Source organism: Lolium rigidum, chromosome 5 (genome assembly GCF_022539505.1).
Source record: "Lolium rigidum isolate FL_2022 chromosome 5, APGP_CSIRO_Lrig_0.1, whole genome shotgun sequence".
Classification (NCBI taxonomy): domain Eukaryota; kingdom Viridiplantae; phylum Streptophyta; class Magnoliopsida; order Poales; family Poaceae; genus Lolium; species Lolium rigidum.
This window is the reverse complement of record NC_061512.1, coordinates 96,570,004-96,642,092: the sequence shown is the minus strand read 5'-3', so window position 1 is coordinate 96,642,092 and position 72,089 is coordinate 96,570,004. Positions and strand designations below refer to the sequence as shown.

The 72,089-nt window shown below is 43.4% G+C and overlaps 2 protein-coding genes across 2 annotated transcripts; one reads left to right on the top strand and one right to left on the bottom strand.

Annotated features, from left to right (window-relative positions):
* The first annotated feature begins 50,198 nt into the window (after positions 1-50,198).
* Positions 50,199-51,178, top strand: LOC124652564. Its single transcript, XM_047191602.1, has one exon. It carries the CDS (start codon positions 50,281-50,283, stop codon positions 50,941-50,943), a length of 663 nt encoding a protein of 220 aa, XP_047047558.1. The 5' UTR covers positions 50,199-50,280; the 3' UTR covers positions 50,944-51,178.
* Positions 51,179-62,384: 11,206 nt separating this feature from the next.
* On the bottom strand, positions 62,385-66,251 carry LOC124651863 (GDP-L-galactose phosphorylase 2-like). Its single transcript, XM_047190886.1, has 6 exons — positions 66,063-66,251; positions 65,417-65,520; positions 64,367-64,672; positions 64,100-64,285; positions 63,389-63,649; positions 62,385-63,001 (listed from the first exon to the last, which is right to left on the bottom strand). Exons 1-6 carry the CDS (start codon positions 66,187-66,189, stop codon positions 62,681-62,683), a joined length of 1,305 nt encoding a protein of 434 aa, XP_047046842.1. The 5' UTR covers positions 66,190-66,251; the 3' UTR covers positions 62,385-62,680.
* Between the last annotated feature and the right edge of the window lie 5,838 nt (positions 66,252-72,089).

Genomic DNA, 72,089 nt, shown 5'->3' with positions numbered 1-72,089 from the left:
ATTCAGGAGATCGCCTCCGGCACCCTGCCGGAGAGGGGAATCATCACCGGAGGACTCTACATCATCATGCCCGCCTCCGGATTGATGCGTGAGTAGTTCATCCTTGGACTATGGGTCCATAGCAGTAGCTAGATGGTTGTCTTCTCCTCTTGTGCTATCATGTTTAGATCTTGTGAGCTGCCTAACATGATCAAGATCGTCTATTTGTAATGCTACATGTTGTGTTTGTTGGGATCCGATGAATATGGAATACTATGTCAAGTTGATTATTGATATATCATATATGTGTTGTTTATGATCTTGCATGCTCTCCGTTGCTAGTAGAGGCTCTGGCCAAGTTGATACTTGTAACTCCAAGAGGGAGTATTTATGCTCGATAGTGGGTTCATGCCTCCATTGAATCTGGGACAGTGACACAAAGTTCTAAGGTTATGGATGTGCTGTTTCCACTAGGGATAAAACATCAATGCTTTGTCTAAGGATATTTGTGTTGATTACATTACGCACAGTACTTAATGCAATTGTTTGTTGTTTGCAACTTAATACTGGAAGGGGTGCGGATGCTAACCCGAAGGTGGACTTTTTAGGCATAGATGCATGCTGGATAGCGGTCTATGTTCTTTGTCGTAATGCCCTAAGTAAATCTCATATTAGTCATCATGATATGTATGTGCATTGTTATGCCCTCTCTATTTGTCAATTGCCCAACCGTAATTTGTTCACCCAACATGCTATTTATCTTATTGGAGAGACACCACTAGTGAACTGTGGACCCCGGTCCATTCTTTACATCTGAAATACAATCTACTGCAATCTCTGTTCTCTGTTGTTCTTCGTAAACAAACATCATTCTCCACACCATAAGTTTAATCCTTTTTTTACAGCAAGCCGGTGAGATTGACAACCTCACTGTTAAGTTGGGGCAAAGTATTTTGATTGTGTTGTGTAGGTTCCACGTTGGCGCCGGAATCCCTGGTGTTGCGCCGCACTACACTCCTTCACCAACAACCTTCACTGGCCTTCATCTCCTACTAGTTCGATAACCTTGGTTTCTTACTGCGGGAAAACTTGCTGTTGTACGCATCACACCTTCCTCTTGGGGTTCCCAACGGACGTGTGCTTCACGCGTTATCAAGCTCTTTTTACGGCGCCGTTGCTTCGGGGAGATCAAGACACGCCTGCAAGGGGAGTCTCTCACATCCAATCTCTTTACTTTGTTTATTGTCTTGCTTTACTTTATTTTATTTTCTGTTTTGTTTGCTTTCTTTATATCAAAAACACAAAAAAATTAGTTACTTGTTTTACTTTACTTAATTTAGTTTGCTTTACTTGTTTTTATTACTTGTTAAAATGAATACTCCACGAGAACACTAAGTTGTGTGATTTCACTAGCACCAATAATAATGATTTTATATGCACTCCTATTGCTCCACCTGCTACTACAGTGAGAATTCTATGAAATTAAACCTGCCTTACTAAATCTTGTTATGAGAGAGCAATTTTACGGTGTTAGTTCCGATGATGTCTGCTGCCCATCTTAATAATTTTGTTGAACTTTGTGAAATGCAAAAGTATAAGGATGTAGACGGAGATATTATAAAACTGAAATTGTTTCCTTTCTCCTTAAGAGGAAGAGCTAAAGATTGGTTGCTATCTTTGCCTAAGGATAGTATTGATTCATGGACTAAATGTAAAGATGCTTTCATTGGTAGATATTATCCTCCTGCTAAAATCATATCTTGGAGAAGTAGCATAATGAATTTTAAGCAATTGGATAATGAACATGTTGCCCAGGCATGGGAAAGAATGAAATCTTTGGTAAAGAATTGCCCTACCCATGGACTAACTACTTGGAAGATCATCCAAACCTTCTATGCATGATTAAATTTTTCTTCGAGGAACCTATTGGATTCAGCTGCTGGAGGTACTTTTATGTCCATCACTTTGAGTGCCGCAACAAAGCTTCTTGATGATATGATGATCAACTACTCCGAATGGCACATCGAAAGGACTCCGCAAGGTAAGAAGGTAAATTCGTTGAAGAAACCTCCTCCTTGAGTGATAAGATTGATGTTATTATGTCTATGCTTGTTAATGGTAGATCTAATGTTAATCCTAATAATGTTCCTTTAGCTTCATTGGTTGCTCAAGAAGAGCATGTTGATGTTAACTTCATTAAAAATAATAATTTCAACAACAATGCTTATAGGAATAATTCTGGTAACAACTATAAGCCATATCCTTCTCAACGGTTATGGTAATTCTTATGGTAATACTTACAAAAATAGTAGGAGTGTACCCTCTGGTCTTGAAGTCATGCTTAAATAATTCATTAGCACACAAACTGCTTTTAACAAATCTGTTGAGGAAAAGCTAGGTATTGATATTCTTGCTTCTAAGGTTGATAGTCTTGCTGCTGATGTTGATCTTTTAAAATTGAAAGCTATGTCTAATGAAGATAAAGATATTAAGTCATTTGCTACAGCAAACGCTATACAAGTTCGAATTAATGACAATATTAGATTGATGGATGAATTGCATGCTAGGTGTGAAAGAGAAGAAAAACTTGCTAAAGAGAATAATGTAGCTAAAGGTTGGACTATTACCACCACTAGTAATGTTGATGCTTCACATGTTGCTAAACCTCCTACTATCAATGGTAAAATAATTGGTGTTGTCAATGTTTCTACTCCTAGTGCAAAGCGAGCAAAATGGCCTGAAACTGCTGAAACTGTTTGTGATAAAAGTGCAGAAATTTTTCAGAATATTGGGGACATCGATCCCATTGCTTTAGATCATAATGGTTTAGATTTTGATGATTTTCATATCTCTGAAGTTATTAAGTTCTTTCAAAAACTTGCTAGAAGTCCTAATGCTAGTGCTATAAATGGCCTTTACAAAACATATTACAAATGCTCTCATTAAAGCTAGAGAAGAGAAATTAAAACTTGAAACTTCTATACCTAGGAAGTTGGAAGATGGTTGGGAGCCCATCATTAAAATGAAGGTCAAAGATTTTGATTGTAATGCTTTATGTGATCTTGGTGCAAGTATTTCTGTTATGCCTAAGAAACTCTATGATATGCTTGACTTGCCACCATTGAAAAATTGTTATTTGGATGTTAATCTCGCTGATAATTCTATAAAGAAACCTTTGGGGAGGATTGATAATGTTCACATTACGGTTAACAATAACCTTGTCCCCGTTGATTTTTCTGTCTTGGATATTGAGTGCAATGCATCTTGTCCCATTATTTTGGGAAGACCCTTTCTTCGAACTGTTGGTGCTATTATTGATATGAAGGAAGGAAATATTAAGTATCAATTCCCTCTTAAGAAAGGTATGGAACACTTCCCTAGAAAGAGAACGAGGTTACCTTTTGATTCTATTATTAGAACCAATTATGATGTTGATGCTTCATCTCTTGATAATACTTGAGTTACACTTTCTGCGCCTAGCTGAAAGGCGTTAAAGAAAAGCGCTTATGGGAGACAACCCATCATTTTATTTCTGCAATTTTTTTTTATATTTGTATCTTGGAAGTTGTTACTACTGTAGCAACCTCTCCTTGTCTTTACTTTATTGCATTGTTGTGCCAAGTAAAGTCTTTGATAGTAAGGTTGATACTAGATTTGGATTTCTGCGCAGAAACAGATTTCTAGTTGTCACGAATTTGAGTAGATCTCTCTGTAGGAAACTCAGAAAAATCTGCAAAAAATCGTGAGTAATTCTCAGATATGTACGCAACTTTCATTCAATTTGAGATTCTTCATCTGATCATGTTAAGTGCCTCTAAAAAATTCATCTTTACGGATTGTTCTGTTTTGACAGATTCTGCCTTTTATTTCACATTGCCTCTTTTACTGTGTTGAATGGATTTCTTTGCTCCATTAACTTTCAGTAGCTTTGGGAAATGTCCAGAAGTGTTAGGATTGATTGTGTCATCTCTGAACATGTGAATTTTTGATTATGCACTAACCCTCTAATGAGTTTGTTTTGAGTTTGGTGTGGAGGAAGTTTTCAAGGGTCAAGAGAGGAGGATGATATAATATGATCAAGAAGAGTAAAAAGTCTAAGCTTGGGGATGCCCCCGTGGTTCATCCCTGCATATTTCAAGAAGACTCAAGCATCTAAGCTTGGGGATGCCCAAGGCATCCCCTTCTTCGGCCGACAACTTATCGAGTCACCTCTAGTGAAACTATATTTTTATTCCGTCACATCTTATGTGCTTTACTTGGAGCGTCTGTATGCTTTTATTTTTGTTTTTGTTTGAATAAATTCGGATCCTAGCAATCCTTGTGTGGGAGAAAGACACACTCCGCTGTTTCATATGAACACTGGTGTTCTTAGCTTTACTTTTAATGTTCATGGCGAAGGTTGAAAACTGCTTCGTTCATTGCTATTTGGTTGGAAACAGAAAATGATCCATGTGGTAATTGGTATATTGTCTTGAATAATTTGATACTGGGCAATTGTTTTGAGTTCTCAAGTAGATCATGTTTAAGCTCTTGCATCATGTAGTTTAAACCTATTAATGAAGAACTACTGTAGAGCTTGTTGAAATTTGGTTTGCATGATTGGTCTCTCTAAAAGTCTAGATATTTTCTGGTAAAAGTGTTTGAACAACAAGGAGACGATGTAGAGTCTTATAATGCTTGCAATATGTTCTTATGTAAGTTTTGTTGTACCGGTTCATACTTGTGTTTGCTTCAAACAACCTTGCTAGCCAAAGCCTTGTACTGAGAGGGAATGCTTCTCGTGCATCCAAAACCTTGAGCCAAAACCTATGCCATTTGTGTCCACCATAACTACCTACTATGTGGTATTTTTCTGCCATTCCAAGTAAATTGCTTGCATGCTACCTTTAAGATTTCATTCCTTGTCTTTGCAATACATAGCTCATGGGAAAAGAGCTTAAAAAACTATTGTGGTATTGAATATGTCGCTTATGTATCTTATTTCTTATAAGTTGCTTGTTGAGCGGTAACCATGTTTCTGGGGACGCCATCAACTGTTACACCTTTGTTGAATATCATGTGAGATGCTATGCATGTTCGTCTTATCTGAAGTAAGGGTGATTTATCATGATTAAATGGTTTGAGTATGCATACTGTTAGAGAAGAACATTGGGCCGCCAACCAAAGCCATGTATCATGGTGGAAGTTTCAGTTTGGACATTAATCCTCAATCTCTTATGAGAATATTATCTCGTTGTTGAATGCTTAAGCATTAAAGAGAAGTCCATTATCTCGTTTTCTATGTTTTCCCGGTACGGATGTCCTCAAGTTGAGATCTATCAAAAACGAGAAATCAAATGCGATCTATCTCCTTGGACCTTTGTACAGGTGACATAGAGGTACCCCTTTGTGACACTTGGTTCAAACATATGTAATGCAATGATAATCCATGGAAATCCGAGCTAATTAGGACAAGGTGCAAGCACTATTGGTATTCGATGCATGAGGCTTGCAAATTATAGGATGTCTTATGCATAACACATATGAATTATTACTACCGTTGACAAAATTGTCTCCATGTTTCCAAAATAAAAAGCTCTAGCACAAGAGTAATCCCTGCTCCCCTCTGCGAAGGGGCCTTTCTTTTACTTTATGTTGAGTCAGTTTACCTACTTTTTTCTGTCTTAGAAGCAAACACTTGCGTCAACTGAGTGCATTGATTCTTACATACTTGCTTATTTGCATTCATCATATTACTTTGTGTTGACAATTATCCATGAGATATACATGTTGAAGTTGAAAGCAAGCTGCTGAAACTTATATCTTCCTTTGTGTTGCTTCAAAACCTTCTATTAAGAATCTATTGCTTTATGAGTTAACTCCTATGCAAGACTTATTGATGCTTGTCTTGAAAGTACTATTCATGAAAAGTCTTTGCTATATGATCAGTTGTTTATTCATTATCTTTACCATTGCTTTGAATCACTTCATTCATCTCATATGCTTTACAATAGTATTGATCAAGATTATGATAGAAGCATGTCACTTCAGAAATTATCCTTGTTATCGTTTACCTACTCGAGAGCGAGTAGGAACTAAGCTTGGGGATGCTTGATACGTCTCAAACGTATCTATAATTTCTTATGTTCCATGCTAGTTTTATGACAATACCTACATGTTTTATCCGCACTTTATATCGTTTTGATGCATTTTCCGGCACTAACCTATTAACAAGATGCCGAAGCTCCAGTTTCTGTTTTCTGCTGTTTTTGGTTTCAGAAATCTTACACAGGAAATATTCTCGGAATTGGACGAAACAAAAGCCCACGGTCTTATTTTCCACGGAGCTTTCCAGAACACCGAAGGAGAGATGGAGAGGGGCCAAGGTGGCCCCACACCCTAGGGCGGCGCGGCCAAGAGGGGGGCGCGCCGGCCTGTGGGGTGGGCCCCTCGGGCGCCCTCCGACTCTGCCCCTTTGTAACGGCCCAGGGTAGTACCCCTAATAGATCTGCTTGTTATTTTTCTTTTATGCATCATCATGGCATATGCATCATATCATCCATATTTTTATCAAACAAAATTATTTTATAAACCCAAATTATTTTGTTTTCCCTCACCTATGATTTTCATATGGTTCCTATATCAAACCTCCTCTTCCTTTTCTTTTAATAAAACCCCAAACCTCTCTCTCATTGGGCCACTCTCTCTCTCTCTCTGGCCCAGTTATCTTTTTCTTCCTTTCCCCCCTCTCGCAGCCATCTCTCTTCCTTCCACCGCAGGCCCGAGCTGGCCCACCTCCTTCCTTCCTCCCTCCTTGGCCCAGCCCAGCTTAGCCCGTACCCCTTCGGGACGAGAAAATATCTTCTCCTGTCGCTGTCTTCCTCACGCGCGGTGCGTGCACCTTTTCCCCACCGTGGTCAACGTCACTGCAAACCACCACCGCACAACGCCCTGCTCCCCTCCCCCTTTTTAATCCCTCGCAAACCCTAGCCCTCCCCCTTATCTCCTCCCACCTTGCGCCGCCACCTCTGGTTCCCCTCTTCTCTTTTCTTCTTCTCCGTGAGCGATCCCGTGAGCTCCTCGCCGGCGCCCCGTCGTCTCCGGCCACCCCTCGCCATGCCGAGGGCACCAGGAGCTCCGCCTCGTTGCCCTCTTTCTCCGGTTGCAAGGAATTGCACCGGGGACGCTCCAATCGACGCCACGGACCTCGTTCCCCCGCCACGGCCACCGGCATCTTCCTCAAATTCCGGCCACCGTGGACCTCCTCCGCCCCTTTTGAGCACGCCTTCGGGTTCCTGGTAATCTCCCTCTTCTCCTGGTCTTCCTTTTGAAACACGGGTAGAGCCATAATCGTCCCCGTGTTTCAACTGACTTGAGAAAAGGTAATGGGTGAGGGGGGTCCCAATAATCGTCCCCACGCATGGGTAGAGCGCTCAACCTCGGAACTGATAACAAGAACTCGGGTCCTAGGGGACATTAGCAAGTCAAAGTTCCGATGCTTTCGCAAAGGGGCTCACAGATGCCTCTTCTTACAATTTTAGTTGTTAACAATTAAGTAAAGCATGTGTATCTCCAACAACTGATATATCATGTGATAACCTCCCAACAACCCAACATATCCCAATAACAGATCGAGATAAACAAAAGAGCCTAAACACGCCTACGACTCGCAAGGCTCAAACATCAAGCAACGGCTATGGGTAAGGAATGATACATATAGGATTATAATGGTAAACAAGTGGAATAGGACACGTGACTCGATATAGAAGCGCAACATAAGGATAGCAGTGCGAGGGAGAGAGTAAAATAGGTGAAGAGAGAGGGCTCGCCTGTGAAAAGCTGCAGAAGAACTTGTCGGAGAACTCGTCGTATCTCACATCAACACTTCGTGATCCTATCCCGAGAAGAAGCAAATGCTACAACAAACATCGGATGCACATCTTACAACTACGGATAAAGAAGATCCAGCATGATCATGATATGATATGCATGGCATGGCAGATATGATGCGATGCAACTTATCCAATTTAAGCGGAGTCGGAACCTCGGACAAACAGTTAGGGTTGGATTTGCATTTTCTACCGGCAAAGTTAAGTGGTTGTTAGCATGGCATAACATGGCAGGGGTGAGCTACTTCAATATTAAATGGAGCGAGGATCCCTAATTGGAAATACCAAAATACTCCGCATATTATGTAAGGTGAATATGCACGACTATCAACGAGCGACATGATGCGAGATGCAAACAGATGAATGGATGGCATATTAATGTTCCTCTCATTTTTCTGATCAAAATTGGTATATGACACTTTTCAATTGGAGTTACAGATTAAAAGTTATTAAATAAACAGTTTTTAGTATTTAAATTATATAAAACAGATTTATTTTTAAATAGAAAGGACCCAGAAACAATTTTCAGGAAGGGGGAAGGGCCCCGGGTTTATTTGCAAAGTTTGCAGGGGGGTTCTTGGAAATAGACACACACAGGGACGCCGGGTTCATAACAAAAATATGATAGGGGGCTATCTGCAAAACGTTTCAGATCTGGATCTGGGAAATGATTCTCACCGGAGGGGAAGTTAGCCCAGGTCAATGACGTGTGGGGCCCGAATGCTGACGAGGATGCCGACCTGGCGGAGCAAGCGTGCACGCACACGAAGCGCTCGACGCGGGGCGGTGCCGTGCGCGTTCGAGGGAGGCGGTGACCGCGGCGAGGCGAGCGCAGCGCGGCGTCTGGGGGCGTCCCAGGGCGCGAGGAAAGGGGCGCCGGGCGCCTCTCATCAGCGCGGACCGTGGAGGGGCGGCGCCGTCGTCGGGGAGCGCCGGAATCTCGTCGGCGGCGGACATCTGCGGACAGCGGCGGTCGGCAACAAGGTGAGACGGCGAAACAGGAAGAGAGAGAGGCCAAAAGGAAGTCCAGGAGAAGAGGGAGATTACCAGGAACTCGAAGGCGTGCTCAAAAGGGGCGGAGGAGGTCCACGGTGGCCGGAATTTGAGGAAGATGCCGGTGGCCGTGGCGGGGGAACAAGGTCCGTGGCGTCGATTGGGGCGTCCCCGGTGCAATTCCTTGCAACCGGAGAAAGAGGGCGACGAGGCGGAGCTCCTGGTGCCCTCGGCATGGCGAGGGGTGGCCGGAGACGACGGGGAGCCGGCGAGTAGCTCACGGGCTCGCTCACAGAGAAGAAGAAAAGTGAAGAGGGGAACTAGAGGTGGCGGCGCAAGGTGGGAGGAGATAAGGGGGAGGGCTAGGGTTTGCGAGGGATTAAAAAGGGGGAGGGGAGCAGGGCGCTGTGCGGTGGTGGTTTGCGGTGACGTCGACCACGGTGGGGAAAAGGTGCACGCACCGCGCGTGAGGAAGACAGCGACAGGAGAAGATCTTTTCTCGTCCCGAAGGGGTACGGGCTAAGCTGGGCTGGGCCAAGGATGGAGGAAGGATGGAGGTGGGCCAGCTCGGGCCTGCGGTGGAAGGAAGAGAGATGGCTGCCAGAGGGGGGAAAGGAAGAAAAAGATAACTGGGCCAGAGAGAGAGTGGCCCAATGAGAGAGAGGTTTGGGGTTTTATTAAAAGAAAAGGAAGAGGAGGTTTTATATAGGAACCATATGAAAATCATAGGTGAGGGAAAACAAAATAATTTGGGTTTATAAAATAAATTTTGTTTGATAAAAATATGGATGATATGATGCATATGCCATGATGATGCATAAAAAAAAAAGAACAAGCAGATCTATTAGGGGTACTACCCTGGGCCGTTACAAACGACACCACTAACAAGGGACCGCGCCCTGATACGTCTCCAACGTATCGATAATTTCATATGTTCCATGCCATATTGTTGATGATACCTACATGTTTTATGCACACTTTATGTCATATTCGTGCATTTTCTGGAACTAACCTATTAACAAGATGCCGAAGAGCCGATTGATGTTTTCTCGCTGTTTTTGGTTTCAGAAATCCTAGTAACGAAATATTCTCGGAATTGGACGAAATCAAGACCCGGGGTCCTATTTTGCCACGAAGCTTCCGGAAGACCGAAGAGGAGTCGAAGTGGGGCCACGAGGGGCGCCACCATAGGGCGGCGCGGCCCGGGTCTTGGCCGCGCCGACCCGTGGTGTGGGGCCCTCGTGTGGCCCCCACGTTGCCCTTCCGCCTACTTAAAGCCTCCGTCGCGAAACCCCGATGTGAAGAACCACGATACGGAAAACCTTCCAGAGACGCCGCCGCCGCCAATCCCATCTCGGGGGATACTGGAGATCTCCTCCGGCACCCTGCCGGAGAGGGGATTCATCTCCCGGAGGACTCTTCACCGCCATGGTCGCCTCCGGAGTGATGAGTGAGTAGTTCACCCCTGGACTATGGGTCCATAGCAGTAGCTAGATGGTTGTCTTCTCCTCATTGTGCCTCATTGTTGGATCTTGTGAGCTGCCTAACATGATCAAGATCATCTATCCGTAATACTATATGTTGTGTTTGTCGGGATCCGATGGATAGAGAATACCATGTTATGTTAATTATCAAGTTATTACCTATGTGTTGTTTATGATCTTGCATGCTCTCCGTTATTAGTAGAGGCTCGGCCAAGTTGATGCTAGTAACTCCAAGAGGGAGTATTTATGCTCGATAGTGGGTTCATGCCTGCATTGACACCTGGGGGAGTGACAGAAACCCCTAAGGTTGTGTTGTGCTGTTGCCACTAGGGATAAAACATTGATGCTATGTCCGAGGATGTAGTTATTGATTACATTACGCGCAATACTTAATGCAATTGTCTGTTGTTAGCAACTTAATACTGGAGGGGGTTCGGACGATAACCTGAAGGTGGACTTTTTAGGCATAGATGCAGTTGGATGCCGGTCTATGTCCTTTGTCGTAATGCCCAATTAAATCTCACTATATTTATCATGACATGTATGTGCATTGTTATGCCCTCTCTATTTGTCAATTGCCCGATCGTAATTTGTTCACCCAACATGCTTTTATCTTATGGGAGAGACACCTCTAGTGAACTGTGGACCCCGGTCCATTCTTTAATACTTGAAATACAAATCTGTCTGCAATACTTGTTTTTACTGTTTTCTCTGCAAACAATCATCTTCCACACAATACGGTTAATCCTTTGTTACAGACAAGCCGGTGAGATTGACAACCTCACTCGTTTCGTTGGGGCAAAGTACTTTGGTTGTGTTGTGCAGGTTCCACGTTGGCGCCGGAATCCCCGGTGTTGCGCCGCACTACATCCCGCCGCCATCAACCTTCAACGTGCTTCTTGGCTCCTCCTGGTTCGATAAACCTTGGTTTCTTTCCGAGGGAAAACTTGCTGCTCGTGCGCATCATACCTTCCTCTTGGGGTTCCCAACGAACGTGTGAATTACACGCCATCAAGCATATTTTACGGCGCCGTTGTCGGGGAGATCAAGACACGCTGCAAGGGGAGTCTCCACTTCTCAATCTCTTTACTTTGTTTTTGTCTTGCTTTATTTTATTTACTACTTTGTTTGCTGCACTTATATCAAAACACAAAAAAATTAGTTGCTAGCTTTACTTTATTTACTATCTTGTTTGCTATATCAAAAACACACAAAAATTAGTTACTGCATTTACTTTATCTAGTTTGCTTTATTTACTACTGCTAAAATGGCCACCCCTGAAAATACTAAGTTGTGTGACTTCACTAGCACAAATAATAATGATTTCCTATGCACAACTATTGCTCCACCTGCTACTACAGCGGAATTCTTTGAAATTAAACCTCGCTTTCTTGAATCTTATTATGCGAGAGCAATTTTCTCAGTGTTAGTTCGATGATGCTCGCTGCCCATCTTAATAACTTTGTTGAATTATGTGAAATGCAAAAGTATAAAGATGTAGATGGTGACATTATAAAATTAAAATTGTTCCCTTTCTCATTAAGAGGAAGAGCTAAAGATTGGTTGCTATCTCTGCCTAAGAATAGTATTGATTCCTGGACTAAATGCAAGGATGCTTTTATTGGTAGATATTATCCCCCTGCTAAAATTATATCTTTGAGGAGTAGCATAATGAATTTTAAACAATTGGATAATGAACATGTTGCTCAAGCTTGGGAAAGAATGAAATCTTTGGTTAAAAATTGCCCAACCCATGGATCGACTACTTGGATGATCATCCAAACCTTCTATGCGGGACTAAATTTTTCTTCGCGGAATTTATTGGATTCAGCTGCTGGAGGTACCTTTATGTCCATCACTCTTGGTGAAGCAACAAAGCTCCTTGATAATATGATGGTTAATTACTCCGAATGGCACACGAAAAGAGCTCCACAAGGTAAGAAGGTAAATTCGTCGAAGAATCCTCTTCCTTGAATGATAAGGTTGATGCTATTATGTCTATGCTTGTGAATGATAGGACTAATGTTGATCCTAATAATGTTCCATTAGCTTCATTGGTTGCCAAAGAAGAACATGTTGATGTAAACTTCATTAAAAATAATAATTTCAACAACAATGCTTATCGGAACAATTCTAGTAATAACTATAGGCCATATCCTTATAATAATGGTAATGGTTATGCTAATTCTTATGGGAATTCTTACAACAATAATAGAAATACACCCCCTGGACTTGAAGCTATGCTTAAAGAATTTATTAGTACACAAACTGCCTTCAACAAATCTGTTGAGGAAAAGCTCAATAAAATTGATATTCTTGCTTCTAAGGTTGATAGTCTTGCCTCTGATGTTGATCTTTTGAAATCGAAAGTTATGCCTAATAGGGATATTGAAAATAAAATTGTTACTACAGCAAATGCCATCCAAGTTAGAATTAATGAGAATATAAGATTAATGGCTGAACTGCGTGCTAGGTGGGATAGAGAAGAAAAGGAAAAACTAGCTAAAGAGAAAAATGTAGCTAAAGTTTGGACTATTACCACCACTAGCAATGCTAATGATTCACATGTTGCTGCACCTCCTACTATTAATGATAAAATAATTGGTGTTGGCAATGTTTCTACTCCTAGTGCAAAGCGCGCAAAATTACTCGAAACTGCTAAAACCGTTGAAACTGCCGTGATAAAGCTGCTGAAATTTTTTCCAACCTTGGGGATGATAATCCCATTGCTTTAGATTGTAATGATTTAGATTTTGATGATTGCCACATCTCTGAAGTTATAAAGTTCTTACAAAAACTTGCTAAGAGTCCCAATGCTAGCGCTGTAAACTTGGCTTTCACAAAACATATTACAAATGCTCTCATAAAAGCTAGAGAAGAGAAACTAAAACTTGAAACTTCTATTCCTAGAAAGCTAGAGGATGGTTGGGAGCCCATCATTAAAATGAGGGTCAAAGATTTTGATTGTAATGCTTTATGTGATCTTGGTGCAAGTATTTCGTTATGCCTAAGAAAGTCTATGATATGCTTGACTTGCCACCATTGAAAAACTGTTATCTGGATGTTAATCTCGTTGATAATGCTAAAAAGAAACCTTTGGGGAGAGTTAATAATGTTCATATTATGGTTAACAATAACCTTGTCCCCGTTGATTTTGTTGTCTTGGACATTGAATGCAATGCATCTTGCCCCATTATATTGGGAAGACCTTTTCTTCGAACCGTTGGTGCTACTATTGATATGAAGGAAGGTAATATTAAATATCAATTTCCTCTCAAGAAAGGTATGGAACACTTCCCTAGAAAGAGAATGAAGTTACCTTATGATTCTATTATTAGAACAAATTATGATGTTGATGCTTCATCTCTTGATGTTACTTGATATACACTTTCTGCGCCAAGCTGAAAGGCGTTAAAGAAAAGAGCTTATGGGAGACAACGCATGTTTTTACTACAGCACTTTTTTTTATATTTGAGTCTTGGAAGTTGTTTACTACTGTAGCAACCTTTCCTTATCTTAGTTTTATGTTTTGTTGTGCCAAGTAAAGTCTTTGATAGTAAAGTAAATACTAGATTTGGATTACTGCGCAGAAACAGATTTCTTTGCTGTCACGAATCTGGGTCTAATTCTCTCTAGGAAACTCAGAAAATTAAGCCAATTTACGTGAGTGATCCTCAGATATGTACGCAACTTTCATTAAATTTGGGCATTTTCATTTGAGCAAGTCTGGTGCCCTAATAAAATCCATCTTTACGGACTGTTCTGTTTTGACAGATTCTGCCTTTTATTTCGCGTTGCCTCTTTTGCTATGTTGGATGAATTTCTTTGATCCATTAATGTCCAGTAGCTTTATGCAATGTCCAGAAGTGTTAAGAATGATTGTGTCACCTCTGAACATGTTAATTTTTATTGTGCACTAACCCTCTAATGAGTTGTTTCGAGTTTGGTGTGGAGGAAGTTTTCAAGGATCAAGAGAGGAGTATGATGCAATATGATCAAGGAGAGTGAAAACTCTAAGCTTGGGGATGCCCCGGTGGTTCACCCCTGCATATTCTAAGAAGACTCAAGCGTCTAAGCTTGGGGATGCCCAAGGCATCCCCTTCTTCATCGACAACATTATCGAGTTCCTCCCCTGAAACTATATTTTTATTCCGTCACATCTTATGCACTTTGCTTGGAGCGTCGGTTTGTTTTTGTTTTTTGTTTTGTTTGAATAAAATGGATCCTAGCATTCACTTTGTGGGAGAGAGACACGCTCCGCTGTAGCATATGGACAAGTATGTCCTTAGGCTCTACTCATAGTATTCATGGCGAAGTTTCTTCTTTGTTAAATTGTTATATGGTTGGAATTGGAAAATACTACATGTAGTAATTCTAAAATGGCTTGGATAATTTGATACTTGGCAATTGTTGTGGTCATATTTAAGCTCTTGCATCATATACTTTGCACCCATTAATGAAGAAACACTTAGAGCTTGCTAATTTGGTTTGCATATTTAGTTTCTCTAGAGTCTAGATAACATCTAGTATTGAGTTTTGAACAACAAGGAAGACGGTGTAGAGTCTTATAATGTTTACAATATGCCTTTTATGTGAGTTTTGCTGTACCGTTCATCCTTGTGTTTGTTTCAAATAACCTTGCTAGCCTAAACCTTGTATCGAGAGGAAATACTTCTCATGCATCCAAAATCTTTGAGCCAACCACTATGCCATTTGTGTCCACCATACTTACCTACTACATGGTATTTATCCGCCATTCCAAAGTAAATTGCTTGAGTGCTACCTTTAAAATTCCATCATTCACCTTTACAATATATAGCTCATGGGAAAAATAGCTTAAAAACTATTGTGGTATTGAATATGTACTTATGCACTTTATCTCTTATTAAGTTGCTTGTTGTGCGATAACCATGCTTCTGGGGACGCCATCAACTACTCTTTGTTGAATATCATGTGAGTTGCTATGCATGTCCGTCTTGTCTGAAATAAGAGAGATCTACCACTTTAATGGTTGGATCATGCATATTGTTAGAGAAGAACATTGGGCCGCTAACTAAAGCCATGATTCATGGTGGAAGTTTCAGTTTTGGACATATATCCTCAATATCATATGAGAATAATAATTGTTGCCACATGCTTATGCATTAAAGAGGAGTCCATTATCTGTTGTCCATGTTGTCCCGGTATGGATGTCTAAGTTGAGAATAATCAAAAGCGAGAAATCCAAAATGCGAGCTTTCTCCTTAGACCTTTGTACGAGCGGCATGGAGGTACCCCATTGTGACACTTGGTTAAAACATGTGTATTGCGATGATCCGGTAGTCCAAGCTAATTAGGACAAGGTGCGGGCACTATTAGTATACTATGCATGAGGCTTGCAACTTGTAAGATATAATTTACATAACTCATATGCTTTATTACTACCGTTGACAAAATTGTTTCATGTTTTCAAAATAAAAGCTCTAGCACAAATATAGCAATCGATGTTTTCCTCTTTGAAGGACCATTCTTTTTACTTTTATGTTGAGTCAATTCACCTATCTCTCTCCACCTCAAGAAGCAAACACTTGTGTGAACTGTGCATTGATTCCTACATACTTGCATATTGCACTTGTTATATTACTCTATGTTGACAATTATCCATGAGATATACATGTTACAAGTTGAAAGCAACCGCTGAAACTTAGTCTTCCTTTGTGTTGCTTCAATACCTTTACTTTGATTTATTGCTTTATGAGTTAACTTTTATGCAAGACTTATTGATGCTTGTCTTGAAGTACTATTCATGAAAAGTCTTTGCTTTATGATTCACTTGTTTACTCATGTCATTACCATTGTTTTGATCGCTGCATTCATTACATATGTTTACAAATAGTATGATCAAGGTTATGATGGCATGTCACTTCAGAAATTATCTTTGTTATCGTTTTACCTGCTCGGGACGAGCAGAACTAAGCTTGGGGATGCTGATACGTCTCCAACGTATCGATAATTTCTTATGTTCCATGCCATATTATTGATGATACCTACATGTTTTATGCACACTTTATGTCATATTCGTGCATTTTACGGAACTAACCTATTAACAAGATGCCGAAGAGCTAGTTGTTGTTTTCTCGCTGTTTTTGGTTTCAGAAATCCTAGTAACGAAATATTCTCGGAATTGGACGAAATCAAGACCCGGGGTCCTATTTTGCCACGAAGCTTCCGGAAGACCGAAGAGGAGTCGAAGTGGGGCCACGAGGGGCCGCCACCATAGGGCGGCGCGGCCCGGGTCTTGGCCGCGCCGACCTGTGGTGTGGGGCCCTCGTGTGCCCCCCACGTTGCCCTTCCGCCTACTTAAAGCCTCCGTCGCGAAACCCCTGATGCGAAGAACCACGATACGGAAAACCTTCCCGAGACGCCGCCGCCGCCAATCCCATCTCGGGGGATTCTGGAGATCTCCTCCGGCACCCTGCCGGAGAGGGGATTCATCTCCCGGAGGACTCTTCACCGCCATGGTCGCCTCTCGGAGTGATGAGTGAGTAGTTCACCCCTGGACTATGGGTCCATAGCAGTAGCTAGATGGTTGTCTTCTCCTCATTGTGCCTCATTGTTGGATCTTGTGAGCTGCCTAACATGATCAAGATCATCTATCTGTAATACTATATGTTGTGTTTGTCGGGATCCGATGGATAGAGAATACCATGTTATGTTAATTATCAAGTTATTACCTATGTGTTTTTTATGATCTTGCATGCTCTCCGTTATTAGTAGAGGCTCTGGCCAAGTTGATGCTAGTAACTCCAAGAGGGAGTATTTATGCTCGATAGTGGGTTCATGCTTGCATTGACACCTGGGGGAGTGACAGAAACCCCTAAGGTTGTGTTGTGCTGTTGCCACTAGGGATAAAACATTGATGCTATGTCCGAGGATGTAGTTATTGATTACATTACGCGCAATACTTAATGCAATTGTCTGTTGTTAGCAACTTAATACTGGAGGGGTTCGGATGATAACCTGAAGGTGGACTTTTTAGGCATAGATGCAGTTGGATGGCGGTCTATGTCCTTTGTCGTAATGCCCAATTAAATCTCACTATATTTATCATGACATGTATGTGCATTGTTATGCCCTCTCTATTTGTCAATTGTCCGACTGTAATTTGTTCACCCAACATGCTTTTATCTTATGGGAGAGACACCTCTAGTGAACTGTGGACCCCGGTCCATTCTTTAATACTTGAAATACAAATGCTGCTGCAATACTTGTTTTTACTGTTTTCTCTGCAAACAATCATCTTCCACACAATACGTTTAATCCTTTGTTACGAGCAAGCCGGTGAGATTGACAACCTCACCTGTTTCGTTGGGGCAAAGTACTTTGGTTGTGTTGTGCGGGTTCCACGTTGGCGCCGGAATCCCTGGTGTTGCGCCGCACTACATCCCGCCGCCATCAACCTTCAACGTGCTTCTTGGCTCCTCCTGGTTCGATAAACCTTGGTTTCTTTCTGAGGGAAAACTTGCTGCTGTGCGCATCATACCTTCCTCTTGGGGTTCCCAACGAACGTGTGAATTACACGCCATCACGCCCCGAGATCCCACCTCAAGGTACGGGGGAGAGAGGTGAACTATCGGGTCTTCAGGCGACGTGTCGATCTCCTCGACACCACTAACAAGAATTCTTGCTCCATGCAGATCCGTCGACACCACTAACAAGAAGTCGTTGTTCCACTATTGATGACGCGCTTTCATCAGGACCTTCGAAGATCTGACCTATTACTCGTGCAACCCGCGTCGGAACCTAAGACTCGGAAACACAGATAAGAGAGAAGACTCAAAACTCGTAAAGGTAAGAAGAGCAAGAATTGGGGTAAGGAGAAAAATCAGAGCCAATCAGATCTATCCAACGATTTTTAGAAAATAGTTTTGACACTAGAGACAACAGCCTCCGTTGGCAAGGTTATCCTACAGGCTGGACTAGTGGGGTACCGTCAACCTGAGGCTCTGATACCAACTTGTGACGCCCCGGAACCGGTACCATGAGGATTCCAGCGATCCCGCCAAAATCCGCACGATATCGATTCAGAGACGCCCTCCGACACGACGTGCGCGATGAATCACACACGTGATGCCAGAGCAATTAACACGAGCGGTAACATTACAACAGGATTACAATAGAGCCCACAAGATACATATATTACAACAACGACTCCAACGAGTCAAGATACAAATATACAATACAAAGATCCAAATCATACGAGAAGATCGAATGCGTCCGAGTACGGACAAGATACAAATTGGACTAAGAGTCCCGAGGATAACCGATGGCGTCCATAACCCTGCCCAGGCCAAGCCGGAAGGGTAACATTGCTAACGTCGTCATCTTGTACCTGTCGAAGTCGGGCCATCGGTTGCCGACAAAAGGGAGGAAGCAAAAGGGAAAGGGAAAAGGCGAGAGTAAGTACCAAGGAACGAACTCCGGCACGTACTTAGCGAGACTAGAAATGGCTATGCTCGCTGGGCGAGTATATATATATATATATATATATATATATATATATATATATATATATATATATATATATATATATCGCCCGGGGCTATATGGTAGGTTTATGTAATATCCCAGGTTTAGAGGCAATAAAATGAGAGAACACCAAAGTGTGCATTGCATTCATGCATAGAAAATCCGGGGAATTTTCGCGCTTTCAAATAAAACCTGGCACAGTAACTGAAGTTTCACTTGACTTGCTGGAATTGAAGTTGCTCATCAAGTCAAGCGCTATAAACTTCACTGTGATCTTTGCTAAACCTTGTTTTGGGTAGAGATGATTTGATCTATGGATTAGATCAAATGGAATTAGATTTACAACAACACATTCTTTGAGAATCAAACCCTAACTTATTAACACTTAAAAGTTAGCAACTACCTTTGTGTGTAAATTAATTCACTTATAAATAAGTTAAACCACAGGGTCTAAAGTGCATAAAAGCCACACATTCTTATTTAAATCATAACTTATTAAATACATGGAATATCATAAAACTAAATCCATTTACATTACAAATTATAGTCCAAACTATTTGAATAAAACTAACTATGAGTATTTTGAAACTCATATGACCATGCCTTGGTGAAATCAAACCCAACTATCCAAAATTGAGGAATAACCTTCAACTTTAACTTTTTACCAATATTACAATGTAAATACAATCCAATATGATATGATGACTCATCCACAATAATAAAACCATCCACATGATATTTAGTAGCAAATGCCACTTGGCTATCCAAAAATAAATCATATGAGAGGATAATCTCTATGCCATGTGGGATGAAAATATCTACATGACTTGCTTTCCAAGCTTTGCCACCTCATGCTCAAAGGATTGCTATGGATGAGGGCATGACAACCAAGCACCTTACTCATCAAACCAACACAAGAGTCACCATCTATGTGTCATGATACTAGAGCTTGCCCAAGCCTATAAATAGAGCCACACCCTTCATCCATTTCATCACCTTGTAGCATGATACAAGGAAGAAAACACATAGAGCCACTCCATGTGAATTAGCTAGGATCAAGATGAAGAAGCTAGGAGGTGGAGGCATACCACAAGATGCGAGTTTATCAGATTTCTCGAAGAACAAGCTACGGAAGATTGCAAGGTAGAATTCCTAAGGGAAACCATATATGTAGAGGATCATATCATCATCTCTGGAGTAGGACCTTAGGATATTCCAAGACATTGAGAAGTGGGATAAGTTATAATACTAACCATAGCCATGTTCCTACAAAAATATTAGGGAAGTACTAATCCTAGTTGTTCAAGTCAATATTTAATCTTGGAAGTGAGAACCCTATTTCAATAACAATACCTTAGCAAACCAATTCTATAACCATCACAACTTGGTATTAATTATAAACCCTAAGAATCTAGGATGAGTGTGATGAGAGGAATATTAAAGAGGGATTAGTGAGGAATGAGTGGATCTTGTCTAATGCATGATTATACCTGGTAGATATAAATGATAAGTTAACCCCATATGATTAATAGATATCATCCATCACATAAAATAATAAGTATATCACTAGTAGTTAAACCCTGCCATGCCTCATGCCTATTTAATACTTCAATTAGTGAAGCATCCCCAAAACCCTAAACCTTTCACATAGGAATCACTTCACATAAAATATTAAACCCTACCTTTCCATCCTAGTGGACCAAATGAAGTAGTGTTCTATAAATTAAACCATCATTAGCAAATGCATTGCTAATTATAAACATAGGATCCATCTTAATTAGTTCAAGCTAAAGTTTACTAAAACCAGATTAGTGATTATAGAACTTTCTTAACCATCTTCTTAAAACCTTAGGAATAATTCTCCACATAAAACCATGAACCAATTCCATACCCTATTCCATTTGTTAAACCCTAGAAATAATTAAATTATATGTGAGTGATCACTATGGTTAAGCACTAGAAAAATAAAATGTGTTCACCATGCACATGTTCTAAATTTCAAATCATTTAAATAGATCTGGTTCCTAAATTAAAAGGGAATTGAAATAAATAACTAAACCATTTATATTTTACTCAAGCCTCACAAGATATTAATTAAATCCTAAACTAAATATTTGTTTAAATAACAAGATTATACAGTGAGCATAGTTATCAAGTTATACTGATATTCAAATGTTTAAGAACCTACAAAACAAAACAGAATTCAAATTTGAATTCAAATAACAAATTCAAAACAGAAAATAAAAACAGAAAATAGAAAAGAAAATAGAAAAATAGAGAGAGAGAGAGGAGCTTACCTGGCAGGCCATCGCAGCCCAGTAGCAACCCATGTCGCCAGCCCAGCCCACGTAGGAAGCCAGCCCAACCCACCGTAACGCTTCGCGTTAAAGAAAGAAGGAGGGCGTCGTCGTCTTCTTCTCCGGAGACGACAGCGCAGAGGAGGAGCTCGGCCACCTCACCGTGGAAGGATAGGGACGACCTGGACGCCGCAGACCATCCCAGAATCACGCTCAATACTTCTCGCGTCCGAGCCTATCCCAAATGCGTCCCGATTCGTGCCGTTTGCCGTGCCAACATCTCCGCCACATCTCGGCCATTGCCGCCGGTGGAATGACGAGATGGACCTCGTCGTGCCCTATAAATATGTCCAGCAGCACCGCCGTGCACTTCTTATTCTTCTCCACCACTCCAATCTCTCCCAGATCCTCTATATCTCTCATAACCATCCATGCCCTGCCACCGGTGTCGATCAAGGATGCGACGATGGAGGCCACCCCAAGCTCAGTAGTGTAGCCGAGGAGAAGCGCCTCTTCACGTAGATCATCTGAGAGGAAAGACGCGTCAAGGGGAGCTCGGGATCGATCCAATTTCGCCGATCCTTTTCTCAGTACCTCGCCGGTAATGGCGAAATCGAGCTCATCCCCATCGCCAATCGACACCGCCGACCACACCATCAGCACCAGGGTGAGCAGACGCATCGATAGACCTCTTATTTGCCCCATTTGGTTAGCGGTAGCCCGAGTTAGCTATCTCACCGGAGATCACCGCCGCAGTACCCATCGCCGGCGACGCTCCGGTGATTCCCCGCGGAAACGACCACCACCAGTAGCTTCACCTTGTTGTGCTCGTTCAGATGCACTTCACCGCGCATCCAGGGGAGCCCTGAATCGGCTGCGCCACCACGTTCTGGCCGCCGGCGTTTAACCGCCAATGATGCCACCGTGGCATGTGGGGTCTCCCTGGCGTCGTTGACTGGTCGTTGCCCGCGTGGCAAATGACCCGAGTCAACGAGCCCACCGATCGATGACTCGTGGGTATAGCTCGAATCGGTATGCTTAGTAATTTTTGTTTATTTCAAATTCCAGAAAATGTCTGAAACTTTGTAATGTCATAGAAAATTCATTTCAACTCAGAAAAATATAAATAATATATCTAAATGCTCACAAAAATAAACTCTATTCAAATAAAATATAAAACAAAAATGTATGTCAAAATAAAAATTCACTTATTTTTATCTTTATTAAATATGTCTTTCTAATTGTTTAAAATGCAAATTGAATTCAATAATTAGTGAAGTTTCAAATTTAAATTTTAACTATTCAAGTAACTAATTAAAATGTTAAGATTAATTTTCTTTATCATATTTGCATTAACTTAAATATTAGTGGTAATTCATAAACCCTAACTAGTAATTATTTTAATTAATAGCATGTTAAAATTATTAATAACTTTATTCCAAGTACTTAATCCCATTAATTCTAGTACCAAGTATTACTTTAAGAATTGGATCATAATTTAGAGACCCTAGTTTTATTATAAGTTAGAATTTGGATCCCATTATTGTATGTGATCATTTGAAATTGCTTTAACCCTAAACCTTAGTTGCTTAGCACATGTGATCATGTGAATTTCCTTTACATGGAGAACCATATTATGTGACCAACAAATACAAGACATGATCCACTAGCATAAAACCAAGTCACATGAGATTATCATTTCATGTTCCTATTCTTAATTAAAACCTACATGATGCACTAGTATCACCTAGGTATAAACCCTAACTCTGTTAATTGAATTAGTACCATTGATCACCACTCCTATATTCCATACCATTAAGATCAACCTCAATCATTAAACCCTAGTAGAACCATAATGATGAACCCTAGTATCAACCTTGTGTAGTAATTCACATTAAATGCTCCTATTCCACTAAACCCTACTTAGGAAATGATAAGACACTTAGTCTAGAAACCATTAGAGATTATTTAGTAAAGTAAATATGAAGCCATAGTAAACCTAATAGCAAACCTATGGAACCATCTTAATAACCATCCTTTGATATAATGTATATGGGAAACCATGGTAATAACCCTACCAATACTTGCTACATATGAACCCATTCCACTTAAAGAACCCAACTAGTTTGTATTAGAAAACTAAATGAAACCATTAGTAAACCCTAGAAGCCATAGCTCCTATTTAAAGTAGTCCTTATTCTTATTAACTCTGTTCTTCAAAAGTTATTCTTTTGAAGTACAACTATCAACCAAACCATAGAAACCCAAAGTTCTTATTTGAAATACTTATTAAATCTTAATCTACATGTTCTTCAAAAGTTATTCTTTTGAAGTATAGTATAAGTAATCATCAACCATGTTCTATAGAACTTAAAATTGACAACTGTTCTTTACATATCATTCCACCATTATCCTTTATGTGTATGATTGTTATGATGTCTTATATCACTTGATTATGATGCTAATATAACCAAACCCTAATAAGAACCTTGTTTGAGAACCATTCTAAAAGTGCAACCAACCCTAAAGAAATCTTTACAACTCATACATCCTAAATCATCGAGGTTAGGTTACGCTCGGGGCGATTGCATCTCATACTATGCATTATAGCATTTTTGCCAGTTCTTTAAACATTGTCCTTACTGGTCGATGATGGTATTTCAGAATTTGGAGTTATCATGTATCGAAGCTTTTGCCTGCATAATCTTGCGGTCAAGAAAGGCAAGTTCATCGCTTGCTCATGTCATTTGATTATTTTTATCAAATTATATGCAAAGTACTATACTTATCACTCTTGCATTGAAAAGCAATTATTATTTTACAATTATGAATATGACTATGTGGTGGGCAATGGAACCATGGTATGTGTTGATTGGTGGAGGTTCCATTGCACGGGTACTATTCATCTAGGACTAAGTACCAATGCCGTCCAGTGATTCTAGCGCCGTACATATCGCGTTAACCATAAGATCTATAATGGCTCTGGGGAAGTCAGCTGTATCTTTTCCCTCTCGCATACCAACGGACTGGTGATAAGGGTTGCCTGGATCGGTCTATCTTTGGTAAAGGTGGGGACATGTGGTCCTGCACGGTCTACCATTAGATACAGGAGAGGGTAGACTTATTATTGGTCTATGAAGGATTGTAAGGGTTGTCCGGATCGGTCTATCTATGGTGTATAGGACAGGGCATATTAATTGTTCGGAACGGTCTACCTTATTGGTAAAGGTGAGAACAAAGGCCCGGGTCGGTCTACCCATAGATATAGGAGAGGGCAGACTTACAAAAGGGTGGGTCCGCGAGGTCGCGGAGAAGGCGGTGTGGACTTGGATCTTACACCCGGCCTCACACCAAGGAAGTGTGGACGGGAAAGTATACGCCTGGTTGGCAACAAGGATAAGGTCTCTTATGGGAAAAGTAACGCACCTCTCGCAGAGGATACTAAATTGTGATCGTCACTCCCTTGTTCGGGAAGGAACCGCGAACGCGGCGAGGAAAGGAACTCCACGAAGTTCTGGTCAACTCCGTGAAGAGCGACGGGCATAGTTTTCGGAATAAAATAAACCCTTTGAAGAAATGTTTACAAAAACTTGCATTGGCCTATGACTTTCCGGTCTATGGCTGTAGCTAGTGCATGATACACATATTTCCTAATATGAACTTGCCGAGTACGCTCGTACTCATTCTATCTCGTTTGAACCCCCTTCTTAGAGCAAGGCACCGAAGGAGAAACTACCGTGGAACTCGAAGACAAAGGAGTCAACTGCAACGAGATGAAGAATCCAATCAAAGAAGTCAATGGAGTCAATTTCTGCATCAGCTATAATGGAAACCTAGACTAGTAATAGAAGGGAACCTTTCCCTAATCCTAGTACCTAAGTAGCTAGATTTCTATAGCAAGCCAAGTAGCTCTTGAACTTGAGTTAGCAATAATATAGATTACGAGTCGTTCTTCTGGAGCTTTATTTGAAGTTTTACCTCACTGTATAGTAGGAGGTTGTGTTGATCTTATGTAAACAACTCGTGTGTACTTCTATAGACATACCTTGGACTCACATATGTTTCTGTTGTACCACTCTGAGAGATGTAATATGGGTGGAACGGTGTTTCACTTGTGTTATGTCAACGACTTGTGTACTACACCATGCAGTGAGTACTGCTGGGTCATCACAGTGTGGTATCGGAGCAAATGCTTTGACCCTAGGATTAAAACCCTTTAAAGGAGACCTATAGGTTTGGTAGTGTCTATAGGAAGTTGTCTTAGTTAAACCAACTATTATTTTGACTTGAGATGGGTATTCACTTGAGAATAATCCTGACACACTTGAGTCAATCTTTCTTATCTATTTTATTAAAGTAAAGTTAGTTAGTTATCTTGCTTCATTCCCAAATAACTAGAACACCATTGGAGCTTAAGATAATTGGTGGTAGTAGACCACAGTTGGTATACAACACATGGTAGTCCAAAGAGAGGATACAACCATAAGGAAGATATCCTATTGGAAGGAGTATACCAATGCAAGTTATGGTTAAGTAAGAGTCATTTAAAATGTCAAATGACTGATGTTAAGTAAGGGAGATAAGTCATACGAGGTAGTTTAGATCTATGATGAGTCGATCATAGGAGGTAAGGAAGAGTGATAGGAGTTATATAAGTCTAAACTTTCATGGTAGAGTTGGTAATCATATATGATTCACCTGAGAATCATGATGTGATGTAGTAGAACATCATAATTAAGTTAGCAAGAGTGTGATAAGGAGTAGAATTTAAGGAATAGTTCGAAAGCTTAGGCCTTAAAATCCTAATAACTGTACCAAGTATGTTAGAACCATAGTCCACAATTTAAAGAAGGCTTATTTAGAGCATATCATATAGAGAAATCCTAGAGTTATAGGTGGTATATTCTAAACAATCATGTGTTTAGAGTAGACATGTTAGAACTAGTTGTATTATAGGAAGTAGTCCTCTATAGCACATATATATGGTTAACTATTTTGTTAGTACTTCCAAAGAAAACTAGGTTAACTTCAACTATCCCAAGCCATTTTGTTTCAAGTTTGTCTCATTGCAAATGTGCAATTAAGATAAATGTTGAGACAAATAGTAGAAATTCACGTATAAGTGCTAAGTATCACAACCTAAGCCTATCTTATGTGGTGTTATATATTGCACATCTGAGCCTGATACTTAGGGATGTCTTACCCAACTATTATATTCAGGTATATAAGGATGTGTATTATAAACACAAAGCTGGATTTTCTTGGATTTTCTTGAATCTTCATTGATTGACTAGATCCATACATGAAGTTTGACTTTGATATGCAAATGCATGTTGCAATATCAAGCTCTTACTTGATGTTATAGGTCTAGAGGGTAAAGGTATTCGTGTGAGGGAGTGACGAAATCTGAAGATTTTGAAGTCAAGATGATGGTTCACTTAAAGAAGGAAGTAAAATTGTGGGAAGCAACCACAATACTCTAAAGGAAGGACCAATCAAAACTCACTTTTATCCTCAATCAAGGTGTACTTCAACATGGAAGTATCATGAAAGTGAGAAAAATAGTGAATATGGAGTAGTAGAAGTGGAGCCATATTCACTATGGAAGTAGGGAATGCAAGTGAAGTCACTTATAATACTATTTTCATAGTGTCAACAAGTGGTTATCTTGCAAAACAAACCCTAGAAGAAGGAAAATAGACAAGTGAAGTCGTAGCTGGTATAATAAGACCGCTAGTGATATAGGATAATCATGAAGAGAAAGTATGTGAAGTGAGGTACATATTAACTAAAACTATGTAAGTAGCCATAGCTGGTAAGTAGATATTGACTAGAACCATAACATAGCCACAGCTGGTATCCAATAAGCCACATCTGGTACTAGGTAGTCTGCAGCTGGTACCAGATAGCCCACGACTCGAACATTTCTTTACCCTAAAAGAAAGGGGGGATTCCGCAGCTAGTATTTTACAGCTGGTATTCCATAGCTGGTAAATATTTAGTTGGAGGATTCACATCGGATATCCACAACTGTGTGGATACACCGCAAAGAATTCTTCGTGAGACTGTAGAAATGTACAAACTATAAGCCAGACCAAGACTAATCTGTAGGATAACGTTGCATAGAAAACAAAAATTTTCCTACCGCGAACACGCAATCCAAGCCAAGATGCAATCTAGAAGACGGTAGCAACGAGGGGGTATCGAGTCTCACCCTTGAAGAGATTCCAAAGCCTACAAGATGAGGCTCTTGTTGCTGCGGTAGACGTTCACTTGCCGCTTGCAAAAGCGCGTAGAAGATCTTGATCACGATCGGTTCCGGCGCCACGAACGGGCAGCACCTCCGTACTCGGTCACACGTTCGGTTGTTGATGAAGACGACGTCCACCTCCCCGTTCCAGCGGGCAGCGGAAGTAGTAGCTCCTCTTGAATCCGACGGCACGACGGCGTGGTGTCCGTGGTGGTGGAGAAGTCCGGCGGAGCTTCGCTAAGCGTGCGGGAAGTGGAGGAGCGGGGCGGCTAGGGTTTGGGAGAGGGGGCGCCGGCCACTATAGGGGTGCGGCCACCTTGGTGGTGTTTGAGGTGGCCGGCCCCCTCCCCTTGGTCCCTCATTATATAGGTGGAACCCCAAGAGGTGGTGTCCAAGTCTTCGAATAAGACCCGAACCAAATCCTTCCATAGGGGGGGCAATCCTAGCCCAACTAGGACTCCCACCCAAAGGTGGGATTCCCACCTCCCATGTGGGGTGGCCGGCCCCCTAAGGGGAGTCCACTTGGGACTCCTCCCCACTAGGGTTGGCCGGCCATGGAGGTGGAGTCCCTTGTGGACTCCACCTTCCTTGGTGGTTTCTTCCGGACTTTTCTAGAACCTTCTAGAACCTTCCATAGAACCTTCCGCGACATTTTATTCACATAAAATGACATCCTATATATGAATCTTATTCTCCGGACCATTCCGGAACTCCTCGTGATGTCCGGGATCACATCCGGGACTCCGAACAAATGTTCCAACTCCATTCCATATTCAAGAACTACCATTTCAACATCCAACTTTAAGTGTGTCACCCTACGGTTCGTGAACTATGCGGACATGGTTGAGTACTCACTCCGACCAATAACCAATAGCGGGATCCGGAGATCCATAATGGCTCCCACATATTCAACGATGACTTTAGTGATCGAATGAACCATTCACATACATTACCAATTCCCTTTGTCTCACGATATTTTACTTGTCCGAGGTTTGATCTTCGGTATCACTCTATACCTTGTTCAACCTCGTCTCCTGACAAGTGCTCTTTACTCGTACCGTGGTATGTGGTCTCTTATGAACTCATTCATATGCTTGCAAGACATTAGACGACATTCCACCGAGAGGGCCCAGAGTATATCTATCCGTCATCGGGATGGACAAATCCCACTGTTGATCCATATGCCTCAACTCATACTTTCCGGATACTTAATCCCACCTTTATAGCCACCCATTTACGCAGTGGTGTTTGGTGTAATCAAAGTACCTTTCCGGTATAAGTGATTTATATGATCTCATGGTCATAAGGATTAGGTAACTATGTATCGAAAGCTTATAGCAAATAACTTAATGACGAGATCTTATGCTACGCTTAATTGGGTGTGTCCATTACATCATTCATATAATGATATAACCTTGTTATTAATAACATCCAATGTTCATGATTATGAAACTAATCATCCATTAATCAACAAGCTAGTTTAAGAGGCATACTAGGGACTTCTTGTTTGTCTACATATCACACATGTACTAATGTTTCGGTTAATACAATTATAGCATGATATATAAACATTTATCATAAACATAGAGATATAAATAATAACCACTTTTATTATTGCCTCTAGGGCATATCTCCTTCAGTCTCCCACTTGCACTAGAGTCAATAATCTAGATTACATTGTAATATACCTAACACCCATGGCATTCTGTGTTGGTCATGCTTTGCCCTAGGGAGAGCTTTAGTCAACGGATCCGCTACATTCGGATCGGTGTGTATTTTGCAAATCTTTACTTCTCCATCTTCGATGTACTCGCGAATCGAGTGGTAACGCAGCTTGATATGCTTCAGCCTCTTGTGTGACCTTGGCTCTTGTGCATTGGCGATGGCACCCATGTTATCACGATGAAATGATTAATGGGTCCAATGCACTAGGAACCACACCGAGCTCTACAATGAACCTCTTCATCCATACCGCTTCGATGAAGCCTCCGAAGCCGCTATGTACTCTGATTCCGTTGAAGACTTCGCCACCGTGCACTCGCTTCGAGCTTGCCCAGCTTACTGCAGCACCATTCAATATAAACACGTACCCGGATTGTGACTTAGAGTCATCGGGATCGGTGTTCCAACTTGCATCGGTGTAACCATTTACAACGAGCTCTTGGTCACCTCCATAACAAAGAAACATATCCTTAGTTCTTTTCAAGTACTTTAGGATATTCTTGACCGCTGTCCAGATGTTCCATTCCTGGATCACTTTGATATCTGCTAGTCAAACTAACGAGCATGTGCTATATCCGGTCTAGTACATAGCATGGCATACATGATAGATCCTCATCGCCGAGGCATAGGGGATATTACTCATCCTTTCTCTTTCTTCTGCCGTAGCCGGTCCTTGAGTCTTACTCAAGACCTTGCTCGGTAACATAGGTAAGAACCCTTTCTTACTTTCGTCCATTCTAAATTTCTTTAGAATCTTGTCCGGATATGTACTCGCGATAGCCCTATTAGGCGTCTTGATCTATCTCTATAAATCTTGATGCCTAATATATACGATGCTTCACCAAGGTCTTTCATTGAAAAATCTGTTATTCAAATAACCTTTTACACTCGCTTAATAGTTCTATATCATTCCCGATCAATAATATGTCATCTACATATAATATCAGGAATGCTACAGAGCTCCCACTCACTTTCTTGTAAATACAGGCCTCTCCATGACACTGTATAAACCCGAAGTCTTTGATCACCTTGTCAAAGCGTCGGTTCCAACTTCTCGATGCTTGCTTCAGTCCATAGATTGAACGCTGAAGTTTGCATACTTTGTCAGCATTTTTAGGATCGACAAAACCTTTGGGTTGTACCATATACAACTCTTCCTCAATGTCTCCATTAAGGAACGCCGTTTTGACATCCATCCGCCAAATCTCATAATCGAAAAATGCAGCTATTGCTAACAAAATCCTCACAGATTTTAGCTTCGCTACGAGTGAGAAAGTCTCATCGTAGTCAACTCCTTGAATTTGTCGGAAACCCTTTGCGACAAGTCGAGCTTTATAGACAAGTAATATTACCATCGAGCATCTGTTTTTCTCTTGAAGATCCATTTATTCTCGACAGCCTTTCGGCTATCAGGTAAGTCTACCAAAGTCCATACTTTGTTATCATACATGGATCCCATTTCGGATTTCATGGCTTCTTGCCATTTGTTGGAATCCGGGCTCATCATCGCTTCTTCATACGTCGCAGGGTCCTCATCATTGTTATCCACAATCATGACATTTAGACAAGGATCATACCAATCAGGAGTGGCACGTTCCCTTGTCGATCCGCGAGGTTCGGTAGTTTCCTCGTTCGAAGTTTCATGATCATTATCATTAGCTTCCTCTCGTTGCCGGTGTAGGCGGTACAGTGTACAACTTCCGGTCATTGCGCTACTCGATCAACGAGTATAGATTCATCAATCTCATCGAGTTCTACTTTTCTTCCAGTCACTTCTTTAGTGAGAAATTCTTTCTCAAGAAAGGTTCCGTTCTTTGCAACAAATATTTTGCCTTCGGATTTGTGATAGAAAGTATACCCTATAGTTTCCTTAGGGTATCCTATGAAGACGCATTTCTCCGCTTTGGGTTCTAGCTTGTCCGGTTGTAACTTCTTTACATAGGCTTCGCAACCCCAAACTTTCGAGAACGATGACTTAGGTTTCTTATTAAACCATAATTCATACGGTGTCGTTTCTACGGATTTTGATGGTGCTCTATTTAAAGTGAATGCGGCTGTCTCTAATGCATAACTCCAAAATGATAATGGCAAATCGATAAGAGACATCATAGAACGAACCATATCTAAGAGAGTTCGATTACGACGTTCGGATACACCGTTTAGTTGTGGTGTTCCCGGCGGTGTCAATTGTGAAAGTATTCCGCATTTCTTTAAATGCATGCCAAACTCATAACTCAGATATTCACCTCCACGATCAGATCGTAGAAATTTTATCTTCTTGTTACGTTGATTTTCTACTTCACTTTGAAATTCCTTAAACTTCTCGAAAGTTTCGGATTTATGTTTCATGAAATAGATATACCCATATCTACTCGGATCATCCGTGAAGGTTAGAACATAACGATAACCACCGCGCGATGCTACACTCATTGGTCCGCACACATCGGTATGTATGATTTCCAATAAGTCAGTAGCTCGCTCCATTATACCAGAAAATGGAGTCTTAGTCATTTTTCCCATTAGACATGCTTCGCATCTATCAAGTGACTCAAAGTCAAGTGATTCAAGTAATCCATCGGTATGGAGTTTCTTCATGCGCTTCACTCCAATATGACCAAGACGACAAGTGCCACATATAAGTAGAATTATCATTCAATTTAATTCGCTTAGCATCAATGTTATGTATATGCGTATCACTACTATCGAGATCTAACGAAATAAGCCATTCTTTTGTGGTGCTCGACCATAAAAGATATTATTCATAAAAATAGAACAACCATTATTCTCGGACTTGAATGAATAACCGTCTTGCATTAAACAAGATCCGGATATAATGTTCATGCTCAACGCGGGTACAAAATAACAATTATTTAGGCTTAAAACTAATCCCGAAGGTAGATGTAGAGGAAGTGTGCCGACAGCGATCACATCGACTTTGGATCCATTTCCAACGCGCATTGTCACTTCATCTTTCGGTAGTCTTCGTTTATTCTTTAGTTCCCTGTTTCGAGTTACGGATATGAGCAACCGAACCAAGTATCAAATACCCAGGTACTAGAACGAGAACCGGTGAGATAAACATCTATAACATGTATATCGGATATACCTTCTTTCTTCTTCTTGACAAGGCCGCTCTTCGGATCAGCCGGATACTTGGAGCAATTACGCTTCCAGGTGTCCCTTCTCCTTGCGATGAATAGCACTCAGCATCAGGCTTAGGGCCGTTCTTAGGTTTCATAGGAGGCGTGGCAGCTTTCTTGCCACCCTTCTTGAATTTTCCCTTAGACTTGCCCTGTTTCTTGAAACTAGTGGTCTTGTTGACCATCAACACTTGGTGCTCTTTCTTGATCTCAATCTCAGCAGCTTTTAGCATGCCAAAGAGTTCAGGTAACTCCTTGTTCATGTTCTCGCATATTGTAGTTCATCACAAAGTTCTTGTAACTTGGTGGCGGTGATTGAAGGACACGATTAATCCCCGATCCGTTAGGAATCACTATTCCCAAGTCACCGAGTTTCTTCGCATGCCCGGTCATGGCGAGCATGTGCTCACTAATGGAGCTGCCTTCTTCCATCATACAGCTCGAAGAAATGTTTCGATGCTTCATAGCATTCCACGGCCGCATGAGTCTCGAAAATAGTCTTCAACTCTTTCATCAACTCATGAGGATCGTGGTGCTCAAAACGTTTTTGAAGATCGGATTCCGGATCGCACGGAGATGGCACACCGAACTTGAGAGTACCGAGTTTTCCGAGTCTCGTAAACAGCTTTTACTTCATCGGTTTCAGTTTCACAGGAGGGTCACCTAGCGGTGCATCAAGCACATATTGCAGATTTCCGCCGGAGAGGAAGATCCTCACATGACGGAACCGATCGGTGAAGTTGCTACCGTTGCTCTTAAGCTTTTCTTTCTCTAGGAACTGGTTAAAATTGATTGGGGACGCCATCTCTACAACATATATTTGCAATAGTTTAGACTAAGTTTATGACAAATTGAGTTCAAATTTTAATTCAATATAATTAAAAATCTAGGTGAACTCCCACTCAAAACAATATCCCTCGCATTGTCTTAGTGATCACACGAACCAAATCCACTACACCATAGTCCGATCATCACGAGACAAGGTGTAATTTCAATGGCGAACACTCAAAGTGTTCATCATATCAATCATATGATTCATGCTCTACCTTTCGGTATCACGTGTTCCGAGACCATGTCTGTACATGCTAGGCTCGTCAAGGCCACCTTAGTATCCGCATGTGCAAAACTGGCTTGCACCCGTTGTATGCACTTGTTGATTCTATCACACCCGATCATCACGAGATGCTTCGAAACGACAAGTCTTGGCAACGGTGCTACTAAGGATGAACACTTTATTATCTTGAGATTTTAGTGAGGGATCATCTTATAATGCTACCGTCGCGATCTAAGCAAAATAAGATGCATAAAAGGATTAACATCACATGCAGTTCATATGTGATATGATATGGCCCTTTTGTCTTTGCGCCTTTGATCTTCATCTCCAAAGCACGGACATGATCTCCATCATCTTCGGGCATGATCTCCATCATCGTCGGCAAAGCACCAAGGTCAATGGCGCCGTCTTCATGATTGTCCTCCATGTAGCAACTATTACAACTACTTTGAAATACTACTCAACATGAAATTTAAAGACAACCATAAGGCTCCTGCCGGTTGCCACAATACAATAATGATCATCTCATACATATTCATCATCACATTATGGCCATATCACATCACCAAACCCTGCAAAAACAAGTTAGACGCTCTCTAATTTGGTTTGCATATTTTACGTGGTTTAGGGTTTTCGATATAGATCTAATCTACCTACGAACATGAACCACAACGTTGATACTAATGTTGTCAATAGAAAAGTAAATTGAATCTTTACTATAGTAGGAGAGACAGACACCCGCAAAGCCTCTTATGCAATACAAGTTGCATGTCGAACGAGGAACAAGTCTCATGAACGCGGTCATGTAAAGTTAGTCCGAGCCGCTTCATCCCACTATGCCATAAAGATGCAAAGTACTCAACTAAAGATAACAAGAGCATCAACGCCCACAAACCATTGTGTTCTACTCGTGCAACCATCTATGCATAGACACGGCTCGATACCACTCGTAGGATAACGTTGCATAGAAAACAAAAATTTTCCTACCGCGAACACGCAATCCAAGCCAAGATGCAATCTAGAAGACGGTAGCAACGAGGGGGTATCGAGTCTCACCCTTGAAGAGATTCCAAAGCCTACAAGATGAGGCTCTTGTTGCTGCGGTAGACGTTCACTTGCCGCTTGCAAAAGCGCGTAGAAGATCTTGATCACGATCGGTTCCGGCGCCACGAACGGGCAGCACCTCCGTACTCGGTCACACGTTCGGTTGTTGATGAAGACGACGTCCACCTCCCCGTTCCAGCGGGCAGCGGAAGTAGTAGCTCCTCTTGAATCCGACAGACACGACGGCGTGGTGTCGGTGGTGGTGGAGAAGTCCGGCGGAGCTTCGCTAAGCGTGCGGGAAGTGGAGGAGCGGGGCGGCTAGGGTTTGGGAGAGGGGGCGCCGGCCACTATAGGGGTGCGGCCACCTTGGTGGTGTTTGAGGTGGCCGGCCCCCTCCCCTTGGTCCCTCATTATATAGGTGGAACCCCAAGAGGTGGTGTCCAAGTCTTCGAATAAGACCCGAACCAAATCCTTCCATAGGGGGGGGCAATCCTAGCCCAACTAGGACTCCCACCCAAAGGTGGGATTCCCACCTCCCATGTGGGGGTGGCCGGCCCCCTAAGGGGAGTCCACTTGGGACTCCTCCCCCACTAGGGTTGGCCGGCCATGGAGGTGGAGTCCCTTGTGGACTCCACCTTCCTTGGTGGTTTCTTCCGGACTTTTCTAGAACCTTCTAGAACCTTCCATAGAACCTTCCGCGACATTTTATTCACATAAAATGACATCCTATATATGAATCTTATTCTCCGGACCATTCCGGAACTCCTCGTGATGTCCGGGATCACATCCGGGACTCCGAACAAATGTTCCAACTCCATTCCATATTCAAGAACTACCATTTCAACATCCAACTTTAAGTGTGTCACCCTACGGTTCGTGAACTATGCGGACATGGTTGAGTACTCACTCCGACCAATAACCAATAGCGGGATCCGGAGATCCATAATGGCTCCCACATATTCAACGATGACTTTAGTGATCGAATGAACCATTCACATACATTACCAATTCCCTTTGTCTCACGATATTTTACTTGTCCGAGGTTTGATCTTCGGTATCACTCTATACCTTGTTCAACCTCGTCTCCTGACAAGTACTCTTTACTCGTACCGTGGTATGTGGTCTCTTATGAACTCATTCATATGCTTGCAAGACATTAGACGACATTCCACCGAGAGGGCCCAGAGTATATCTATCCGTCATCGGGATGGACAAATCCCACTCGTTGATCCATATGCCTCAACTCATACTTTCCGGATACTTAATCCCACCTTTATAGCCACCCATTTACGCAGTGGTGTTTGGTGTAATCAAAGTACCTTTCCGGTATAAGTGATTTATATGATCTCATGGTCATAAGGATTAGGTAACTATGTATCGAAAGCTTATAGCAAATAACTTAATGACGAGATCTTATGCTACGCTTAATTGGGTGTGTCCATTACATCATTCATATAATGATATAACCTTGTTATTAATAACATCCAATGTTCATGATTATGAAACTAATCATCCATTAATCAACAAGCTAGTTTAAGAGGCATACTAGGGACTTCTTGTTTGTCTACATATCACACATGTACTAATGTTTCGGTTAATACAATTATAGCATGATATATAAACATTTATCATAAACATAGAGATATAAATAATAACCACTTTTATTATTGCCTCTAGGGCATATCTCCTTCATAATCTTCTAACCTTGGAGTTTAATGGTTAGAAGAAAGGAAGTTTGAAGATCATTAGTAAACTCCAAGGGGGAGAGGAAGGCTGAAGGAGAAGTATTAAGATATTATTTGGAGTATGAAAGACGAAGAAAAAGGTCCGAGAGCGAGAGGAAGTCCGATCCTATTTTCATAAGATTGGTGGAAGTATCCATATAATAGTACTCTCAGGAGGTTGTCAGACCAGAAGCCGAGGTTCATATCTCGAGGAAGTAAAGGTTAGACCTTAACTTGAGTGGGTAATTGTGATTACTTGAAACCAAGAGAACTCAAGTAAGTTTAATATGATGAAGTTGGAGGAAGAAGATATCGGAGAACAATCAAAGCCTAAGAAGATACTATACGAAGGAGTTTGACCATACCAAAACTAATGATTATTAGAAAGATTCCTTTCATGGAACCTAAAGAAACCAAAAGGAAGATAACTAGTATAAACTAGAAGCCATGATGGCATGGACTAAATGAGTCTAATCCATTCGTATGACTAAACAACCAGGACCATGCCTATTGTAAATACCTTACCAAGTACCATTACTTTAGTTATGGTAGTAAGGGAAAACAATACCTTACTTTAAACAAATCCTTTAGAATTAGGTTTGGACATCGCAGTTTGGTACACCATAGTGCCATATTACACCGCAGTTGGATTACCGCAACTGGTAGAACCAAGTTTTAAGTACCTAAATAGGAAGATGTCACCATAGCCATTAGTAAAGTCCATTAACTCAATAAGATGTCCTAATCCAAGAATCTTTGGAGAGTAAGCCTATAAGCTTAGAGTGTTGGAAGAAACCATAGAATTGAAGAAAATATCGGTGCCGGTCATTCGAAGATTCCAGGAAGGATCTGGATAAGGGATATATCCAATTATATCTAGTATGATCACCATGGAGTTGAAGGATGGTGATCTGTTCAAGATATTTCAACATTCCGAAACATGAGAGCGTTCGAACTTCGGGACGAAGTTCAGTTTAAGGGAGAAGGCTGTAATATCCCAGGTTTAGAGGCAATAAAATGAGAGAACACCAAAGTGTGCATTGCATTCATGCATAGAAAATCCGGGGAATTTTCGCGCTTTCAAATAAAACTCGGCACGATGATCGAAGTTTCACTTGACTTGCTGGAATTGAAGTTGCTCATCAAGTCAAGCGCTATAAACTTCACTGTGATCTTTGCTAAACCTTGTTTTGGGTAGAGATGATTTGATCTATGGATTAGATCAAATGGAATTAGATTTACAACAACACATTCTTTGAGAATCAAACCCTAACTTATTAACACTTAAAAGTTAGCAACTACCTTTGTGTGTAAATTAATTCACTTATAAATAAGTTAAACCACAGGGTCTAAAGTGCATAAAAGCCACACATTCTTATTTAAATCATAACTTATTAAATACATGGAATATCATAAAACTAAATCCATTTACATTACAAATTATAGTCCAAACTATTTGAATAAAACTAACTATGAGTATTTTGAAACTCATATGACCATGCCTTGGTGAAATCAAACCCAACTATCCAAAATTGAGGAATAACCTTCAACTTTAACTTTTTACCAATATTATAATGTAAATACAATCCAATATGATATGATGACTCATCCACAATAATAAAACCATCCACATGATATTTAGTAGCAAATGCCACTTGGCTATCCAAAAATAAATCATATGAGAGGATAATCTCTATGCCATGTGGGATGAAAATATCTACATGACTTGCTTTCCAAGCTTTGCCACCTCATGCTCAAAGGATTGCTATGGATGAGGGCATGACAACCAAGCACCTTACTCATCAAACCAACACAAGAGTCACCATCTATGTGTCATGATACTAGAGCTTGCCCAAGCCTATAAATAGAGCCACACCCTTCATCCATTTCATCACCTTGTAGCATGATACAAGGAAGAAAACACATAGAGCCACTCCATGTGAATTAGCTAGGATCAAGATGAAGAAGCTAGGAGGTGGAGGCATACCACAAGATGCAGGTTTATCAGATTTCCTGAAGAACAAGCTACAGAAGATTGCAAGGTAGAATTCCTAAGGGAAACCATATATGTAGAGGATCATATCATCATCTCTGGAGTAGGACCTTAGGATATTCCAAGACATTGAGAAGTGGGATAAGTTATAATACTAACCATAGCCATGTTCCTACAAAAATATTAGGGAAGTACTAATCCTAGTTGTTCAAGTCAATATTTAATCTTGGAAGTGAGAACCCTATTTCAATAACAATACCTTAGCAAACCAATTCTATAACCATCACAACTTGGTATTAATTATAAACCCTAAGAATCTAGGATGAGTGTGATGAGAGGAATATTAAAGAGGGATTAGTGAGGAATGAGTGGATCTTGTCTAATGCATGATTATACCTGGTAGATATAAATGATAAGTTAACCCCATATGATTAATAGATATCATCCATCACATAAAATAATAAGTATATCACTAGTAGTTAAACCCTGCCATGCCTCATGCCTATTTAATACTTCAATTAGTGAAGCATCCCCAAAACCCTAAACCTTTCACATAGGAATCACTTCACATAAAATATTAAACCCTACCTTTCCATCCTAGTGGACCAAATGAAGTAGTGTTCTATAAATTAAACCATCATTAGCAAATGCATTGCTAATTATAAACATAGGATCCATCTTAATTAGTTCAAGCTAAAGTTTACTAAAACCAGATTAGTGATTATAGAACTTTCTTAACCATCTTCTTAAAACCTTAGGAATAATTCTCCACATAAAACCATGAACCAATTCCATACCCTATTCCATTTGTTAAACCCTAGAAATAATTAAATTATATGTGAGTGATCACTATGGTTAAGCACTAGAAAAATAAAATGTGTTCACCATGCACATGTTCTAAATTTCAAATCATTTAAATAGATCTGGTTCCTAAATTAAAAAGGGAATTGAAATAAATAACTAAACCATTTATATTTTACTCAAGCCTCACAAGATATTAATTAAATCCTAAACTAAATATTTGTTTAAATAACAAGATTATACAGTGAGCATAGTTATCAAGTTATACTGATATTCAAATGTTTAAGAACCTACAAAACAAAACGAAATTCAAATTTGAATTCAAATAACAAATTCAAAACGAGAAAATAAAAACGAGAAAATAGAAAAGAAAATAGAAAAATAGAGAGAGAGAGAGGAGCTTACTGGCGGGCCATCGCAGCCCGGTAGCAACCCATGTCGCCGGCCCGAGCCCACGAAGGAAGCTAGCCCAACCCACCGTAACGCTTCGCGTTAAAGAAAGAAGGAGGGCGTCGTCGTCTTCTTCTCCGGGAGACGACGGCGCGAGAGGAGGAGCTCGGCCACCTCACCGTGGAAGGATAGGGACGACCTGGACGCCGCAGACCATCCCAGAATCACGCTCAATACTTCTCGCGTCCGAGCCTATCCCAAATGCGTCCCGATTCGTGCCGTTTGCCGTGCCAACATCTCCGCCACATCTCGGCCATTGCCGCCGGTGGAATGACGAGATGGACCTCGTCGTGCCCTATAAATATGTCCAGCAGCACCGCCGTGCACTTCTTATTCTTCTCCACCACTCCAATCTCTCCCAGATCCTCTATATCTCTCATAACCATCCATGCCACCTGCTACCGGTGTCGATCAAGGATGCGACGATGGAGGCCACCCCAAGCTCAGTAGTGTAGCCGAGGAGAAGCGCCTCTTCACGTAGATCATCTGAGAGGAAAGACGCGTCAAGGGGAGCTCGGGATCGATCCAATTTCGCCGATCCTTTTCTCAGTACCTCGCCGGTAATGGCGAAATCGAGCTCATCCCCATCGCCAATCGACACCGCCGACCACACCATCAGCACCAGGGTGAGCAGACGCATCGATAGACCTCTTATTTGCCTCATTTGATTAGCGATAGCCCGAGTTAGCTATCTCACCGGAGATCACCGCCGCGAGTACCCATCGCCGGCGATGCTCCGGTGATTTCCCGCGGAAACGACCACCACCAGTAGCTTCACCTTGTTGTGCTCGTTCAGATGCACTTCACCGCGCATCCAGGGGAGCCCTGAATCGGCTGCGCCACCACGTTCTGGCCGCCGGCGTTTAACCGCCAATGATGCCACCGTGGCATGTGGGGTCTCCCTGGCGTCGTTGACTGGTCGTTGCCCGCGTGGCAAATGACCCAGTCAACAGGCCCACCAGTCAGTGACTGTGGGTATAGCTCGAATCGGTATGCTTAGTAATTTTTGTTTATTTCAAATTCCAGAAAATGTCTGAAACTTTGTAATGTCATAGAAAATTCATTTCAACTCAGAAAAATATAAATAATATATCTAAATGCTCACAAAAATAAACTCTATTCAAATAAAATATAAAACAAAAATGTATGTCAAAATAAAAATTCACTTATTTTTATCTTTATTAAATATGTCTTTCTAATTGTTTAAAATGCAAATTGAATTCAATAATTAGTGAAGTTTCAAATTTAAATTTTAACTATTCAGTAACTAATTAAAATGTTAAGATTAATTTTCTTTATCATATTTGCATTAACTTAAATATTAGTGGTAATTCATAAACCCTAACTAGTAATTATTTTAATTAATAGCATGTTAAAATTATTAATAACTTTATTCCAAGTACTTAATCCCATTAATTCTAGTACCAAGTATTACTTTAAGAATTGGATCATAATTTAGAGACCCTAGTTTTATTATAAGTTAGAATTTGGATCCCATTATTGTATGTGATCATTTGAAATTGCTTTAACCCTAAACCTTAGTTGCTTAACACATGTGATCATGTGAATTTCCTTTACATGGAGAACCATATTATGTGACCAACAAATACAAGACATGATCCACTAGCATAAAACCAAGTCACATGAGATTATCATTTCATGTTCCTATTCTTAATTAAAACCTACATGATGCACTAGTATCACCTAGGTATAAACCCTAACCTGTTAATTGAATTAGTACCATTGATCACCACTCCTATATTCCATACCATTAAGATCAACCTCAATCATTAAACCCTAGTAGAACCATAATGATGAACCCTAGTATCAACCTTGTGTAGTAATTCACATTAAATGCTCCTATTCCACTAAACCCTACTTAGGAAATGATAAGACACTTAGTCTAGAAACCATTAGAGATTATTTAGTAAAGTAAATATGAAGCCATAGTAAACCTAATAGCAAACCTATGGAACCATCTTAATAACCATCCTTTGATATAATGTATATGGGAAACCATGGTAATAACCCTACCAATACTTGCTACATATGAACCCATTCCACTTAAAGAACCCAACTAGTTTGTATTAGAAAACTAAATGAAACCATTAGTAAACCCTAGAAGCCATAGCTCCTATTTAAAGTAGTCCTTATTCTTATTAACCTGTTCTTCAAAAGTTATTCTTTTGAAGTACAACTATCAACCAAACCATAGAAACCCAAAGTTCTTATTTGAAATACTTATTAAATCTTAATCTACATGTTCTTCAAAAGTTATTCTTTTGAAGTATAGTATAAGTAATCATCAACCATGTTCTATAGAACTTAAAATTGACAATCTGTTCTTTACATATCATTCCACCATTATCCTTTATGTGTATGATTGTTATGATGTCTTATATCACTTGATTATGATGCTAATATAACCAAACCCTAATAAGAACCTTGTTTGAGAACCATTCTAAAAGTGCAACCAACCCTAAAGAAATCTTTACAACTCATACATCCTAAATCATCGAGGTTAGGTTACGCTCGAGGCGATTGCATCTCATACTATGCATTATATCATTCTTGCTAGTTCTTTAAACATTGTCCTTACCAGACGATGATGGTATTTCAGCATTTGGAGTTATCACGTATCGAAGCTTTTGCCTGCATAATCTTGCAGTCAAGAAAGGCAAGTTCATCGCTTGCTCATGTCATTTGATTATTTTTATCAAATTATATGCAAAGTACTATACTTATCACTCTTGCATTGAAAAGCAATTATTATTTTACAATTATGAATATGACTATGTGGTGGGCAATGGAACCATGGTATGTGTTGATTGGTGGAGGTTCCATTGCACGGGTACTATTCATCTAGGACTAAGTACCAATGCAGTCCAGGTGATTCTAGCGCCGTACATTTCGCGTTAACCATGATATCTATAATGGCTCTGGGAAGTCAGTTTTATCTTTTCCCTCTCGCATACCAACGGACTGGTGATAAGGGTTGCCTGGATCGGTCTATCTTTGGTAAAGGTGGGGACATGTGGTCTGCACGGTCTACCATTAGATACGGGGAGAGGGTAGACTTATTATTGGTCTATGAAGGATTGTAAGGGTTGTCCGGATCGGTCTATCTATGGTGTATAGGACAGGGCATATTAATTGTTCGGAACGGTCTACCTTATTGGTAAAGGTGAGAACAAAGGCACTGGGTCGGTCTACCCATAGATATAGGAGAGGGCGGACTTACAAAAGGGTGGGTCGCGAGGTCGCGGAGAAGGCGGTGTGGACTTGGATCTTACACCTGGCCTCACACCAAGGAAGTGTGGACGGGAAAGTATACGCCTGGTTGGCAACAAGGATAAGGTCTCTTATGGGAAAAGTAACGCACCTCTGCGAGAGGATACTAAATTGTGGTTGTCACTCCCTGTTCGGGAAGGGAGCTGCGAACGCGGCGAGGAAAGGAACTCCACGAAGTTACGGTCAACTTTGTGAAGATCGACGGGCATAGTTTTCGGAATAAAATAAACCCTTTGAAGAAATGTTTACAAAAACATGTATTGCCTATGATTTTCTGGTCTATGGCTTTAGCTAGTGCATGATACACATATATTCCTATTATGAACTTGCTGAGTACGCTCGTACTCATTCTATCTCGTTTGAACCCCCTTCTTAGAGCAAGGCACCGAAGGAGAAACTACCGTGGAACTCGAAGACAAAGGAGTCAGCGCAACGAGATGAAGAATCCAATCAAAGAAGTCAATGGAGTCAATTTCTGCATCAGCTATAATGGAAACCTAGACTAGTAATAGAAGGGAACCTTTCCCTAATCCTAGTACCTAAGTAGCTAGATTTCTATAGCAAGCCAAGTAGCTCTTGAACTTGAGTTAGCAATAATATAGATTACGAGTCGTTCTTCTGGAGCTTTATTTGAAGTTTTACCTCACTGTATAGTAGGAGGTTGTGTTGATCTTATGTAAACAACTCGTGTGTACTTCTATAGACATACCTTGGACTCACATATGTTTCTGTTGTACCACTCTGAGAGATGTAATATGGGTGGAACGGTGTTTCACTTGTGTTATGTCAACGACTTGTGTACTACACCATGCAGTGGTACGCTGGGTCATCACAGTTTAGTGGCAGCAAAACTATAACCAATAGAGACACACTACAACATCCGTCTACTCAGATAAGATAAGAGAGCGCATAAGGTAACAGGTAAAATACTACACAAACATAACCCAGCCGATTACACATATCCCCCCCAACAATTGCGAAGAGGCAATGTAAAAGGCACTCAACGGTGGACAAGTTTTATTAGGTATCGGTTATAGTGGTGCTAATTTACTACGCAAGTTATTAGCAATTTATTAGCATCAGCAAAAAGGTGTAAGTTGTTCTATGATCGAGTTAAACAGCTCCAAGTCGTCCATAACCGCGGACACGGCTTATCGATAAGATGTACACCCTACAGGGGTTGCCCAAATGTAACCATACGCATGCTCGACCCACTTACGACAGGTGGATGTCTCACAACAAGACCGTTCCCGAGTTCAACAAGAAAGTCTAGGGGGGCCACCCGACTAAGCTACCCGTAACGAAGTCCGGCCGTACTCCGAAGCGGACTCAGGGTTTGCGTTAACGGCTAGGCGTGCAAACCACACGCTTCGCTAAACGTTCCGCAGGGTACGAGTACAGAATATAAACACCCGAAGGCAACGGGAAGTAAACACCCGAAGGCAACAGTATATAAACATGCATGCGCCAAATAAAACCAAGGTTGTGGCCCCCTATTCAACTGACTTGAGAAAAGGTAATGGGTGAGGGGGGTCCCAATAATCGTCCCCACGCATGGGTAGAGCGCTCAACCTCGGAACAGATAACAAGAACTCGGGTCCTAGGGGATATTAGCAAGTCAAAGTTCCGATGCTTTCGCAAAGGGGCTCACAGATGCCTCTGCTTACAATTTTAGTTGTTAACAATTAAGTAAAGCATGTGTATCTCCAACAACTGATATATCATGTGATAACCTCCCAACAACCCAACATATCCTGATAGCAGATCGAGTAAACAACAGAGCCTAAACACGCCTACGACTCGCAAGGCTCAAACATCAAGCAACGGCTATGGGTAAGGAATGATACATATAGGATTATAATGGTAAACAAGTGGAATAGGACATGTGACTCGATAAAGAAGCGCAACATAAGGATAGCAGTGCGAGGGAGAGAGTAAAATAGGTGAAGAGAGAGGGCTCGCCTGTGAAAAGCTGCAGAAGAACTTGTCGAAGAACTCGTCGTATCTCACATCAACACTTCGTGATCCTATCCCGAGAAGAAGCAAATGCTACAACAAACATCGGATGCACATCTTACAACTACGGATAAAGAAGATCCAGCATGATCATGATATGATATGCATGGCATGGCAGATATGATGCGATGCAACTTATCCAATTTAAGCGGAGTCGGAACCTCGGACAAACAGTTAGGGTTGGAGTTGCATTTTCTACCGGCAAAGTTAAGTGGTTGTTAGCATGGCATAACATGGCAGGGGTGAGCTACTTCAATATTAAACGGAGCGAGGAATCCCTAATTGGAAATACCAAAATACTCTGCATATTATGTAAGGTGAATATGCACGACTATCAACGAGCGACATGATGCGAGATGCAAACAGATGAATGGATGGCATATTAATGTTCCTCTCATTTTTCTGATCAAAATTGGTATATGACACTTTTCAATTGGAGTTACAGATTAAAAGTTAGTAAATAAACAGTTTTTAGTATTTAAATTATACTATAAAACAGATTTATTTTTAAATAGAAAGGACCCGGAAACAATTTTCAGAAAGGGGGAAGGGCCCCGGGTTTATTTGCAAAGTTTGCAGGGGAGTTCTTGGAAACAGACACACACAGGGACGCCGGGTTCATAAGAAAAAGATGATAGGGGGCTATCTGCAAAACGTTTCAGATCTGGATCTGGGAAATGATTCTCACCGGAGGGGAAGTTAGCCCAGGTCAATGACGTGTGGGGCCCGAATGCTGACGAGGATGCCGACCTGGCGGAGCAAGCGTGCACGCACACGAAGCGCTCGACGCGGGGCGGTGCCGTGCGCGTTCCAGGGAGGCGGTGACCGCGGCGAGGCGAGCGCAGCGCGGCGTCTGGGGGCATCCCAGGGTGTGGGGGAAGGGGCGCCGGGCGCCTCTCATCGGCGCGGACCGTGGAGGGGCGGCGCCGTCGTCGGGGAGCGCCGGAATCTCGTCGGCGGCAGACATCTGCGGACAGCGGCGGTCGGCAACAAGGTGAGACGGTGAAATAGGAAGAGAGAGAGGCCAAAAGGAAGTCCAGGAGAAGAGGGAGATTACCAGGAACCCGAAGGCGTGCTCAAAAGGGGCGGAGGAGGTCCACGGTGGCCGGAATTTGAGGAAGATGTCGGTGGCCAAGGCGGGGGAACGAGGTCCGTGGCGTCGATTGGGGCGTCCCCGGTGCAATTCCTTGCAACCGGAGATAGAGGGCGACGAGGCGGAGCTCCTGGTGCCCTCGGCATGGCGAGGGGTGGCCGGAGACGACGGGGCGCCGGCGAGGAGCTCACGGGCTCGCTCACAGAGAAGAAGAAAAGACAAGAGGGGAACCAGAGGTGGCAGCGCAAGGTGGGAGGAGATAAGGGGGAGGGCTAGGGTTTGCGAGGGATTAAAAAGGGGGAGGGGAGAAGGGCGCTGTGCGGTGGTGGTTTGCGGTGACGTCGACCACGGTGGGGAAAAGGTGCACGCACCGCGCGTGAGGAAGACAGCGACAGGAGAAGATCTTTTCTCGTCCCGAGGGGTACGGGCTAAGCTGAGCTGGGCCAAGGAGGGAGGAAGGAAGGAGGTGGGCTAGCTCGGGCCTGCGGTGGAAGGAAGAGAGATGGCTGCCAGAGGGGGGAAAGGAAGAAAAAGATAACTGGGCCAAAGAGAGAGAGTGGCCCAATGAGAGAGATGTTTGGGGTTTTATTAAAAGAAAAGGAAGAGGAGGTTTGATATAGGAACCATATGAAAATCATAGGTGAGGGAAAACAAAATAATTTGGGTTTATAAAATAATTTTGTTTGATAAAAATATGGATGATATGATGCATATGCCATGATGATGCATAAAAGAAAAAGAACAAGCAGATCTATTAGGGGTACTACCCTGGGCCGTTACACCCTTCGCCTATTTATTCTCTCCGTCGCGAAAACCCTAGTACCGAGAGCCACGATACGAGAAAAGTCACTGTGACGCCGCCGCCGCTAATCCCATCTCGGGGGATTCAGGAGATCGCCTTCGGCACCCTGCCGGAGAGGGGAATCATCACCGGAGGACTCTACATCATCATGCCCGCCTCCGGATTGATGCGTGAGTAGTTCATCCTTGGACTATGGGTCCATAGCAGTAGCTAGATGGTTGTCTTCTCCTCTTGTGCTATCATGTTTAGATCTTGTGAGCTGCCTAATATGATCAAGATCGTCTATTTGTAATGCTACATGTTGTGTTTGTTGGGATCCGATGAATATGGAATACTATGTCAAGTTGATTATTGATCTATCATATAGGTGTTGTTTATGATCTTGCATGCTCTCCGTTGCTAGTAGAGGCTCTAGCCAAGTTGATACTTGTAACTCCAAGAGGGAGTATTTATGCTCGATAGTGGGTTCATGCCTCCATTGAATGCGGGATAGTGACGAGAAAGTTCTAAGGTTATGGATGTGTTGTTGCCACTAGGGATAAAACATCAATGCTTTGTCTAAGGATATTTGTGTTGATTACATTACGCACGGTACTTAATGAAATTGTCTGTTGTTTGCAACTTAATGCTTGGAAGGGGTGCGGATGCTAACCCGAAGTTGGACTTTTTAGGCATAGATGCATGCTTTGGATAGCGGTCTATGTTCTTTGTCGTAATGCCCTAAGTAAATCTCATATTAGTCATCATGATATGTATGTGCATTGTTATGCCCTCTCTATTTGTCAATTGCCCAACTGTAATTTGTTCACCCAACATGCTATTTATCTTATTGGAGAGACACCACTAGTGAACTGTGGACCCCGGTTCATTCTTTACATCTGAAATACAATCTACTGCAATCTCTGTTCTCTGTTGTTCTTCGCAAACAAACATCATTCTCCACACCATACGTTTAATCCTTTGTTTACAGCAAGCCGGTGAGATTGACAACCTCACTGTTAAGTTGGGGCAAAGTATTTTGATTGTGTTGTGCAGGTTCCACGTTGGCGCCGGAATCTCTGGTGTTGCGCCGCACTACACTCCTTCACAAACAACCTTCACGTGGCCTTCATCTCCTACTGGTTCGATAACCTTGGTTTCTTACTGAGGGAAAACTTGCTGATGTACGCATCACACCTTCCTCTTGGGGTTCCCAACGAACGTGTGCTTCACGCGTTATCAGCCCTCAAACGAGAGGGAAAGAAGACGAAGCTTGCTAGCGCTAGCCGTGCCGGGTTGCCGCACCTAACATTAAATGATTGGGCTACTAAAACATTCCAGCGATGTTTGACACCGTGTGTAGCCGAAAAAGCCGATAATACAAACGTCACTACTAAGAGTGAAAACCAATCAACGATTCACTCTAACTGCTCGTCAATGTTGTACGTACAACCGCTAACGATCGCGGAAAGAAAATATGTGTCACTAGTTTTTGGTACGAACCAGCAACGGAAAATTTTCACTTATTTGTCACCGCTATTTACCAGACCCGTGACACCCCGAAAAAGTCCACTGTCACCGAGATTTTGAGCCTCCTAGATCGGACCCCGAAGCAACAACCAAGGATGTAGAATAATTTTGCTTGTCAGTGGTCGGCGTTGCAGAGACCAGAAAACGGCGAAGCGGTGACAAAAATTTTCACGCCCATTAGTGGTAAGGGATACCGGCTGCGGACCTTCGGTCTTGCGTCAAGGGTGCTATTGCGAGTATAAGCCTTTTCCCAATAGTGGTGGCCTGCATAACAACATATTCAAGAATATGTTGTTTTGCGGGCCACGTTTGACGCGTCTAGGATGCACGCCGTTCTTTCAATCCGGAAACAAGAACCGTAAACACAGGATTTATGCAAATGTATGATAAACCAGCCAATAATTCTCGAATGTAGAAACATAGAACATGCAAACTGATTGTTTAAAGTACTCAATCATACATAAAACATGACACCAAAAAAGGATCAAGCATCACATGATCAAGCAAGCGCATGGTCAAGCATCACCATCGGTTGCCGGCACATCCGCCGCCACCATTCACCATAGCATCATCACCTCGGGCACCACTCGTGGAAGTCATGGCAGCGCGTGCAGCTTCCCTCCTTCGCGTCAAGATCTCCATATTTGTGCGACTTCACCACTCAAGATGGAACTCATCCATCTCAGCCGGGTTCATCATCATAATCGCATTCTCCACCGCAATGAGCTCTACCATAGTCCGGTTCTCCTCAGCACGTGCTCTCCTCTTCTCGACGTCGGACTTGTGCTTTGCATCTTCATGGAGCATGTTCCATTTTGCTTCCTTCTCTTTGGTATTCTTATCCATCATTTCCTTCTTTGCCTCCAAAATCTTCATCACCAACAATTCTTTGGACTTAACCATAACATCAATCTTGAGAGACAATGTTGCGGCCTCGCCTTGCTTTTTTGATCTTGTCCTTTGTCATCTTTGCTCCATCCGGCCTCTTCTTGTTCCTCTTGGTCTCAAGCACATCATCCTCTTCTGCATCCTCCAACTCGATGAGCTTATGCCTCGGTGGTGGTGCTTCTTGCTCCCTCATCTTCGATTTGTCATTGTACTCAAGAATGGTATAGCAATGGTTGCATGTAAATGGCTTGCCCTTCAATCCGGGCATGTCCTTGTACTAATTTCTTCCCAATCACCCGTGTTGGTGATAGGGAAAAGGTGGCCGATCTTTTGATGAGACGAGGATAGATCAATTTTTTGGTGGAGTTCGTGCTTGACGATTCGACTACACGTGCAAAGCTCGTGCGCCAATGCAATCGCTAGGACAATCTCCGGGAGTTATTGATCTTGCGGATGCACGATCAACCTGACCGGAGAGGGTCTTAATACCTACCTGAAATCGAGAACAAGTAAGTACTAATAATGAATCAGAATATTGCGGATGAATGATGAAAGCTTTATTGATAATGGTGGGATTCCGAATAGTCGATCTTGTTCTAGACGTTAGCCTCAAATTGAGAACAAGTAAGAACTAATAATGCAATCACAATATTGCAGCCTTGTCAGCGAGTGGCAAGTGGTGGGCGGAAGCGGGAAACGAGAGGAGCTGAATGTTCCTTCGCACCAACACGGGGGAGCCGGGGAGGGGATGGGGTTCGCGCTCGCGCTGCCTCGCGAAACTGGGTACTTAGGGTTTCCGCGGCACGGAACTGGATGGGCCGGATAAAAAAGTTTGTACGGGTCCGATGCGGTATTTAAACTAGTCTTTTTTACTTCCTAGCCCACAAAACAGCAGTTATTACGAGAATAGTGTCAGATGCGGTGTTTGCGCTCTTAGGCTGCTCATAGTGGGGAGTAACTTAGACTACTAACATATTCTATGTTACTAGTCTAGGTTACTACTTTCATAGTGGGTATTAACTTATATGTAGTATCATACATTGTGTTATTTATTATTATGTTGTAGACTCATTTTGCGTTGGGGTGTGTGATGTTATGATAACATAGTTAGTTACCACATCACTCTCTTTCTTTATTTATTGACATACCATGTCAACAAACTTAAAATATGTGATATTACTAGATATGTTACTTCCAGTATGAGCAATCATACTCGCCGTCTCCCGATGGCCTCGGTCTCCTGGATATTTTTTTTCCCCTTCGATATGCCTCACATATTAGCAGGCCTTTGAATCCTTATCCGCTCTCTTGAGCTCTCTTGGCTCCGGGGGATAAACGTAGTGAGCATGTGAGCCGCGAACCCTTCTCGTTCCAATGCAGCCGCCCGTGACGCCGGCGAGCACCATCTCCACCGGAACAGCCCCGCTTCCACGATCACCCACCATCTCCTCGTCACCATCCGCCGCAACGAGGAGGCAGCTACTCGTGTCCGCTGGCGGCCTGCTCCTGATCGTGGCCGCAGGCAGTAACAATGCCAGCAGCAAGGGAGCAGCGGCCGCGGCCGCGGCCGGCTACGACCCGGTAACGGAGGCGGAACGCGCCGCGAGCGCCGCCGTGTCCCTGCGCGTCGGCGAGGCCGTCCGGCTGCTCGACCTCGGGCGCGACCTGCAGGCGCGCGGCGAGTTCCCGGAGGCGCTGGCGTCCTTCACGGCGGTGGTGAGCGGGTACAAGGACCTGGCGCTGTCGGAGTACGCGCGGGTGGGGCGGGCGCTGGTGCTGTACGAGATCGGCGACCGAGACGAGTCCATCACGGAGATGGAGGACGTGTCGGTGGCGCTCAAGGGGTACCCGGAGATCCACGCCGCGCTGGCGGCCGCGCTCTACGCCGACAAGCACGCGCCGCTGCTCGCCGAGAACCAGTTCACCATCGCCACGCTGCTGGACCCGCACTACACCGACCTCGCCTACGTCAGGGACACCAAGCACTGGCCGCCCAGCCTCGTCGCCTCCCTCAAGAACTTCTTCACGCTCTCCTAATTAGTAGAATCCTAGCTGCTGCTACAAGATCGAGGTTAACGCATGCAGCATCCATCGATGATAGTAGTAATTTCCTTCTTGATCATTTTCAATTTCTCTGGCACATGCATATACGGAGAACAAAATGGTCCCTTCTAAGAAAAACCATACACAAAGATTTATCCTCTTTGCAATTGTGTAAGTATGTCTGACGACATTTGTAATATATACAGAATGGTGCAACACTTGTTGTTCAGTCGTCACTAGTCAAATAATCAGCACCCTGCTAGGTACACCTCTCTACAAGCTCTTGAGATCTTTCCATTAGATTTAGCATGCTCGGGGAACAAAAAATCACCTTACAGTCTGCTCCAAGTCTCAACTACGGAGTACTTAATTTCTGCATGACTGAGTGATCTGGAGTCTGGACATGCAACATGCTAGCACTGTGTAACACATGGTCCGTAGGTGTGCAGGTAAACTCCTCGTCACGTTTCTCTTAGTCTGAAGCTTGACTGAACCTTCATTGCTTGTGAACCAGACATCACCTCGTGCAGAAATGGTTTCATCTCAAAATTCACTATTTATCCCTGAGGATCAGGCTTGTACATACTTGGGGAGAAGTGAAATGTTCACTTAAATTTTTGACCAAATCATAACATGATTGTGTCACCCTAGGATCGTAACGGGCGAAGCCCTAGCCCCCCGTCCTTCTTCGCTGGTGTTCTCTCCTGTGGAACATTAGCGGCCCTGGCCGGCACATGTCGCGCCGCGCGGTTACGGTTGCCAGAGGGGTGGCCGTAATGCAACAGTGTTGGTCGGGTTGTACGTCTACCATTTCCATGACCATGAATGAGGTTGGCAGCAAATATTTGGTACACCTGCATTTCCCCTCCCGGATACAAGAGCATCTCCTGTCGAGTCCCCTAATCGTTTCCCAAACGGTGTTCCATTGAGCAATGCCAACAACGTCGTGCTTCAGCTTGAAGTAGGGATCGAACTCTCGAACATCATGGAGAATACTCATGAACAAACCCTTGCTCATTCTATACCGGCGCCAAAAATTGTCGGCCTGTGTTGCTTCATCTGCGAAGTAATCGTTTTGCAGCATGGTATGCCCCTCCATCCTCTACTGAGGCTTCGACTTGTTTCTTCCCGCCTTTGAACTCAGCGGCACGGCCTCTTTCTCTTTTCCACCTCGGCATCAAGCATGTTCTGGAGGGACGCTATGATCGACAAATGCTCTAGAATGTCGTCGTCGAAGGCTTGCTCTTCCTCCAACATTTGGACGATCATCTCATCGTCGCTATCCATGTCTGAAGCAAAACAAATGGTTAAAATTCATCCGTGCAGAGCAGGCAACGAACATCGACCTATCGCGCCTACCAGGCAAGGCGTCGAACACCTTCTGTGCGCGGAGGAGGGGCGGATTTTCCCGCGCGTTATGGGACACGTTGGCGAAGCGGCGGCGGCGAAAAGGACGGCGAGGGAGCCAACCATCATGACGGTGCCTGACTCAGAAGCGATTGGCCGTCGAGATGGCCGGAAAATCGAGCGGCGGCGGAGGGGTCGGAGACGCGGGAGGGGAGGCGTGACGAGAATTAAAAGGCGGGAACCAACCGTTTTGGATGTGGTCGCGACAGGTGGGCGCCCGCCTCGCTTCTCGCTCCGTCTGGCGTGGCCAGAACGTTCCCTATGGAGCGGCGACGGGCTAGGCCTCGCCAGGCGGAAGGAAGCTTTGGGGCGCGCGACTGAAGTCAAAAATATGTCAGACGCACCCTAAAATAATTTGGGATACGTTTTATGGATGTGACTGGAGATGGTCTAAGTTTTTTTTAGTAGTGAGCTCATGCGGGGGGGCGAGGTCCTCAACTTGTTTCTGGCGTTTTCTACAACGGCGTCGATAGATCGGGCATTGTCAACGTGCCTTGGTCGTGTTTTTTTTTGAAGGTGTTAGCTTGAACCTTCTGCTTCGGGGATAACGATCCCAGTTTCGACCTTCGATTGGACCTGTCAACATTGCGACACATGCACGATCATTTCTTAAAGCTTTTTTTTCTTGGAGTAGCGTACTTCTGTTGTTTCGGTCAGTGATTTGTATTGGCCATAGCTAGGTGTTGTGATACACTGGTACATGTCCAAGAAGACGGCCGTTTGACCTTGGGTTGTTCTTATTTTCATTTGGGTAAGACTGTTTATTTGGGGCGAGCGTTTGCCTGTTTGGTTTTGCTTGCTATATTGCTTAGTGATTGATAATGTGCGGTACTTGTCCCAATGAGAAATTAAGTACCTTTGATGAGAAGTATCTTGGGCTTCCAACTCCAGAAGGAAGAATGAAAGCAGAAAAATTCCAACCAATAAAAGACAGATTTGCTAAAAGGTTATCCTATAGGAATGAGAAACTAATGTCGATGGCAGGTAAGGAGGTCCTCATTAAATCGGTAGCTCAAGCATTGCCTATTTACATTACGGGCATATTCAAGCTCCCCGATGGCTTCCATGATGATTATATGCAACTGATCAGGATTTTCTGGTGGGGAGAGGAAGACGGAGAAAGGAAAGTTCATTGGTCCTCCTGGGATAATCTCATCAAACCGAAAAAGCAAGGCGGTATGGGGTTTAGAGACACAACTCTTTTCAACCAAGCTCTTCTTGCCCGCCAAGCTTGGAGACTGATCCAAAATCCCAACAGTTTAGCCGCAAGACTAATGAAAGCTATTTATTATCCTAGGGGAGCTCAAGCATCTCCTGTTTGGCATGGGATTGAACATGGTTTGGAACTTCTCAAAGAGGGGGTGGTTTGGAGAATAGGCGATGGGAAAAGTATTAGAACTTGGAGAGATAATTGGATTCCGAGAAACCATGCATTAAAAGCTCAGCCAACCAGAATACCAGATAGACATAGGCGTGTCTATCAGCTGATAAACACTGCAGACAGTAGTTGGAAAGTGCAAATCATTTGTAGAAATTTTCAACCCCATGATGCTGACCTTATCTTGCAGCTGAAACCCCCGGATGCATCAAAAAAAGGATTTCCTTGCCTGGCATTATGAGAAAAATGGAGTCTTTTCGGTTAGAAGTGCTTACAAGTTAGCATATTTTCTAAAATACAACCAAATATCAAAACCCAGTTCGAGATCAAGAGAAGAAGGCACCCGAGACTTGTTTTTTTTCAAAATGGGGGAAATATCGCCCCAGCTTCTGCATCCAAAGGATGCACACGGCTTTTTTTATTAGATTATTCGCAACACCTTACAAGAGCAATACAAAAGATCAAACTCGAAGCCACCTCGCTAAACCTACAGGGGGGTGAAGGGGGTGACAATTCACCAACTCATATCATCCAAAAACCAAATGCCTTCTCAGGCCGCCCAATAGCATATGAGAAGCACATCCGATCAAGCGGACTCTCAGCATACGCCAACGCACACGCCATAGAAGTTGCTACCGCCGTCTTCCTCGACTCCATCTTCAAGAGAGATCATCGCATTGACCATGCCAGACCTGCCATCGATGCCACCACGGCGCCAGACGACTCCACCATCCTACGCATGTCCAACACACTACATCCATCCCGAGACACCACTGCACCATGCCACGGTGACTCGACGACGCCGACACAGCAAAAGCACACCGCTCCACCTCAGCACCACCACCATCCGTTGTCTGCTCCGAAAATGATACCCCCAACAGGGAGAACGGCGTTGCGCGCCGCTATCATCCGATCCGGGAGACCCGGGTCTGGGGTTTCCCCTGGAGCAGCCCAAGCGAAAAAAACACAGACTGCAGAGACAATGCCTTCAACAAGGTAACGACGAAAGGCGCCGCCATCATCCGCCATGACCGAAGTCTGGGCCGGCTTTCACCGGCAGCTGCGCCTCGCCATTGGGAGCTAGGCGACGGATCGCAAGATCCGCCACGGCTAGCCACACAACTAGCCGATCTCCTCCGGCGAGAGAGAAGATCACCACCGCGGTGCCACGAAAGCGGCACCTGACGCCCGCCACCTGCCACCAGGTCGGCGTCGTCACCACCATCGCCATCCAGGGCCGCCGCCCTTGGTGCCGTGATCCCAGCTCTTGAGGAGGAGCAGCACGAGATCCACCCCCATCCCCACCCGCCCGGCCATGCCAAGGCGAGAACGAGGAGAGGACCGCGCCAGGGTCCGGGGCCGCGCCGCCGCCCCCATCACCGCCCTCCCGGCGAGGCCACGGCGAGGAACGGCGCACAGGGCTGTGCCGCCATGGCCAGGGCCGCGCCGCCGCCCCCAACACCGCCCGCCCGTACCGCCATCAACCAGAACCGGGATCATCCCCCAGCGCGGAGGCGTGCCTCCTACAGCCGCACCAGGGGACCACGCGAGGATCCCCGCTGCCCCATCACCGGCCGCGCCAGGCTTCGCCGGCGGCGGCCTCCGGGGACGACGAGGAGGGGAGGGGAAGGCGGCGGTGGTGGCTAGGGTTCACCCGAGTCGCCCTTGAAGGAGGACGACCCGTGCGTTTCTCTGTTCCGTATCTCCCAACACTTTAGCTATGAGGACTTGTGGAAAGTTATCTGGAATGCTCCAGTACCAAACAAGATCAGAATTTTTGCTTGGCGAGTGGCTTGTGATAATCTTACCACAAAAAGCAATAAATTCAAAAGAAACTTAGAGATAGACTGCATCTGCAAGATATGTGGTTGCAAAGATGAAACAAGTTACCATACCCCGGTTGAGTGCACAAAAGCTAAAGCTTTAAGACAGGAGATGAGAAATAAATGGAGCATTCCTGATGAGGACAACTTTATGCATACTGGATCTGATTGGCTTCTTATGTTGTTGGCAAACATTAGTAATGACAGGAGGGGCCTTATTCTTATGATCCTTTGGAGGTCCTGGCATCTGCGTTGTGATGTTATTCATAACAAAGGAGAGTGTAAAATTTCTGACTCCGTACGGTATTTGCATAGATATTTACAGGATCTTATGCTAAATTGCAGGAAACATGACAACGAAAAAGGCAAACAGCCTATTGATGCGTGTAGTTGACACGTCCGTTGGGAACCCCAAGAGGAAGGTGTGATGCGCACATCGGCAAGTTTCCCTCAGTAAGAAACCAAGGTTTAATCGAACCAGTAGGAGTCAAGAAGCACGTTGAAGGTTGATGGCGGCGGGATGTAGTGCGGCGCAACACCAGAGATTCCGGCGCCAACGTGGAACCTGCACAACACAACCAAAGTACTTTGCCCCAACGAAACAAGTGAGGTTGTCAATCTCACCGGCTTGCTGTAACAAAGGATTAACCGTATTGTGTGGAAGATGATTGTTTGCGAGAGAAAATAGTAAAACAAGTATTGCAACAGATTTGTATTTCAGTATTAAAGAATGGACCGGGGTCCACAGTTCACTAGAGGTGTCTCTCCCATAAGATAAAAGCATGTTGGGTGAACAAATTACAGTCGGGCAATTGACAAATAGAGAGGCCATAACAATGCACATACATGACATGATAAGTATAGTGAGATTTAATTGGGCATTACGACAAAGTACATAGACCGCCATCCAACTGCATCTATGCCTAAAAAGTCCACCTTCAGGTTATCGTCCGAACCCCTCCAGTATTAAGTTGCTAACAACGTGACAATTGCATTAAGTATGGTGCGTAATGTAATCAACAACTACATCCTCGGACATAGCGCCAATGTTTTATCCCTAGTGGCAACAAGCACAACACAACCTTAGAACTTTCCGTCACTCGTCCCGTGTGTCAATGTAGGCATGAACCCACTATCGAGCATAAATACTCCCTCTTGGAGTTAAGAGTAAAAACTTGGCCAGAGCCTCTACTAGTAACGGAGAGCATGCAAGATCATAAACAACACATATGTAATAACTTGATAATTAACATGACATGGTATTCTCTATCCATCGGATCCCGACAAACACAACATAGAGTATTACGGATAGATGATCTTGATCATGTTAGGCAGCTCACAAGATCCAACAATGAAGCACAATGAGGAGAAGACAACCATCTAGCTACCGCTATGGACCCATAGTCCAGGGGTGAACTACTCACTCATCACTCCGGAGGCGACCATGGCGGTGTAGAGTCCTCCGGGAGATGAATCCCCTCCCCGGCGGGGTGCCGGAGGAGATCTCCGAATCCCCCGAGATGGGATCGGCGGCGGCGGCGTCTCCGGAAGGTTTTCCGTATCGTGGTTTTTCGCATCGGGGGTTTCGCGACGGAGGCTTTAAGTAGGCGGAAGGGCAGAGTCGGGGGCCCGACGAGGGGCCACACCATAGGGCGGCGCAGGCCCCCTAGGCCGCGCCGCCTTGTGGTGTCGCCACCTCGTGGCCCCACTTCGTATGTTCTTCGGTCTTCCGGAAGCTCCGTGGAAAAATAGGCCCCTGGGTCTTTGTTTCGTCCAATTCCGAGAATATTTCGTTACTAGGATTTCGAAACAAAAAACAGCGAGAAAACAGAACCGGCACTTCGGCATCTTGTTAATAGGTTAGTTCCAGAAAATGCACGAATATGACATAAAGTGTGCATAAAACATGTAGGTATCATCAATAATATGGCATAGAACATAAGAAATTATCGATACGTCGGAGACGTATCACCTATATCAAATGCAGGTACGCCCATTGCAGCCTGTCATGCATCTGGGATGTCGGCTGGGAGGAAGGACACCAAGGAGTGTTGGAAGCCACCTGAACACGGCTGGGTAAAAATCATTGTCGACGCTAGTTTCACCAGTGAAGACGGCAAGAGCTATGTGGGATGTATTGCTAGAGATAATACTGGAAAGGTTCTTTGGGAAAGTTGCAGAGGTACTGGGACATGTACAAATGCAGAAGAAGCTGAAGCTATTGCCTGTCTTGCATCCCGGCTGTTGTGGAGGCGATCAAGAAAAGAAACCAAAAGTTGTCGTGCCTCTGGCGCACATATGATGAGATCGAGACCTTTCAAGCGAGATTTAGTAATTTCGAAGTTTGTAAAATTAGAAGAGGGAGCAACCAGGTAGCACACGAGCTTGCCAAATTATCTAGGTTATATGCTATCAATAACTTCTGGATGGGGCATGTCCCAACAGAAGTTGATCATCTTGTTGTGGATGACATTGTAAACTGTGATATTAAGATGCAATGAAACTCTCTCTTCCCTCAAAAAAAGAAATTAAGCAGCGTAACACACAACTTCACAACGATTGTTGCAACCAAACCAATTAACACCGCGACACCCTCACATAACTCGTGCATCTTTATTTCATTCTTGAGAGAAATAAGACTATAAGAGAGCTTTGTTGATTAATCAGAATAGCATTGCAATCACCGATAATGAGCTCCCGAACATAGTCCGCTTCATCAACAAACATTGCAAAGGATGTAAAGTCACTTTCGCTAATCTTGTTTGGATTATGAGCTATAGCCGGACTCAGGACAAGCCGGTTTTCCGATTCACTCAAGCAGCGGTGTCCTTCAAAGTTCAAAGAAAGCATGGAATTCAGCTTCTTCAGCGGATAAATAGAGTCGGTAGTTATCTTCCTGGATCAGTAGAGTACTTTGGGCCCTGTTTGGTAGTCTGGGGACCTTTGGCTCGCATGTGGGACACGGTTTTTGCCTCGTTTGGATGCACACTCGTCTCCAAGTTCTTGCACAGCACGGACCTTAAAGCATATCCGGAACAGGCACGGGAGGAACGTTCAATTTGGCCGTTTTTCTAGGAACAGGTCCGAGCGCGACGAAAATCGACAATGCCGTTGGCGCGAGCGCTCGGCCGTGGCATGGAGGGAGAAGGCGAAATCCGAGCGGCGTTGCGCGACAAAGGTAGCGGTAACCTTCCTCTTTAGTTACCTTCTCCATTAGCCCCCTCAAGAAATTTTCCTTTCCCCAATTTTTGCACCGCCAGCTGTGGCGATCCAGATCTGCACTCGCGCATCTGACCCTGGCCGTGCTCTGGACGAGGAGCTCCGCCCTTCAGTCTCCGGCGCCGTACCATGGTCGTCGTGTCCTGCCGCGCCGGACCTTGTGCATATCTTCTCCGACTTCTGGTTGTCTCCATCCTCTGCCATGACAAAGGTAAGGGAAAACTCCTCTGCTCTCTACTCTAGTGTTATATTCATGTTGGTAGAACTAGTTTGGTTCGATAAGACCGTTCGTAATGCTTAGATCTTGTTTGAGTAGATCGACCAGCTGCGGCCTTGTGCATCACGCCGCAGCACTCATCGTTGTCATTCAATTCTGAATCCCGATGGTGCACAAGAGAGCGATCGAGTGTGATGCTTTTCCTCTTGTCACCTACGGGCCTATGTTACAACAAGATGAGGAGAGGATATCCAACCTAAACTACATCTACAATCGCAGTGAGGTAGAGGCTAGCCAAATACTTTGGATGAGAAGGGCCCCTTTCTATGCACTTGTGAAAACGTTTAGGGAGAGTGGATTGCTAGTTGATAGCATCCACACCTCTATCAAAGAATAAGTCGCAATGTTTCTTCATGTTGTGGGTCATAACTAAAGGTTCAGAATCATCCATAACACATTCATGCGATCCACGGAGACTATCTCCCGGTACTTCCAGCAGATGTTGTACGTAATTGTGGAGCTCAGAGGTGAAATGGTCAAGTCACCATCAAACAACACACCATCCAAGATCAAGGACAGCTAGGTGATTCTCGTATTTTAGGGTGAGTTCAAAATCATGTTCGTTGTACTTATGAGATGTATGGTACTGTCAGAAACATAAATGTGAGTTCATTGTTTGACAGGATTTCATTGATGGTACTCATGTGACGGCAAAGGTACCGAGAGCAGTGTCTGCAGCATTCCGAGGGAGGAAGCACTACACTAGCCAGAAACGTGCTAGCAGCTGCGGATTTCGATATGAGATTCACATATGTGCTTGCTGGCTAGGAGGCTTCAGCTCATGATGCAAGCATCCTGTCCGACAGCTTGTCAAGGCCTAATGGGCTGCAAATCTCTAAGGGTATGTCCTACCTTGAAGATGCTGGATATGCATGCCGACCTGGTATTCTACCCAGGGCTGGCCCTGGGGAGGGTCTGGCGGGGCGGCCACCCCGGCCCCAGAAAAATCGAGGGCCCATATTTTCTATATAAGCTTACTATACATTGCAGAAAAAAGAGAGCAGTTTTACGATTTGAGATAGCTTGGTCTACAATTGGACCTTTCTTTTCCTATTGGTTTCCAATCCGGCTGGCCGGCCACGACTTGAGTAATCGCCTGAAATCTGTTCCATCTATCGATATGTGAAACATCGCCAATTTTCCCGAGCCTGACGCCTCGATTCCCTGCCTGCCCTCTCGCGGTTCGTGGCTATCGCCCAGGCCGCCTGGTTCCTGCCCTCGCTCTCGCCGATCGCGACCGACCGACCACGGGACGATCTCGCCGGCTCGCTGCCCTCCCGCCGACTACGGTGATGCTCGCTAGTATGCCGGCCAGTGGCCGTCGCAGTTGGCAGTCCCAGTATGGCCATCGTCAATCAGGCATTCATCCAATCTACGTATTAGATTAGGATAGAAGGTAAGAACACCCGTTGCAGTTCTCTTGGAATTCTACTATATGCTCGCCTATAATTTGAGTTCTGAATTTTGATTAGTATTTGTTGTTCTTATTTGTAGGAGCAGGGTTAACTGGTTTCGCAACTCTATACATTGACAAGAAGTTAGTGGACGAGTTTGATATTGATTCCATCGTCACGGACTTTGCTTCTAAGAATTGGCAGAGCAAATTTTAAGGTATCATGTAAACATTGTTTTATATGAATATTGAAGTTGTGTATACTTAAAAGTATTTATTTGTCATCATCTCATGCATGTGAAAAAAAAGTAGTAAGAGGGGCCCAAAATTTTAGTTTCGCCTGGGCCTCCGAAATCTCAGGACCACCCTGATTCGATCTTCCTTCAGAAAAATAAGGTACCACCTTAACGAGTTTACTGCAAGGAACTTATCTCAGAATGTGAAAGAGTTGTTTAATCTGAGACACTCAACCCTTAGAGTCACCATTTAGGGGGCATTTGCTGCATTGAAAAACAGGTTTAAGGTCCTTGACCAAAATTGTTCCACACTTTTGACACTCAAGTGAAGTTGGTACTTTCTTGCTACATTCCTCACAACTGGATCTTAGGTTGGGGTGAGGATGACTTTCTCGAAAATGTTGTCACTTTTGATGAAGTTGAGACCGGCCATAGCGTGGAGACGGGCGACAATGAAACCTGGAAGAAGAAGATGTTCGAGTGGACAAATGCAATGTGGACCAAACAGGTGTAGTGTCATCTCCATCGACATATGGAAGTGGCTGCATGCAAACAAACAAGAGGATCTTTTTGGCCTAAACCAAGCAGCAACAGGTCTGACACTGTGACTCGTTCCGAATGAGAAAGTGTGCTCGCACCAGTGAACCTGTGAGCCCCAAAATCAACCCAAGCTACATAACATGCCCTTCTAGTATGCATCACGTTGACGATCCTTTGGCGAAACATCCCCAAAATAGCATCAGGGTTTGCACCCTCGCTGTGGCCTTCGTGCACCAAGCCTATGTGCAAGCATACTTACAGCAAATCAAGGTTCTCTTGCCTTGTGCAAGCGTGCTTTTATCACGACAATCAGCCATATTATTCGGATGGAAAAGGAAAATTTGTTAACCTGGAACTGAATTCCACAAGTGATCTGTTGCCCACCATGTTCTCTCACACAAAATGCGCACTCTTTGGCAATGTTTTCAAAAGTTGGAACTCTCCGTTTAAAAAAAAAGAAGAAAAGTTGGAACTCTGAAGCGATGGAAGTCTTAATCTCTTGGGCTTGTTTGATTTGAAGGATTTGAAAAATGTAGGAATAGGAAAAACACATGAACAGTATGTCATGGCATATGAAATGTAGGAATTAATTAGAGCCAACGTTTGGTTACACTACAAGAAAAACGCACGAAATTTATATAGAGATTGGGTATATAGAGATTGGGTACATGTCATAATTGTCAGACACATGAATTTTCTAAAAGGTCTAACCTCTTTAGAATTCCTATGAAATTGTAGTACTCCCTCCTTTTAAGTCTAGATACATCCATATTAGCAAGATACATCCATATTAGCATCAAGTAATATGGATCGACCTATAGGAAAGAATTTTGGAGGGCATGTTCCATCAAATCAACTGGCCACTACCTGAATAATTCCTATGGGTAAGAATCCTACAAATGACCACTGTGTGAATAATTCCTATGGGTAAGAATCCTACAAGCTTCCTTTGAAATTTCATGAATCAAGCAGGCCCTTAATCCCTGACACTTCCTGGGTGCCTCTCTAAGTATAGTACATGGCTTGGCATCATTTACTCTCTGAGGGATTTTCATTACACCAGGACATGATAGCGCACCAGCAAAAGAAAGTTGCGGAGGAGCAAGAGTCCGGACTAATGAGTTTCGGAGGAGAAAAAGTTGTACAAGATGAAACAGATAAGTACTAATAATGTTCATCATATTAACTCAGTGCTGAAACAACACAGGCAGTACAAATGGTTCTCTGCTAAAATATTTGCAGATTACTGAATACCAGATTCTCCACAGGAGAGAAACAGAGGACACAAGAAACAAGAGCGAGTAGCAAATGCATATACAGCAGGCAGTTCGATCACATGGATCTTTATTAAGACCAGCAAGCTCAACTACGGCCAAGCTAGGCAACCAGTGACTTGACTGAGATAATGACGACGAAGACCTTGAGGAAGACCAAAGACAACCTTCTGAATCAATCATCTCACTGACGGACGAGGCAGCCCTCTGTGACAGCTGGAGGGGCAACAGGCACAGGTGCATATACGGCGTCCTCTGTTTCATCCTCCACGTGGGACTGAACCAGACAAGCGGCGTCAAAGATGTAGGCCTTCACTTCCTCAAAGCGTGCCTCCGACAGGGAGACCTCCGCAAGGAGTCTCCATGCTGAAGCTTCTGATGCCTCGTCGTAATCGTTCCTCCGTTTCAGTACAATGTGTCCACTGATCTCCCAAACGGCAGGGTTCACCTGCGTGTCCAGCAGTTCCTGGCTCACCTCCCCAAGAGCCTGCTTCTCAGCGTAGCACTGCATTTTGGAAACAGATTTGACTAGAATTAAGCATTGGAGAGGAATAAACATTTATAATCAACTGTAGATATCATGTCTACATTATGTTACACCCTTACTTTCTCTATAAGAAATCGAAAAGGTTTACCAAGATCCCCTGATGTGTTTGCAGATTAAAGTATGTGCCAACAGTATTCCACTTTGTGATTACAATTTGCTAGAGCAAAATTACAACTATTACTCCCTCCTTGGAAATAAGTGTCACAGTTTTGTGTAGATTCGCATATATCTACAAACTAAAACACGTCTAGATACATGAAAATCTAGACATATCTATGAAATTTATTTCCTAACAGAGGGAGTACACGGGTACAGGAAAAAAGGGCAATCAGGTAATGATTTTACCTGGGGAAAGAGAAAGATCTTCCTGCCAGAGTCTGAAATGAGCACATTATAGGGCACATTGTTGTCCTGCAGCCAAACGCAAGCACTTGAAACCACATCGGCCAGATCATTCAGGCTGTTGCCTTCCTCAAAAACCAGTCCTCTCACAGGGTAGTTCATCAGCTTCGACACCTTCACCCCACTCTTTTTCCCACCCTCAGCAAGGGGAATCCTCTGGGTAGCTGCCTTCTCAACTGGGAATGGCACTGTCAGGTAGTAAGCCTGGATTGCAAAACAATTAATGTAAGTGTCATTATAAAATGGTAGACAAGCTATGAACAAGCTACAGTGCATTATGACACTAATTATCATCCCGAGAAATTATATGACTCCAACCTACAGTGCATCTTACTTGCCTTTTTAAGCAAGCAATCCACTACTTCAATGGAAGTGAAGAAATGATACATATGATAGGGCCAAAGAGTTGCAATGATAGTTCGTTTTGCTTCCCAAATCCAGAAAATTTACTATCACTATTACAAGTGCAACATCCATGCCACCAGTTAAAAAAAACTTCAAATATGCATGTTGTGTGATTTGGGATCTATTTGAAGACTAAAAGTGAATACAGCATGGCAATAATGTTGTGCACACAGTTCTGTATACTGAGGTACATGAAGAGCTAGCAAGTTCTGTGAAAAGTAAACTTCGGTGCAGTCTGAAGTATAATACCTGAAAGTGAAGGTGGTTGATAGTTGCAAAGGCACCCAAACTATTGTAACCAAGCCTGAAGTATGGGCTAGCTGCCTCAGCCGCCATGTGGAGTGCAAGCAAAAAGCTCTCTCGGTCAATCCTCTGAGGCAGATGGTCCAGAACACGGGGGATAAGAAGAACGTGGCCGTATTCAATAGGGCTCACCTGCAAAATAGCAAAATAGGTATTAGCATCAAGAATACACAAGTTGGAAATCAAATAGATTGGCTCAGGACCAGGATGTACATTAATTGCAACCACGTTGGGAGCACAATCAGCAACAGTGATTGGGGCACTCTTCAGGAAGTAGCTGTCATCACCCCCGCCATTCTCAAATTGGAATAGCACCTCCTCCTGGCCAACTTTGGTGAAATTGAACTTGGCAGTGTCAAATGGTTGAAGCACACGATCCACGCGGAACTCTGTAGGGCGCTTCTTTAGGTGGCGCCCTTCATTCAGCTGAGCAACAAACCCAAGGTTGCCGGGGATAACCTTGGTCTCACATGCAGTGACATCATATCGAAACAAGCCTTGGGTCATCCTGTCTTCCCACTGCAAGTTAAGAAACAAAATAATGAATTTCCAAGAAAATTTGGTATAGTCCAATTAAGTACTGCAGTGCACTCAGAAAAATCTAATCGTGCTATTTTGAACTTTTTAGTTATGGTTATCCGCTACTTGCTTATATAAAATATCAAACTGCCTGTGCTATTTGGTGGTATTTTGATAAATACGGTAATATCTTCAGCTGGGTAATTACATAAAAGGAACAACCATAAGAGTATCAAACCAATCTAACAAGTGAATTACAGTTACACAAGCATGTTACCTGTTCATAATAAAAGATTATTACTCTAAATGTGTAACACTCTGTAACAAATCACATGCACCTTACAAGTTATTATACGAAGTTGTGGGTTGTGACTGCTCGAGCATAGTTTACATGCATCCTGAACTTCCAAATTCATGGAAAAGACGAGGGTGGTGTTTGTTCCATGCACGGGACCTCCCGTTTCGTTGCGTGCCAAATCGATTCGGATTTTTGAAACTTAATGAAACAGAATGATACGTGACAGCACAAATCTCAAAGCATCGAACGTGAACCACTGAACCTTACGGCACAAACATGCACGGGATGCCCCGTGCATGGGACAAACACATTTATCTGGAAAACACCTTCAGAATACATCTTTTTTAGGAGATGGCGCCATTTAGGAATGCCGTATAAAACAAATTATAAACTATCTAGACTTCTTTTCTCCTGCGCAAAATTACTGATGATGAGCTTCTATTTACCTGTCCAAGAAGGAGATTGATGAAGAAATCAGTGGGAACAGCATCCTCCTGTGAAGGTAGCTTTCTCAGGTTCGCCTTGAAAGCATAGACAGGAAGCTCGGAAACTGCTCAGCAAAAGAAACAAGTGTTAGTTTACCAATTTTATTAAAAATGTTAATTTATCGCTCTGAAAAAACTCGGTTCTAGTTTATTTTTTAATACCTTGGTTCTTCTGATAAAAAAGTATAGATTTTTTTGACAAAAACAAGAATTCTCCGACAGATCCCTATGATACTCAAGCATGCAAGTGACTACTATTTTTATCCTAACCAGGCTGTAGAAAATAAACTACATCTGGTCAACCGCCACGGTGACAGTTCTACATCATCCAGTGGTAAAAATAGTAAAAATCGTTAATAAAGAACATGGTTTCTAGTACAAGTGGCAAAGTCAATTGTTTAGTTGAAAAGATCCCCTGCTTTCTGGGCAGATTCCATTTTTACTAAAATAAAAAAAATCGTCATGAACAAATATATGAAAAAGATTGTCGATTCCATAATAAGCAACTGACAGACCGTAACCTATTATGACAGAATACAACCACAGGATTCTGATCTGAATCGTGAAGAAAACGACACTAGATTCAACCTAGGATAAGGAGACTCACCAGGCAGGCAGCAATCCCCGAGGCAGTTCCTCCCGCACCCTGCGCGCGGCCGCTCGCCGGCGCCGGCGTCTTCCTGGTAGTTGGAGACGACCGTGGGCACCCTCTTGATGGTGAGCTTCATCTCCATCGATCTTACGAAGAAAAGGTCGGTCTTGTCTGGCTCTGCTGATTGCACTACTCTCTGTTTCTCTCTCGCCCTCTCGGGGTGTTTCTCTCTCGGGGAATCAGTCAGTGAGCTAAGGGACGGGACGGGATTGTTAGGGGTGAGATTTGGTTAGCGGGCGGGCGGGTCAGAGACGACCGCCGCCTGCGAGGAAGAGGAGGTCTGAGGGGCTTCCGCCGGCGGACGGGAGGGCCCCGCGGCCGCCGTGCGGGGCGGGGCTTGAGGAAGCGATGGTGGCCGTGGGCTCCACCTGCGCAGCAGCGTGGCCGCGCCGGAGGGCTGCAACGCTAGCCGTGATGACTTTCAACGGGCCCAATAAGGAAAAGGGTGGAGCTCCGGCGGGGACTGCGGCGGGCGAGGGATCCGGACGCGCGCGCGCTCTCTCTCTCTCTCTCTCTCTGCGCTCTTCTCTTCTCCGGCGACGAGGGCGGTGTGTTGGGTTTCGGCTCGGCGTTGGGAGGGTGGGTGGCGTTAAATAGGCGGAAGCGTTTGTGTGGTGGGGTTTTCGTTTCGTTTCCTCTTCGTCTTCGGATTGTGTTTGTGTCGTGGTAATGTGTGGTGATGTGTGGCTGATGATGTACTACAACCGGGGGAAGATTCGGAGAAGACAAGGGGAGATTCGCTTGCTGCTTTATTTTCGGATCTCTATCTAGCATGTGTCTTGGCTTTTTTTTTTTCAGGTTGTGTTTTGGCTAGTTGGGTTAGCTAATTGTGTGAGAGCAAAAAATCCAATACGCAACTCAAATGTACAAGCATTCCTCCAACAGGGCTGGGTTCGGGCCGGGCCTAATAATTGCCCAACCTGAAAATGCTAGGCCCGATATTGGCCCAGTCTGAAGCAATGAAATTACGCATGTTTTGCATCAAAAACTTATTTTCTAAATAGAATCACATAAAAATAACCTACTTTCGAGAAAACATGTTTTTTGGGCCTACTTTGGGCTTTCTGGCCGGGCTTTGGGTGAAAAACTAGAGCCTAACCTGATCGACCCAGGTTAGGGCCGGGTTGCCCATGCCTAGGTTCAAGATAAGCAATGGGTTAGTTTAACTCGATGTTTATGCAATTTACAAATGGGTGGTTGTGTTTTATGCCTTTTTTCTAGGTTATACACATGCAAGAGAACGCGCACACACACATAAGACTCTCTATGTGTGTGATTAGTAGGTTGCTGATGAAACCTGGTTACGCTTGGATCTCGGTGTGCAAAACTAGGGTAATTGGATACACACATGCCATCTTGAGACATGCCAGGTAGAGCAAGGCTCGGGAGGGCACAACAAGTACACGTGGTTGGCTCTAGGGATGCAATATTGCACATGCATAAGATTTGTTCCGGTGAAGTTCTTTAAATCATTCACATAATCCCATCTAATTATCATAACTTTCATTGTATCTCAGTTGAGCTCTACATTAAGAAAAATGCACGTCGACGATGGTTGGCATAACTCTCGTGTTACAAACTCATTCATCTATTTGTCAGTCCACTCATTCATCCATTCCGGCAATTAATTTCGAGTTTTGGTAACTAGAAATCTTTAATTTCATTTTCATGTTTGGGCCCTTTTTACACTAAATTTGTCAAATTCATGGCACGCGGTCAATTGTTTGAAACTTCCTTTGTCCACTAGCATCTTGTTGTTCTCCACAACTCCGTGTTGTAAGTTTTAAATTTTGAGGCTCATAAACGAAGTGGTTTCGAGTTACTTGCAAGTGGGATGATGTAGGAGGTAAGTCTAGCACGTTACTAAGAGGTGAGAGCAATACCACAAAGACACAAACATTGCATTACTGGAGCTCATGAATGCAACTAAACACCGCGGCTCTGTTTCTATCCTTGTGCAAGAAAATTGGATGCAGGGAACCAAACAACACGCAAAACATGCATGGTTTTTCCATGTTGTCGGGAGGCGATGCCTCTAAAGCCATGTGCCAGGGAGCGCGAAAGATCGGCCTAGGCAATCAATCACACTCAATCTCCCACCATCGCGAACTTCTATTTAGTTAGTTGTTTCAAGGTTTTCCCATCCCAGCACCACGCACATGGCCATCTCTAGGCAACCGCCATGGATGGCAAACGACAAGGTTTCCGACAATGTTGTAAACGTGGCCCTGCGTGCTATTAATTTGTATGTTTACGTTTGTTTTTGGCTTATATGAAGATTTACTTGATATATATACATATATATACAAATTATATATATATATGTCTAGTTTTTTTTGCATGATTGAACATATTAGTGCATGTGTGATATTGTTTAGGCTCATCTGAAAATTACTTTAATATTATTGTACATGTATGTTCCATGTGTGAAACATTTTGGCAAACTAAATTCATTTGCCAAAGAGGCTTGCTCCAGTAGAACCCCTTCCCTCCAAGCTCAAACAAACCCAACCAATGTTGTCCAAACCCATGTCCAAACCTAAATCCAAAATCCAGTATGCCCACATATAGGTATGCCATACTCGTTGATACGTCCATTTTGCATCACTATTTTATATCATAATTTACTGTTATTCATTGATATATTTCATATTTAGAGATGATACTTATGTTATTTCACCTATTTTGCATGTTTCATGATTATTGGAGAATCACTCACCGGAGTTAGGATTCTGCTGGAAAAAGCACCGTCAGAATGCAATATTTCTGAAGATCAACAACTGACGGAAATTACACCGAAGGTCTTATTTCTCCAGAAGAAGGAGCCAGCCAAAAGGAGGGGCCGAGGAGGGCCGCCATGCCCCCCCCCCATAGGCCGGCGCGGGCTCCACCCTGACCGCGCCGCCTTGTGGGGAGGGGGCCCACAGCCCCCCTCGGCCGCCTCTCTTCCGCGTACTTCATCTACCCGAAAACCTAAGGTGCGGGGGAATAATCGCAAGGGGACACAGCCGCCTCTGCGGGACGGAAAACACCAGAGAGAAAAGAGCTCTCCGGCAGGCTGAAATCCGCCTGGGAAATTCCCTCCCGGAGGGGGAAATCGACGCCATCGTCACCGTCATCGAGCTGGACTTCATTGGGATCATCATCACCATCATCTCCACCACCGTCACCGTCATCTCCACCGCTGCATCTCGTCCCCGCTGTAACATCTAGGGTTGAATCTTGATTATTTCATAGGGGAAACTCTCCCGTATTGATTACTCCTTGTTATTGATGCTATTGAGTGAAACCATTGAACCAAGATTTATGTTCAGATTGTTATTCATCATCATATCACCTCTGATCATGTTCCATATGATGTCTCGTGAGTAGTTCGTTTAGTTCTTGAGGACATGGGTGAAGTCTAAATGTTAGTAGTGAACTATGTTGAGTAATATTTAATGGTTTGATATTTAAGTTGTGGTGTTATTCTTCTAGTGGTGTCATGTGAACGTCGATTACATGATACTTCACCTTTATGGGCCTAGGGGAATGCATCTTGTATTCGTTTGCTAATTGTGGGGTTGCCGTGAGTGACAAGAACCTCGAACCCCCGTTGGTATATCGATGCAGGAGGGATAGCAGGATCTCAGATTTTAAGGTTGTGGTTAGATTTATCTTAATTACTTTCTTATATTTGCGGATGCTTGAAAGGGGTATAATCACAAGTATGTATTAGTCCTAGGAAGGGCGATGCATTAGCATAGGTTCACCCACACAACACTTATCAAAACAATAAAGATTAATCAGCTATATGAAGCGAAAGCACTAGACTAAAATCACGTGTGTCCTCAAGAACGTTTGGTCATCATAAGTAAAAAAACCGGCGTGTCCTTTGTGCTAAAAAGGATTGGGCCACTCGCTGCAACTATTACTCTCGCATTTTATTTACTTGTACTTTATTTATCTGCTATATCAAAACCCCACGAATACTTGTCACGTGAGCATTTACCGTGAATCCTTCATCGAAACTGATTGTCAACACCTTCTGCTCCTCGTTGGGTTCGACACTCTTATTTATCGAAAGTACTACGATACACCCCCTATACTTGTGGGTCATCACTCGTCAACATCTTATTCACACGAGCGGTACAACCTCTTGATCCCACGTACGTGTTGGTGCCAATCACCGCCGACGGCGGCTAACCGCGGGATCAGGGCAGCCGCCGGCCAACCTCGCGGTCGCCGCTGCAAGATAGTCTGACGTGGGCACCACAAGACAGTCTAGTGCGGGCACCACAAGACAATCCGGCGATACAAAACAGTTGTTTGGCTTGGGCACCGCAAGATAGTTTGGCTTGGACACCGCCAGACAGTTTGGCTAGTCTTCTTCCCAACAAATCGGACAGTCTAGCCAACCTGCACCACTGTCTAGCCATTCATCATGCCGCCGTCCAGACTGCATGGTGTCATCCTCCACATTGCAAGCTGTTGACAACCCTGCCGACACGAACCTACAAGGCACTGCCGAGACTCGTGTCGGCCGAAGCCGCCTCACAATGCCTCGTGGACGACCAACACCTCCTAGTCGTGCCTCCCGCCTGTTGGCCACGACCGTCACCGCAAGGAAGAGCCGCCGCCGATGAGCCAATGTACGTACATACTTGTATCCATACGTAGGCAATATATTTATATAATTTAGTTGGATCATACGAGTTTTACACAACGCTATATACACCCGTTTAGTATTAAGGATGAAAGGGTATCAAGCGATCTCAGTTATTCTTGTGTTTCAGTTTTTGGAGTAAACGGTTTGACCAAAACACCTTATATTATGGAACGGAGATAGTAACATATAGATTAAAAAGAATATGTAGAAGCCCGCGAAAACATTAAGAAAAGGGTCTTAAAAGCATGTTTAAAATATGGACCTGCCTGGACCTGGACTCCCTGTAAAGTGCACATGAAGCGATCGGAACCTTTGTGTCGATGGAGCCGTGCCAGCCGTGCCAGCCGTGTAGAATGAAAGCTCGCAGCGCACCAAACGTGGTGAGACCTCCAGCCGTATATATACTTTGCGAATGGTTGGCGTGCGTGCTTTCCCCCGTCATGTTTCGGTTTACAGTTTCTTTTCTGTTTTTCTTACGGATGATGTGATCCGCAGCTCCGCACATCACTGGCGCACTGGCAGGACCACGTCGCCAGTCGTCTCCGGTGCCGTACAATGTCCAACCTTACGAATAGTACCAACACTTACTCGCATGTGTGCAACGTGTCAGGAAATTAGTTCTTTTAAATAGAGGTTAAACTCTAACCTCTAGACTATGTATTAAAATGACGCATACAACCTTATTTATTTATTTATATTATTTGATAGATTTTCATAAAGAAAATACAATAATGAACACGAAGCCACCTCATTAGCACAAATCGGTGGTTATGTTGGGACCATACGTCCTGCTCTCACACATATGGAGATCCTCTAGGCCTCACCAACCCGTTCAACGGTCGGGAGCATAAACCGGTCCAATAGACCTTCAACGTGTATTGTGCACATGCTCCATAAGTCCCTAATGGCGCCTTCCACCAACCAATCTTCACGACATGGATCGAAGCATCGTCCTTGCCAAGCCCGTCGTTGATGCCGCCATGACGCGAGGAAACGTCACCTCCATACAGGCGTCCATGACCACGTGTCTGTTGCCGAGACCCCACGACACCATGCCGCCGGAATCGGTGTCGTCGATGCGGTAGATGTCACAACTTTCCACCTTTTGACCCCTCGAACTAGCTGCTCCTCGAAAGCGATGCCCTCAAAAGGAAGGACGGTGTCGAGCGTCGACAACGTTTGATCCCGGAGACTTAGATCTAGGGTTTCCCCATGAGCAACCCGAGTGAGAAGACGATGAATGTAATGACGATGCCTTCAACAAGGTAACGACTCATAAATGCCACCATGACCAATCGGAGATTGGTCTTACACCGACAGCCATGCCCCCCTTC

Excerpts from the sequence above, each read along its gene's own strand:
- LOC124652564 (XM_047191602.1), top strand. The coding sequence starts at position 50,281 with ATGCAGCCGCCCGTGACGCCGGCGAGCACCATCTCCACCGGAACAGCC.
- LOC124651863 (XM_047190886.1), bottom strand. The coding sequence starts at position 66,189 with ATGGAGATGAAGCTCACCATCAAGAGGGTGCCCACGGTCGTCTCCAAC. Across the intron at positions 65,521-66,062 it reads CGGGGATTGCTGCCTGCCTG|TTTCCGAGCTTCCTGTCTAT; the intron begins GTGAGTCTCCTT and ends TTTGCTGAGCAG. Across the intron at positions 64,286-64,366 it reads CCAACGTGGTTGCAATTAAT|GTGAGCCCTATTGAATACGG; the intron begins GTACATCCTGGT and ends GCTATTTTGCAG.